This window comes from Phaseolus vulgaris, chromosome 5 (assembly GCF_000499845.2).
Source record: "Phaseolus vulgaris cultivar G19833 chromosome 5, P. vulgaris v2.0, whole genome shotgun sequence".
In the NCBI taxonomy this organism is placed as follows: Eukaryota; Viridiplantae; Streptophyta; class Magnoliopsida; order Fabales; family Fabaceae; genus Phaseolus; species Phaseolus vulgaris.
The window spans coordinates 15,107,318-15,179,406 of NC_023755.2; the positions used below are offsets into that span (position 1 = coordinate 15,107,318).

The window sequence follows — 72,089 nt, forward strand, 5'->3', positions numbered from 1 at the left end:
AGTAGGAGGGACGCGAATATCTCCTCTGGGCGTGGACTCCAAGAGCGAGAACCGCCTCGGACGTTTAGACACCGCAAAGGGAATGGCGGGAGCGCACTTTGCGGGTGTAGACGTCGAGCGCGAAAGGTAAGTATAACATAGTTAAAATCTGGGCATCTAGTCCCTGGGCAGGGGTTAACGGATTCCTTCGGGACGCTCCCTCCCCAGGCGAGAACGGCTAGCCCCGGTGCTTGATGCTTAGACACCTCGCAAGGAAGTGGCAGGGGCGCCTCCTTCGAGCGTGGGCATCAAGCAAAGAGAAATTTCGGAGCAGTGGAGAACCAGGTGACTTGGTGCAGATACACGCCATGTAGGAGAAGCGCCATCCTTCGGGAAACCTTCTCCTCAGGCGTAATTGCCAAGTCCCTGGTCATCTTGGTGTTTAGACACACCGGGGACAATACGACATTGCTTTCGACATGTCTCTCCTCGGGCATGGGAACCAAGTACACTGATCGCCTGGGTGTTTTTAGACACCCCGAGGACGAAACGGCGCTGCTTCTGGGCAGGCCTCTCCTCGGGCGTGGGCATCAAGTGCATAGAGAAAAGGGCTTGTTGCCTTGGTGTTTAGACACACCGGGGATGATACGCACTGCTCTTAGCAGGCCTCTCCTCGGGCGTGGGCACCAAAGCAAAACTTTGTCCCAAGTGTCTAGACACGCTGGGGACGAAACGACCTTGCGCTCAGCAGGTCTCTCCTTGAGTGTGGGCACCCAATACGAGTAAGCAGGGTTTGACCAAGATAAGTCCTCCTTCGCCTTTGAGCGATGCCGAGGCCAGAAGAGATAAGTCCTCATTCGCCTTTGAGCGATGCCGAGGCCAGAAGAGTTAGGTCCTTCATTGTCCTCGGGCGATGTCGAGGTCATAGAAGAGAAGAACCCTCCTTCGCCCACGAGCGATGACGAGGCCAGCAACGCCTCGGGCCACGATGGTTAAACAAGAATCAAGTTACCAGTTATTACGAGTTGAAGAGGAAGAGGGGATCGGGAGCAAGCAAGAGGCATGCACGATCGACTTCATAAGACAGATAAGAACAAAAGCGGCGTGCTATCTATTGTTCACAAAGTAAACAGGGTGAATGAAAGGAGTAGACAGTAAAAAAGCAGAGGAAACAGTAAATCAAAGCAAGTAAAGGAAAATAATTAATATTGCAAGTCATCCAGAATGCGTCAAGTAAATAGTGAAATGTTAAAATTACAGGCAAAGTTAAAAAATTTACAGGGAAAGCTAGTTATCATCAGAAAGCTCTAGAGGAACGATTTTTCCGTCAACAGCCTCTTTGGTGAGGGCGCAGTTGGAAACGTTCACCCCGGTGTTTTCGCAAGCCACTTAAGCCAGAGCCTCCTCAAACCCTAAAGCAAAGGCATGAGCGCCATCCTCAAGGAGTTCCTTCTCAACCCTCTGAGAGTGCTTAGCTTGAGAGGCTAGCTCTTTCTGCACAACTACCAAGGCTTCAGTTTGCTTGTTAAATTCAGTCTGCAACAGGTTGAAGGCCTCGTTCCTGGCAGCAAGTTCGCCCTTAACCTTACCCAGGTTTACCTCTTGTGAAGTGCAGCGTTTTTCAAGATTGGAGGTGTGGGTTTTAGAGGCCTCAGCCGCAGCGGTCAGTTCGACTATTTGCTCGTGAAAGGGTACTAGCTTGGTCACCAGTTCAGTATATTTCTGACCCGTATCGTGGAGCTTTCTGTTGGCCTCGGTTTCAGCTTTCAGAGCCCCCTCTAATGCTTTCTTGATAGCGACTTCTTGGGTGGACCAGCGAAGAGCCTGGTCAGCTGTTCGTTGCTGCAATAAAGCCAGCTCTTTGGCCTTGGTCTCAGCTTCTTCCCGCCAAGAGCTGGCGAGAGAAATGAATTCACCAAGGGAGCGAAAGGCATTCTCCTCCATGGGGGTGCTAGATGAGTCCCCTGGGGATGTTTGTTGGACGCCCTTCAGGAAGTATATGACGACTAGAGGAAGCTCTTGAGGGGGAGCCATGGTGGGCTCTGGGTTAGTCTCAGCTCCTTCTCCCAGTGCCATGTAGTTGGGAGGTGTGAGGGCACTGGGAGGGTTTTCCCTTGGAGTTTGGGCATCTTGTTGTGAGGTTGAGTGGGAGGTAGCCACTGTGGTCGTTCTTCTCCTCTTGAAGGCAGGACCCTCGACTGTATCCTCCTCTTTGCTGGAGGGAACAACTACCAGCCCTTTTCCTTTGTCAAGGGGGGCTGGTGGAGGTAAGGTTTCAGCCATCGCCAAGGGGACAACTTCAATCGGAAGAGTGGAAGTGGGTGTCAGAAGGTTCTGAGCAGATAGGGGTTCTTGGGCAGCTTGGGCAGGTGGTGCGAGGGAGGAGGTAGCACCAGCCTTAGGAGCAGGGGGTGTAGAAGTGTCCGCCCCACCAGAGTTGGCCTTGCCAAAGGTACCCAAGACCTTGGCGAATTTCCTGCGCTTGTCTTTCCCCAGCATCGAGTCTGCACTAGAAAGAAGCAGTTAGAGCCAAGTAAAGTTATGAAAGCAGAATGTGAATACATAAAGTCTACAAAGAAAAGAACACAAGGAAAAACAGAGAAGTGAAGTTAGAGAAAGAAGGGATCTCTCCCATACCAATATATTTGGTCAGTTTGGCGGGGTTGTACTCATACTTGATTAGGTCGACAGTACTGAATACTACCCCAAAGCTAGCCAAGGCGTGGCATATCATACGATCAACTGAATTAAGCTCATCCAGACTTTTAGGCTTGGTCAGTCGGGGTTCCTTCACCCAATACAGAGGGAATCCATCAAGGGAAGTGGGATCAACATACCCGGAAGAACTTCCCTCGGAAGCCCTTGTACGATTGTTGGAAGAGGGATAGGATGATTCTCCCAGTAATCCCACTAAAGCTCACCCATAGATTCTTCCCAGGGCTCTTCGCTTCGAAAAAGTGGAGGAAGACGTCCACTGGGGGGTAATAGCCAAAGTGGTTGAAAAGGATCCCAAAGGCTTTGATGAAAGCCCAGCTGTTGGGGTGTAGCTTGGCTGGTGCTACGTTCACTTCGGTGAGAAGTTCCCTTTCAAAACTCGTGATGGGAAGACGCATTCCGATGCACTGGAAAACCGTTTGGTAGAAGAAAAAGAATGGTTCCCCACCATTCGAACGGTCATCCACACAGACTAGTTTGCCCACGGTACAGGGGCGAACGGATATGTAGGCGTCGTGCCTCTTCGCGAAGGCGCTACCCTTGCACTTTGGTTCATTGTTCAAATGGTCCCTCCAATCAGAAATGGAGATCAGAGTGGATGTTTCTGCGAGTAACTCGACAAAAGCCCAGGGGTATAGCTCTTTATAGTTGACTCTGGGGGGAGGAGGGTTGGCTGTATTATCAGTATAAAAGGTCAAGAGAAAAAGCCATATCATACCTTTGAAGGATCGAAGTAATGAAGATTTGGGTGTGAGGGGAGAGTTCAGAGAAAGCTCGAAGAGGAAGACGAAGAGTGAGTGAGAATACAAGTGATGGAACAATGACTGGAGCGCGCGTTTTCGAAAGCCATAACGTAAACCTGAGGAGCGCAAAAGACGTTAAGTCGTGACCGTGCGATTGGGCCACGTGTCGAGAGATTATCGCGTAACTTAAGTTGTCACGTCACAGTGCAAAGAACGTCACGTCGCTAGAATGCCACGTAGGACGGTAGGGCGAGGCCTTAGTCTTTTTGCTGAAACAGTTATTAGCTCAAGACTGGGGGCTTGTGTATCGACCCGTCCTCGGGCATTGACCAGAGTCAACACTGGGTGGGACCCATCAAGGACACAAGGAAAGGAGAAGGAAGATGGTCAGGCATCGGGCGTTGACTGGGTCTGTACCAAGGGGCGCTTACATCCGATGGGCACCACCTCCCGATACCCACAGGTAGGAATGACCGCGGAAGAGGCGACACCATAGGACACGCCCACAGATAGGAGGAGCCACCCCCCAATACCCACAGGTAGGGAAGACCGTGGAGGGGGTGGCATGGTAAGAGGCCACGGTACGGGCGTGGAGGCCTTGGGCCTCGATACCTCAGAATAGTAATAAAGAGAAGAGAAAGGTGGCTTCAAGGCCATATTCCCAGAACCAGCAGGGAGTGACCTGACTCGTGAAGTACCCATACATGAGGTGTAGGGACGCGACAATGCACGCCACCTTTGGAGAACCGCTGGGACAGACACGACCCGGGAGAGGGCCACGTCCCAGGGGTAATCTACATGCATGGTGCGAGAGGAAGGCTGAGATACTCCCAGGGCGAGTGACTAGAGGCTGGGGGGCATGAGTTGGCACCCAGGTAGTCATCCCATGCACCGGACGCACTTCGAGGAGGGAAGACTTGTGCGCTGGGATTTCCCTAAGTTGGGCTATAGCGTCGTAAGGCCTTCCATGTGGAGTTGTGCTTAAGTCATAAGTGACACGTGGCAGTAGCACTGAAACCCAAGGTATATAAGCTTTTCTGAAAGCTTAGTGAGGTACGTTTTAATCATTTTTCTAGCTTACACACTGTACGCATGAGTGATTGGAGCACAAGAGAAAAGTTAGTTAGAAAACAGTTATGCACCTTCAGAACACTACAGTTACGGTGTTCCGATATGGAGGTGTACGGTGTTTACTGCCACACTGACTTGAGCGTCGAAGTGGAAACGACCGCGAGGGCGCCCTTTGTTCTCTTTGTTTCAGGTACTCACGGTAGCGAAGGGTGGAGGTTTGGAACAAAGACGAAGGAGTCCCTGATACGCGAGTCTTAACTAGGCACGAAGCACGATTTGGTCAGCTGGCAGGAACATTTATATATATTAATGTAGTGATTAAGGTTAAACTCATGTTTTTGGCTGCGGAGTTGAAAGCCTCTCTTTGACTGTGACTGATGTCTGGATTACTAGCCTTAATCCTTTGGATTTCTTCCCTGCATAATCAAATAATCAAATAGTTGAAATGACTCGCTATTTTACTCAATGGAATTATCTGTAGTCTATTTTCATGTTTTTTTTTAAAATTTTAAAATTGAGAGATTATATTTACTGGATTAATGTATCATCTTTATTCTTTGAACAGAAAATGAAATTGTAATCCTGTAAAGTGCTTTTACTTTCGCTTGAATTTAATTTGCTTCTTTCTTGACTAAAATACCTTTACTATTCTTTTAAAAAAAAAAAAATTTAGAATAAATATAGTTAACATTAGCTTTAAGGAAATTCGTATAATTTATCTCAGGTAGTGATGATAATTTCAGCCTTTAATCAAATCCTCCATAATATGAAAGAAATTAGGGAGAAGTAGAGAAGTTGGTTTTAAATAAAGTCCGAAGATTACTTACTTAATGAACCGATTACATGCTAAAGGCACACAATGTCTCTTCTATGTAGCTATTAATAGTCATGAATCATTTAATTAGGAACATTAAATAACGATGCACGAGAAAAATTAATAAAATATGCACTTGATCTGAATAACCTAAAAAATACATGTCACAAATTCACAACAGGACAAAAATTGATAAATTTTTTTTTTTTAAAAAAACAAACTTTTTATGACAGTTATCGTAATATATAACATAAAAAGTCTGATTTACTATGACATATGATAGAAATATTTGTCATAGAAAACTACTAACTATGACGGTTCTGATGAGAACTATCATAATAAGTCATATTCTCTATGACTGTTCTAGAAATATTTGTCATAAAAAGTTTTGTCTGAACATATTATGACAAATATTTTGTACATTTTATGACAATTTATACAACAGTCATCCTAAGTCAACTTACTATGTCACTTTTTCAACTGAGATAAGAAAGTGCAAAGTTTTTATATCGCCTGCATCTATATCACCGACAGAATTGTCATAAAAAGTCTTGTAGAACCACCATATTGCACTAGTGAAATTTGAAATATATTTTTTCTCCCAGGAATCAACATAGTGAAAATCCTATTTCTAAATGGATAAAAATACCCCTCAGTCAACCTCAAAACCTAAGGTAAGAAACACTAACCGAAGTAACACTCTTATCAACGAAGATGATGCAACCAACAAGGTGGAGCAAATACGCTTTAGTAACTTGTTATAGGATCAATTACTTTCCTACAAATGAAATTGAAGAATATGCAAAGATTAGTGATGACTTGTCTAACATTTTCTTTTCAAAATGCCACAAATGGCCATTCGAAAAAGGTATTGCTTGAGAATATGACAATCATGAGATTTTAAGTCAAGAACTTTCAAGTCTTCCATTGACTCAAGACTCTTAATATTTGAAGTGTATCCTTGTGGTAATTTAACTCCCGATAGGCACCCACAAAAACTTATCTTTTCAAATTTGGACAAAGTATGACATGTTGGAGGCAACTATGCTCGTTTACCATAAGTTGTGGTTGTAACTATATATGAACACCCATCTCAATTGATCTTTATGAGCATTTATACTGACTTTCATCGTTTCTTTAATGTTTAGCAACATGCCAATTATATTATCAGAAACATTCTTTTCCACATGCATTACAAATATGGAATTTCTAATATCTGACTTTGACCAATACTCTGTTCAAAGAATTTTTATTTCTTCTTCCATATGTTTTTAAATATTTTTCTTTTGTATTTTCCTAGAAGTCACTTCCATATGTTTTGTCCTCTTAACATCCATTGAAAGCCTTTTCTAACCTACGACAAAGGTGATTAAAATTCAAAATCTTTGATGCAAATGCAGTATGTCTTCCTCCCAGGTTTTAGTTGATGGTAACTTGTGTTCTCTTCATATATCAGGAAAGTGTGATGTCCTTTAGCACTCTAACTGCTCAAATTCCCATATGCTGGAAAATCATTAATGGTGAAAAATAACAATGCACGTAAATTGAAATTTACCTTCTAATATGTATCAAATACCTCAATTGTTGCATTCCATAGCAACCTCAATTGAAATTCTATGTTTTCTTGATTCTGATATTGATAAGTGTCATATTTCAGTAATATTTCATATTAAAATATAGACACTTATGGATATTAATTGATAAAATAACTATAATATAACCCCTAGTTTATGAATTTAAACCTTTTTACATATTTTTTTATTATAATATGAATAAGAACGATTTATTCTCAAATTTGTGTTAATTTTCAGGATTCTAGGGAAAAATAGAGATGAAAGGGCAAAAGGAGAATATACAAAGATAAAAAGGAAAAGTTGGAATGCTCCAAAACTCACCCAAACTCACCTAAGCTATAAGCCTCCTAGAGGATCTCGCCCAAGCGAGCCCAATCTTGCCCAAGCGAGATCACTCTAGAGACATTGGGCTTGTTTTCGTTGAACTCGCCCAGGTGAGCTCAATCACGCTCAGGCAAGAAGTCACTTAGTCCAATCCTAACTAGGTTAAATATGAGGTGTGAGGCATAACCCTATACATCCATTGGGAGAATAGAAGGTGATAGAAAACCCTAGATGAGGGAACCGTCATGGAGAAACATCATGAATCTTCTTTTCTTGTTTTCCATTCTTGTAATGGCCAACATGAGTGGCTAATTCTACCCTTTGGGATTGGAAGTAATTTGTTCAAACTCTTATGTATTGAGGTGATATTTAAATATAATATTATGTTCTTGATTGATAATTGGTATTGTCATTTTATTTGTAATGCTTGTTTTACCATGATTTTGATCCTTAGATTTGACTTAAAAGTACTTCTAAGTTTCTGACCTAAATGATAATGCATACATATTTGAATGCTAGGAATAGACTTGAAATGTTAATTTCTATCAACATCTAAGCGTAATGCTAAAGATTTTTTATAAATATACGAGGAATCGATATTTAAGAGACTCTCTTAATAATTTTAATGTTAGAAATCGATATAAATGAATTTTATATGGGAATCAATATCAATCAAATGATACAATAATACTATGCTTTTCAAAATACAAAAGAGTAAAAAGGATGAACCCCAATCCCAATTTTCTCAATTGAATCAACAACTTTTTACTTTTATTTAATTTTCATGCAAACTATTGTCAATATCAAATCAAATTATTTTCCATATTCTTATACTTAGTAAATGTTACTATTAAGATTTTAAATAACTGTTCCTTTTGGGTTTGATATCTGTCCTTAGGGACAAATTATTACTTTTGGCTCGGTACATTTTTCATATAGAGATTCATCAGATATCATCATAGACAACATCATGTATTTTCTTTTCATACATAACCAATACGACAAATTATAAATGATTATCAAAATGGGCCATGAATTGTGTTTGCTACTTAAGTTACCGTGACAACTCATTCCATCAATTGCAAGACCAAGTATAAGATTTCTAGGATCACTTCTAAACTCAGGATAAAAATTAACAATCTTCTTCCTCTACGGTGAATGGCCAACATGTCGCAATATCCTATCACATTTTCTTCCATTTGTATGTTATGTAAGGTTTTTTGCATCATTAACATTCACAAATAAACATTTAAATTGTGTAATGATTGGTAGATACCATAATACTTTTCTAGGAGGATCCTTTTTCATGTTATTATCTTCGTCATCGCCCTTGCCCTTCACTTTGTATTGTGATATCCTACATCTTGGACACTTATGATATGAACCCAACAGCATGATAGAGATATGATATGATATGAACATGTTATGGATTCAATAAGAGTTGGAATATGATTAGGCACTTTTTAAGAATTGGATCAATGTTCTTAGTTATTCAAGAACTCACCAAAACACAAGTAACCAAGCCAAACTCACACAAAAACCCATTTTTGGACATTTGAACCGTTTGAAACAAGGAACAACAAAAATGCACCGATTAAAACTCAAAGAAACACAATTAAAACCATAAGAACAGCAAACTAAGACAAACTACCGAATATAAACACAAACTAAACAAGTTTTACTGATTGAAAACAACAAGAAACAACAAAGACATGTTTTAGAGTTTGTTTTGGGAATGGAAATGGAATAAAAAGATGAAAAGGACAAGGAAACTTATGTGGTTGGAGCTCTTGGAAATGTTCATGCAACTTGAAGGATGGTTGGCTTCAAGATGAGTGTTGTTGTCGCCACTTGAGAGACCAAGAATTCACTCAAGATAAGACTAGAAGAAAAAAAGACACGAGTATCTCTCTATCACTCACCAATTTGGTAGAGGTTCAATACTCACAAAATCAATCTTATTATTTCAAAGACCTAAGTCTTCCTTTTATAATGAGGAGGACCGGTCACAAGTACAAGGGAAGCTTTGAAAGGTGACCTTCTAACTCTTCCTATTCTAGCGCCTAAAGGTGCTATACAAATGAGGTGTCTTAGGTTTCCCTCTTTAGCACCTTCCTAAACATTACTCTATATATTTTACAATTTTATACAAAAGAAACTATAAAAAGAGAAAACATTTGAAGCCTACTACCTAACTCCTTAGCTTTGCTCCTTGTAATCCTTTGAGGTATAAAGGATGATGAGCTAATGTGTCTTTGAGCATCTTGAACTTCAACCTCATTCTCTTCTTCTTCTTGATCTCCATCATACTTCCCGAGTTGGAGAGAATTCGACCACGAATTCTGAAGACCTACAGAAAAAGGAGTTAGATCACTGATATTAAAGTATGACTACCAAGAAACGTATCAGGCATATCTAACTCATAAGCATTATCATTAATCCTCTTTAGGAATTGAAAAGGTCCATCTTCACGAGGCATAATTTTGGACTTCCTTTGATTAGGAAAACGATCCTTTCTCAAGTGAAGCCAAACCCAATCACCAACATCAAACAATAATGTCTTTCTCCTTTTGTTGGAATGTTCAGCATACTTGCCAACTTTCTTCTCAATTTTTAACTTGATGTCATTATGAAAATCTTTTATAAAAGAAGCCTTTTCAAAACCATCCTTGCATAATACATCATCAAGTATAGGTATTGGAAGAATGTCAAGAGGTGTTAAGGGTTGAACCCATACACAACCTCAAAAGGAGAGTGTGATGTGGTAGAATTTACTACTCTATTATAAGCAAACTCAACTTGTGGTAGTAAATTCTCCCAAACCCTTTGATTCCCGAAAATAAAGCATCGCATCATTTGGCCCAAAGTTCTATTGACCACCTCAGTTTGACCATCAGTTTGGGGGTGGCAAGTAGTAGAAAATAAATGTTTTGTGCCAAGTTTCCCCCATAAGGTCCTCTAAAAGTGACTTAAGAACTTGGAATCCCTATCAAATACTATACTTCTAGGAAGTCCATGTAAACGAACAACTTCCTTAAAGAAGAGATTTGCAATATGACACGCATCATCCACTTTGTGGCATGGAATAAAATGAGCCATTTTAGAAAAATGGTCCACTACCACAAAGATGGAATCCTTACCCTTCGATGTCTTCGGTAGTCCTAAGATGAAATCCATAGAAATATCAACCCAAGGCATTGTTGGGATAGGAAGAGGGGTATATAAACCATGGGGATGGACTTTAGATTTAGACTTCCTACATGCTATACATTTATCACAGAAGCTATGTACGTATTTGCGCATGCGAGGCCAAAAGAAATGTTCATGCAAAGTGTCTAAAGTCTTAGTGACCCCAAAATGTCCCATAAGCCCACCCTCATGAGCTTCTCTAACAAGAGATAGTCTTATAGATCCATGGGGAACACAAAGTCTTTTACCCTTAAAAAGAAATCCATCATGTAAGAAAAAATCTTTGTGTCCACCTTTAACACACTCTTGAAAGATGATAGAAAAATCAAGATCATCATGATAAAGTTCCTTTATGTGATCAAACCCAAGATATTGAATATCTAAAAGGTTTAACAAGGTATAGCGTCTAGAAAACGCATCGGCAACAACATTAATTTTGCCTTGCTTGTGTTTGATCACATAAGGAAATTGCTCAAGGAATTACACCCACTTAGCATGCCTTTTATTAAGCTTGTTTTGGCTTTTCAAATATTTAAGAGATTCATGATCACTATGAATCACAAATTCTTTAGGAAAAAGATAATGTTGCCAAGTATACAAAGCTTTAACAAGTGCATATAACTCTTTATCATAAGTGGAATAATTGAGATGACTTCCTTTCAATTTCTCACTAAAATAAGCTATGGGTGGCCCTCTTGAAGGAGAACAACCTCAATGCCTATACTAGAAGCATCACATTCTAGCTCAAATGTTTTAGTAAAATTAAGAAAGGCTAAGATGGGAGCATTAGTTAATTTTTCCTTCAAAATCTCAAAAGCCTTTTGTTGCTCTTCTCCCCACTTAAAAACCACATCCTTTTTTACTATGTCATTGAGAGGTGCGGCAATTGTACCAAAGTCTTTCACAAACCTTCTATAAAAAGAAGCAAGGCCATGAAAGCTTCGTACATCGTTCACATTGGTGGGTGTTGGCCAATGTTGAATTGCCACAACCTCTATTTGATCTACATGCACCCCTTTACTACTTACAACAAACCCAAGGAATTCTATATGATCAAGCGCAAACATGCATTTTAGCAAGATTAGCATACAAATTTTCTTTCCCCAGGGTTTCCAAAACTTGTCTAACATGCATTTTATGATCACCCAAATTCAAGCTATAAATGAGAATGTCATCAAAATAAACTACCACAAACTTGCTGAATGATCTTAAGACATGATGCATGAGACGCATGAATGTACTTGGTGCATTAGTCAAACCAAATGGCATAACTAACCACTCATACAAGCCAAAGTTGGTCTTAAAAGAGGTTTTCCATTCATCTCCCGGTTTAATACGAATTTGATTATACCCACTTTTAAGATCAATTTTGGAAAAAAATTGTGATCCATGCAATTCATCCAATAAATCATCTAGCTTAGGAATGGGATGCCTATATTTGATGGTAATGTTGTTTATAGCCCTACAATCCGAACACATCCTCCATGACCCATCCTTTTTAGGGACAAGTATGATAGGCATGGCACAAAGGCTCATACTATCTTGCACCCACCCTTTGGAAATTAACTCCTCAACTTGTTGGCGTATTTCCTTTGTTTCACTTGGGTTGGTCCTATATGCAGGACGATTTGGTAAAGAAGCTCTCGGAATTAAATCAATTTGATGTTCAATCCCTCTTAAAGGTGGAAGTCCTTTAGCAGTGTACCGTATGGTCCTCGAGCATTGACCAAAGTCAACATAGTGGGACCTCAAGAGAAGGATCCATTATGAAGTACTACAGGATAGGAGGGAGTTTTTTCTTTAAGGTCCACGACCTTGAGCGTTGACCGTCCTCGGGCGTCACCCAGGCTCAGCATAATAAAGGCGCTCGAGAAGTTTGGTAGGTCAGGGAAGTGTCCCCTCCTGATACCCACGGGCAAGGATAACCGTGGAGGAGGCGGCACAGTAGGAGGTGGCACGGTAGGGGCGTGGAGGCCTCGGGCCTCGGCATCCCAAACAACAATAATAGTTAAAGAAAGGTGGTTCTCAAACCACACCCCCAGTACCAGAAGGGAGAGACCCGACTCGACTCACGAAGGATCTGTGCACAAGGTGTAGGGACGCAGCAATACGAACCACCGCTGTAAAGCCACTGGGACAGAAACGACCCATGAGGAGGTCACGTCCCAGAAGGTGATCTGCATGCATGGCACGTAAGGAAGGCAGGGTACTCCCAGGGAGAGTGACTCAGAGAATAGGTGCATGAGTTGGCACCCATGCAGTCATCCCTACGCGAATTGCACTTCGACAGAGCAATCCTACACATTGAGAAGACCCAAAAACTGGAAACGGTGTTGCTAAGGAGTGTCCATAGAATACGCAAGTCTCAGGCTGATACGTGGACAGGAACATCGAGAAGGTATATAAGGTTTTACGATAAACAGAATGAGGTACGTTTTCACACATTCGCATACCAGTTAACGCATTTGAGAGAATCCAGTTACACATTTCTCTGGACATTGATCTTACAATGTCTGCGACGAGAAATGTTTGGTGTTTCCTACCCAGTAAGCTGACTTGATCGTCGGAGTGAAAACGGCGTCATTTGTCTCTGATTCAGCGAGAGTTGTGGAAGTTCGTAAAGGTTCTTCAAGATTCTTGAAAAGGTCACTGCAGAAAGCTCCGAGATTTGACAGAACAATCCAAGATTCTCCAAGAAGCATCCAAGAATGAGAAATATCAGGCAAAGTGCTACAACGCGCGCAGGAAATGAGGCCTTGACCCTGCAGCAGGTGATGGGGATGATGCAGAGCCTTCAGGAGGCGATGGCGGCATCGAGGGCGGAGCAAGAGCGCATCCAGTTGGATCTTGCGGCTTCGCAAGCTAGAAACGAAGAGTTGCACCGCACTAATGAGGAGTTACGTCGCGGGTTGCGCAACTAGTCTAGGAGTCGTGAAACAGAGGATCAAGAATGCTTTACGCCTCCTAGAGAGTTCCCCATGCCCTTCTCGCAGGCAATCACGGATTCAGTAATACCATCCACGTTAGTAGGGCCGAAGGCTACGTTCACTGGAGTGGAAGATCCAAAGGCGCACCTCACTGCGTTTCACACACAGATGATGCTGGTTGGCAGTTCTGACGCCGTGAGGTGCAAGTTGTTTATGAGTACGTTGGTGAGGGTGGCGATGGAATGGTTCATCAGTCTCCCAGATGGCCACGTAACTTCATTTGTGCAGTTGTCGCAACTGTTCAGGGAACAGTACATCGCGAACCGCGCTCCCCACCCTGTTTCTTATGATCTTTTTGATGTGAGGCTGTATCAAGGGGAAACTTTGAAAGAGTTTGTTAATCGCTTTGGGGCACAGGTGGTGAGGGTCAATACCACTGATGAGTCGATGATATTCCATGCGTTCAGGAAGGGAATTTGCCCTGGACCGTTCAGCGAATTGCTCATCAGAAGTCGCCCTAAGACTTTTGCTGAAATCAGGTGTCGTGCGGTGGCGCACATCGCAACAGAAGGAGAAGTAGTTGAAAAGCGCGCGTGCGTGGTCCCCACACGTCCTCGTGCACCGCCACGTGCGCAACCCATGAGAGTGCATGAGGTCGTGGTAGGCAAGAAGACTCAGGGAAGGAAACAGGGCCATGAAGCCCAAGGCCAAGGGGCGCTCAGGGGTAAATAAGTCGTTGAGGCACAACTTCGTGGTGGAGTTGAAAGACCTGATCGTTGTGCCCAACATAGCGGATAGGTTGAAGATGCCGGCGAAGACGGATAAGGTGTTGGGATCGCACAAGGATGCATGGTGCGAGTTCCATCAGGCGTTTGGTCATCCGATCAACAGCTGCTTGGTGTTGGGCCCTCAGCTTGATGAGTTTGTGAAGAGCGATTTCCTGAATGACTACCTGGCGGGGTCATCGGGGACCGAGGCCTTAACAACATGAACAGATGACCAAGCCCACGAGATGCCCATCCACGGGGAAATCCACACCATCTCAGGTGGATTCTCGGGTGCAGGGTGCACTGCCTCTTAGCGCAAGAGGTACGTGCGATTAGTAATGTTAGTAGCGGAGCAGGTGGTAGACAACTCGCTTGACGTTGATCTCACGTTCATGAAGGATGATCTTCGTGACGTCATCCCGCACGATAATGACCTCGTGGTGATCTCGGTCGTAACTGCGGGGAGGAAAGTACACCGAGTAATGGTAGACCAGGGCAGCTCGGCGGATGTGATGTTCTCTGGCCTACATTTAATAAGTTGCAGTTGTCTCCTGATCAACTTAGGCCATACACGGGATGTTTGTATGGTTTCGCAGGGGATCAAGTGGAGGTGCGTGGTTATCTGGAGCTGAGGACGACTTTTACAAATGGCACCGCGTCTCGCACAAAAAACATAAGATACCTAGTGGTAAACGCAGATTCAGCGTATAACATCTTGTTGGGAAGGCCAGCATTGAAACGATTGAGGGGGGATGTCGTCTACACGCCATATGAAGTTGAAGCTGCCCGATCTTAGTGGGAAGGTGATCGTGATCAAATCTGATCAGAAAGAAGCCAAGAAGTGCTATGAGAATAGCCTTAAAGCAAGGAGGGGCGTATTCATGGTGGTAGAGCACCCTCCCATGGAGGAGGCGCCAGTGGAGGCAACACCCATGGAGGAGGCGCCTGTGGAGGAAATACCCATGGAAGAGGACCGCATAGGTGTGTCTCGCGCAGAGAACGCTCGGGAGAGGCGGCCCGAGCTGGCTGAGAATGTGGTGGAGAAGCAGATCGGTGGTAAGAAGTTCAAGTTGGGCAGATCGTTAGACCAAGAGGAACAGAACCAGGTGGCAGAAGTGATATCGCGCCACCTGGATGCCTTCGCATGGTCCGCCTCAGACATGCCAGGCATTGACCTAGACTTTCTATGCCACCGCCTCACCATGGACCCCAAGGTCCGACCCGTGCGCCAGAGAAGAAGAAAGTTTAACGAAGAAAGGCGTCTGGTCGTGCAGGAAGAGACAAGGAAGTTGTTGAATGCCGGTCACATCAGGGAGATTCAATATCCTGAGTGGCTGGCTAATGTGGTCTTAGTTAAGAAGGCCAATGGTTAGTGGAGGATGTGCATAGACTTCACTGACCTCAACAAGGCGTGCCCAAAGGACTCGTACCCATTGCCAAGCATCGATGCGTTGGTGGACAACGCCTCGGGCTGCAAGATGCTTAGCTTTTTGGACGCGTTCTCTAGGTACAACTAGATTAAAATGCACCCCCGTGACGAGTGCAAAATGACGTTCATGACCGAGACATCCTGTTAATGTTACACAGTGATGCCGTTCGGCCTAAAAAACGGAAGCGCTACCTATCAGAGGTTGATGGATAAGGTCTTGGCACCTATGTTGGGAAGAAACATGCAGGCCTACGTGGACAATATGGTGGTGACCTCCCAGGAGAGGGACAACACATAGCTGATTTGGAAGAGCTGTTTGCTACCATAGCCAAGTACCGTTTGAAGCTGAACCTCGAAAGTGCGTATTCGGGGTCGAGGCGGGTAAATTCTTGGGGTTCCTACTCACTGAGCGTGGGATAGAGGTGAACCCAGACAAGTGTGCGACGATCCTTCCCATGAGGAGCCTCGCCTTGGTGAAAGAGGTACAACAGCTGACAGGGCGGATGGCGGCCCTGTCCAGATTCGTATCCGCTGGAGGAGACAAGGGGCACCCCTACTTCCAGTGTTTAAAAATAAACAGCCGGTTGGTGTGGACCGAGGAGTGTGAGGCGGTGTTCCTCAAGCTTAAGGAGTACTTGGCCGCTCCTCCCGTGCTGTGCAAGCCACAGATGGGCGAGCCCCTCTGGTTGTATTTTGCTGTGACCGAGTGGGCGATCAACTCAGTCCTCGTTCAGGAGCAGGACCAGACGCAGAAGCCCATATACTTCGTGAGCAAGGCGCTGCAAGGGCCAGAAGTGAGGTATCAAGGTTTAGAGAAGGCAGCACTAGCTGTAGTATTCTCGACCAGGAGGCTCCGTCATTACTTCCAAAGCTTCACGGTGGTGGTGATGACGGACCTCCCTATCCGGAAAGTGCTGCAGAAGCCAGACGTGGTAGGAAGGATGGTTCGTTGGGTGGTGGAGCTATCAGAGTTTGATTTCCAGTATGAGCCCCGAGGACCCATAAAAGGCCAAGTGTACGCGGACTTCGTGGCGGAGCTCTCCCCAGGGAGCGCACAACAGGAAGAGGAGGTTAGTTTCAAGTGGGTACTCTCAGTTGATGGGTCCTCCAATCAGTAAGGAAGTGGAACCGGCATAATCTTGGAGGGGCCGAATGGGCTGTTGATCGAACAGGCCCTGAGGTTCACCTTCAAGGCAAGTAATAATCAGGCGGAGTACGAGGCCCTAATAGCTGGAATGCTTTTGGCCAAGGAGATGGGCGCACGGAGTCTGCTGGCAAAGAGTGATTCCCAGTTAGTTACAGGTCAAGTAATCGGGGAGTACCAAGCCAAAGATCCATAGATGGCTGCATACTTGGGCTATGTTCAAGTTTTGAAGGGGGCGTTCGTGGTGTTCGAGCTGGTACACGTCCCAAGGGAGCAGAATGCCCGTGCTGGCCTGCTCGCCAAGCTGGCCAGCTCAGGCAAGGGGGGAAGGCAGAGGACGATCATACAAGAGACCCTCAAAACGCCATGAACGTTTGTTGCAGATAACAGGGTAAGCGTCCTCCAGATCAGTATGTCTAAGGGAAGGGCGAGGAGTCATCGATCATTGACTTAGGACACGTTGAGGACGCCCAGGGTAAGTGTTTATCCGGTCTCACTGGGAGGGAAGGATCCTATGCAGGTATGCGTGCTAGAGGAGGGGGACACGTGGATGCGCCCTATAGAACCTACCTTGCCGATGGGATACTCCCAGTAGAATCCGAGGAGGGCAAGAAAGTGAAGAGAAACTCCGCAAGGTACACCCTCGTGGATGGAGCAATGTTCAGGCACGGGTTCACACACCCGATCTTAACATGTGTGAGCGGGGATCAGTGCACGAGAATAATGGCTGAGCTCCACGAGGGAATTTGTGGGAGTCATGTTGGCGGTAGGTCTCTGGCGTCGAAGGTTGTGCGCGTAGGGTATTAGTGGCCGACAGTAAGAGAAGATTGCGTAAGGCACGTCTAGCGATGCAAGCAGTGCCAGCAGCACTTCGACTGGCACAAGGCGCCACCAGATGAGTTTAGGTCCATCTATAGTCCGTGGCCCTTCCATACGTGGGGAATTGACATTCTGGGGCCCTTCCCGTTGGTAATGAGGCAGATGAAGTATTTGATAGTGGCCATCGAATACTTCACGAAGTGGATTGAAGCCGAGCCAGTGGCGCAGATCACGGCTCACAAGGTGCAACATTTCGTGTGGAAGAATATCGTATGTCGCTTTGGCGTACCAAGGCGTCTTGTCTCCGACAACAGCACACAGTTCGCTAGCCAACAGTTGGGTAAGTTGTGTACAGAGGTCGGCATAAAGCAGGTGTTGGCATCTGTCGAGCACCCCCAGACGAACGAACATGTAGAGTCCGCTAATAGAATCTTGCTTAGAGTATTGAAGAGGAGGCTCGAGAAAGCTAAGGGGACCTGTGCGGAAGAGGTTCCCAGGATAGTGTGGGCTTACCACACCACGCCTCAATCCTCCACTAAGGAGACACCCTTCAGCCTTGTTTATAGGTCAGATGCGATGATCCCGGTGGAGATTCACGAGAGCTCACCACGTTTTCAAAGTTTTGTAGTCAAGGAGTCCAACGAGGAGAGGAAGGTGAATCTGGATCTTTTGGACGAGGTTAGAAAGGAAGCGAGGATCAAGGCTGAGGCGTTGAAGAGAAGGGTGGAACACTAGTACAGTTCCAAGATAAAGCCTCGACAGTTCCAAGTTGCTGATCTGGTAATGCGGAAGGCTCATTCGTACGAACTGGAGAACAAGTTGTCCCCCAAGTGGACTGGTCCCTTTAGGGTAACCGAGGCCCTAGGAAATGGGGCGTACAGGCTTGAGACTATGGAGGGAGGCACCACCCCTCGTACTTGGAATGCAGCAAATCTCAAGATTTATTTTAGTTAAAAACTCGACATTGTATACAGTTCAAGGGGACACTCTTTTTCCCTTTCGGGATTTTTTAATGCGGTCACCTAATAAAGAGTCAGATCGAGCATATGTAACCTCAAGTTTTCATTACGATGTAAGGAGGTATCGAGTGAAGATGGCACGGTTCAGTAAGAAACGAACCCGCAGCCTTGATGTTTAGACACCTCGAGGAAAGCGGGGAGGGGCGCCTCCTTCGAGCGTGGGCATCAAGTGCAAAAGTGAAGTTTAAATCAATGAAGAACTGGACGCCTTGGTGTGTGTACACCACAATCAGGAGAGGCGGTATCCTTAGGGACGCCCCCTCCTAGGGTGTGAGCACTAAGTGCGCTGATCGCCTTGATGTTTAGACACACTGAGGATGAGCGGCGTTGCTTTGGCACACCTCTCCTCGGGCGTGGGCATCAAGCACGAATAGTAAGGTCTGATCGGTGGTGAACTGGTTACTCTGGTGTTTAGACACCCCAAGGGAGGGTAGAGGCACCTTCTGGGCCACCTCCACCCTGGGCGTGGGTACCAAGTACACCGATCGACTTGGTGTTTAGATACCTCGAGGAGAGTGGCAGTTCCCTATGGGACGCCTCCTCCCCGAGCGTGGGCACCAAGCCCATCGATTGACCTGGTGTTTAGACACCTCGAGAGAGAGCGACGGGGGCGCCTCCTCGAGCGTGGGCACCAAGCATAAACAATAGGTTTCGGCCAAGATAAGTCCTCCTTCGCCTTTGAGCGATGGTAAGGCCAGTAACGCTCTTAAGGCTGAATGCCTCAAGTCTGCGAAGTATGAAGTAAGTGCCGAGAGAGGGAGCTCCCATGCTCAAGTAAGAAAGAAATTTAAGGACAATTGAAGGTCCACGCACACTTGTCTCGTTATAGATAGTTTTGACGACAAAGTTAAAAAACGACAAGGCGTGCTACATATAGTTTGAGAAGGCAAGTAAAAATACAAGCATAAATGAGCAAAGCAGTTAAGTTAAAGTGTAAGATACATCCAAAGTGTGAAAGGTTCTTATGAATACAACTTTTGAGAACAGAAACTAAGTAGTATCGTGGGGAAGGATCCTTGGCATGATTTTTCCTTCGACGACATGGTTCGCTGTAGCAAAGGGCGAAGTGTCCATCTCAGGGTGTTTACAAACAACCTGAGACAGAGCATCTTCGAACCCGACGACATAGGCATCCGCTGCGTTGTCGAGGAGTTCTATCTCGACCTCCTTGAAGCCCTCAGCTTGGGCAGCCATCTCCTTCTCAGTTTTCGCAAGGGTTTCAGTTCTCTCTGCAAGCTCCTCTTTTCTCTTCTCAAGGAGTTTGGACTGCTCAGCAAGGTCAGCTTTGATCTTCTCCAGGGCTTCATTCTTCCCAGCAAGATCAACTTCGACTTTACCTAGGAGCACCTCTCGGGTAACAGAGCGCTCCTCCCAGCTGGTCATTTTGGTTTGGTTGGTGGCAACAACATCTTTGAGCGTCGCTATTTCAGCATGCAGAGACACCACTTTGGCCAGAAGAGTGGTGTACTTCTGACCTTCATCGTGAAGCCTCTTGTTGGCCTCCAACTCAGCCTTTCACACCACGTTTCGCACCACGCCAAGTGCCTCAATTAAGGCGGCCTCCTGGATAAAGAAGCGTTAGGCTTGTGCTGCCATCTGCTCTTTCACCTGAGCCAGTTCATCAACAAGAGCCTGCTGCTCCTTAGCCCTCACCTCAGCCTAGTGAGAAGAAAAGTTGGCACGAGCGAGCAACCCACCAAGGCTGAGGGCCATGTTTTCGAGTAGCACTCCATCATCTATGTTTTCCAGAGCCTCTTGCTGGACGCCCCTTAGGATGTACTAAATGACTCATGGAAGCTCGGGGGCAGGTGCAGGAATGGGTTCTGGGACAGTCTCAGCTCCCTCCTCAAGAGCAAGATGTTGTGGAGGTGAGGACGCGCTGGGAGGGTCGTCCCTAAGAGAGGCGAGATGTCTGTTAGGCGAGGAGTGAGAGGTGGCAAATGCATTGGTCCTCCTTCTCTTAAAGACAGGGTCATCCACAGAATCCTCATCCTCGTCAAAGGCAATAAGTTCCACCCTCTTGTTGTTCTCTTGGGGGCTGGTGGAGGAGAAGCCCTAAGTGTGGCCAGTGGTATAGCCGCAATGGGGGCTGGAGAAGCGGGAGTTGTTGTTGTAGGTGGTAAGGTAGGGTCAGGTACAGGGTGCGGAGAAGTAAGTGTTGGGATGGCCTGGACAGGAGAGGCAAGAGCTGTGGTAGGAGAAGCAGAAGGGGTCGGGTGTGTAGAAGGGCCTGCCTTGCTTGTGGTAGCATTGCCACGAACAGACAAGACCCCAGCGAGTCTTGCCCCTCTTTCCTCAGTCATTACCATGCCTGCCCCAAAGAAGAAGAACTGAGAATCAGATAAGCAAGCTAAAGCATGAGCATCAGTTAAAGCATGTATTAGCTAAGCAAGTATCAGCTAAGCACGAGTGTGAGTTAGTAAAAACAGAAGAAGCATGAGCAGAGTAATGTGTGAAGAAGGTTAGTGAAAGGTTCCTATACCCAAGTAGTTAGATAGGGCGGTGGAATTGCACCCATGCTTTATGAGTTTCGCAATATTGAAGACCACACCTAGGCTGGCCAAGACCTGGCAGACCTCGCAATCAGCTGAGGAAAGCTCATCCAAAGTCTTGGCTTTCTTGAACTTGAGTTTCTTCACCCAGTATAGTGGGAAGCCATCTAGGGCTGTGTGATCTTGGTCTGAACAGCACACCCTGAAGAATTTACCCTTAAATCCCTAGTAGGATTGCTAGAATAAGGTGAAGATGACTCTCCCTATCACCCCACTCAGGCTTACCCACAAGTTGTTACTAGGGCTTTTGGCTTCAAAAAAGTGTAGAAAAACATCCACTGAGGGGACGTGGCCAAAGTAGTCGCAGAGGATAGAGAAGGCCCAGATGAAGGACCAGCTGTTGGGATGCAGCTGGGCAGGGGCCACGTTAAGCTCTGTAAGCAACTCCCTTTCGAAGCTGTTGAAGGGGAGTCGTTGACCGATGCGTTTGAACACCCTTTGGTAAAAGAAAAAGAATGGCTCCCCGTCATTGGAGTGGTTGTCAACGCAGACCGGTTCGCCAACTGTGCAAGGGAGAACGGAGATATAGGCAGCATGTACCCTCCCAAATGACTGTCCTAGAGGTTTGCTATCTAGGTGAGCCCTCTAGTCGGCGATGGTGGTGAGGGAAGAAGTTTCTGTGAGGAGCCTATCAGAGACCCAAAAATATGAGGCTCTATAGTTAATGCTAGGAGGTGGAGGGTTGGCAGTGACTTTTGTTCTCGCCATGGTCGAGGAAACTGGAAAGAGAAAAAGCAAAGGTTCAGCAAATAGGGCTATGGCATGAAACTAAGGAGAAACCCAGAAAACCCTACCCACGCGAAAAAACCAGAAAACAGGGGAATGAGGAAATGCGAAGAAAAACGTAATTGCGAGAATCTAAACAGTCCCAGGAAGTCTATCAATGCATGGAATTAAGAGTAAAAAGCTATCAATGCATAAAAATCATACCTTTTGTGGTTGATCAGCGAAAGTCTCAGTTTTTGTAAAGAAGAATCAGAGGAAGCTCGAGGAAGAAGATGAAGAGTGCAAGGAAGAGCGCAAGTGATGGAACAATGCCTGAAGCGCGCGATTTTGAAAGACTTAACGTAAACTTGAGAGGCGCAAGCGACGTTAAGTCCTAGCCGTACGATCGGGCCACGTGTCTGTTGATTACAACATGAATGGAAATGCGTCACTTCAGCGCACTGTGCCTGTTCTGTGACAGAATGCCATGTAGGACGAGGCCATGGTTTCTTTGCTGAACAAGTTGCTAGCTCGAGATTGGGGGGCTTGTACCGTACGGTCCTCGGGCGTTGACCAAAGTCAACATAGTGGGACCTCAAGAGAAGGATCCATTATGAAGTACTACAGGACAGGAGGGAGTTTTTTTCTTTAAGATCCACGACCTCGGGCGTTGACCGTCTTCGGGCGTCGCCCAGGCTCAGCGTAATAAAGGTGCTCGAGAAGTTTGGCAGCAATAATAGATAAAGAAAGGTGGTTCTCAAACCACACCCCCAGTACCAGAAGGGATAGACCTGACCCGACTCACGAAGGATCTGTGCATAAGGTGTAGGGACGCGGCAGTACGCACCACCGCTGGAAAGCCACTGGGACAGAAACGACCCATGAGGAGGTCACGTCCCAGAAGGTGATCTGCATGCATGGCACGTAAGGAAGGCAGAGTACTCCAAGGGCGAGTGACTCGGAGAATGGGTGCATGAGTTGGCACCCATGCAGCCACCCCCGCGCGAATTGCACTTCGACAGGGCAATCCTACACACTGAGAAGACCCAAAAATTGGAAACGGTGTTGCTAAGGAGTGTCCATAGAATACGCAAATCTCAGGCTGACACGTGGACAGGAACATCGAGAAGGTATATAAGGTTTTACGATAAACAGAATAAAGTACGTTTTCACACATTCGCATACTAGTTAATGCATTTGAGAGAATCCAGTTACACATTTCTCTGGACATTGATCTTACGGTGTTTGCGACGAGAAGTGTTTGGTGTTTCCTTTCCAGTAAGCTGACTTGATCGTCAGAGTGCAAACGATCGCGAGGGCGCCATTTGTCTCCCTGTTTCAGGTGTTCACGGTGAAACATTGGAACGGAAGCAAAGAGGCTCTCGAAGCGCAGTTTGTAGATACGCACGAAGGTGATCCAAGTCAACCGGCAGGAACAAGGAGGATCTTGAAACACATCATGAAATTCCTCTACCAAATTATCCAAACAATTTTGACTAACCACAACCTTTTCTAACACAAGAGGTCTAGGATTAGCTAAAAAGATTGGATTGTGAGAAACTATTACCTTGTTGACGGCATGGCTAGAAATAAAAAGGGCCTTCTTAGAACTTTTTGTATTTTCACTCTCCCTCTTTTTCTTCATATGAATTTGGTCCTCATGGACTTCTCTTGGAGAGAGAGACTTTAGTATGACCTTGTGTCCATGGAAATCAAAAGAAAGTTTATAGGTAAAGCCATCATGAAAAACTTTTCTATCAAATTGCCATTGCCTACCCAAAAGAACATGTGTAGCTTTCATTGGAACAACATCACACAAGACCTCATCTTTGTATTTACCAATAGAGAAATTAATGAGGACTTGTTTGTTAACAGTGTTCTCGCCTACCTCACTTAACCATTGTAATTTGTAGGGCTTTGTATGAGAGATAGTAGACAATCCAAGTTTATCTACCACTCTTGTACTAGCCACATTGGCACAACTACCCCCATCCACTATCAAAGAACATATGTTGTTATTAATGAGACATCTTGTATGAAAAATATTTTCTCTTGGACTTTCATCAAAGGGTTTTAAAACTAGACCAAGAAGATGTCTCACTACCAACAAATCCCCTTCAAGTGGACTTTCGCTCTCATGCTCACTTGATCACGTAGAAGGTGAAGAATGCCTAGATGAATCGGAATCATGCTCACTAACTACTACCACCATTATGCACAAACATATTCCTTTTAGAAGGGCAATTAGAAGCTATGTGACCATATCCCAAACATTTAAAACATTTCTTACTAGACGATTTGATTGGTGATTTATGAATAGAAGTGGAAGGCTTAGACTCCTTAGGTTTGAAAGAAAAATCCTTAGAAGGAAGTTTTGAAAAAGAATTTTTTATTTTTCCTAGAGTTGTTGTAGTATTCATCATTGGGAGAGTTTTTGAAAGCATTTTTCTTTGCAATTTGGGATTCAACCTTGATGGCAAGGGGAACCAAAGTTCCCAAAGATGAATACTCATGAATACAAACCTAGTTATCTCAGCTTCCTCACTATCATGCATTTCTACTTTGATTAAAAGCGTTTCTAACTCTTTAAAGTAAGCATCCACACTTAGTGTACCTTGTTGAAGCCTTTGGAGCTTCAACAATAGGCCTTTCCTAAAGTGGGGTGGCACAAATCAAAGGTGCATACACTCTTTCAAATCCTCCCAAGAAACCACGGGAGGTCTCTTGTTATATCCAATGTCCATTACAAGTCTATGCCACCATTTCATGGCATAATCTAAGAATTGTAAAGAGGCTATTTTCACCTTTTGGTCATCATTGACCTCATGGGCATTAAAAAGTTGTTCACATTTAGCCTCCCAATCTAAATACACATTAGGATCACTATCACCACTAAAGTTGGGTACTTTTACAAAAGATAAATGAGACTTGGCTTCTTGGTGATGTCTTTCTTCACGGTTATGACTATCTCATGAAAATGATGGTGATGTCTCCTCCTTCTATGTTCTTCTCCATGGTCGTGAGCATTGGAAGAACCTTTGGAAGAATGTCTATGAGAATGGTGGCTTCCATGAATTGAATGGGAGGACTTCTCTTGCTTCAAATTAACATTTTGCAATTGGCCTTCCAATTTTTAATAGCTTCATCTTGGAGGGCAAGGGCACGTTTTTCCTCTTTTAATTCATTAAGAACATAAGCTTGATGAGTAGAATATGGTTTGGAAGAGTCACCACTTGAATATGTAGCCATTGGAAAAAGAAAACAGCAAACACAAGAACAAACGATTTCAAGAAAAACAAGGTTAGAAAAATGGAACAATAATAGTGTTGTAATGAAAATTAAAAGACACTCAAATCACTCCAAGAAAGAATACTTCCCTTAACCAATCTGCTCTTGAGGTTATGGTAACTCAAATGAAAAATGTCAAAGCAAACGACTCTTTTTAAAGCCAATACACCACAAAACTTAAAGAACAATAAAAGATAATCAAGAAAAGGTGTAAACAAGAAAGGGTATAGCAAAAGGAATACAAGATATATAACAAACTCAAAGAATAGTGAAGAAAAGACAATCAAGAAAAATAAGTTACTCAATTAAAGGATGGCACACAAAAGAAACCTAGAGAAAAGCACTAGAATAGATGATGAAAACAAAAAACAAAACTACTGGAATTGTTCTGCAAACTGTGTGTGACTCTATAGATTTCTCTGGAACTGAAGAAAGCAAACTGGATTATGAAATTTAAACCAATGAAAGTTCAAGATCTTATCTCAACAATGGCATTGGAATCACACAAAAATAGTGCGCCAATTAATTTTGATAAATTTTGCTAAATTACTACCATTTTACTGTATTTTTTGTGCCAGAATTACACACTGGACGTATTTGATTTATCATATTTTTTACTTGGAATTTTGATACACTTCTTTTTTCTATTTTTTTGTAACACTCTCAAGAACTCAAATCCAGAATTTCATAATTTTTCAGTAATCAAAGAAAATGTAATAAATTGAAACAGTCAACACATTTTCAAGAAAACAGAGGAAACCTAATTGGAATGAAAAACAAAATTGAGAACTTTAAAAGGCATAATAGAATTGATGTTTCAAGAACTTGTATAGATCTAAAATACAAGTAAGAACTCAAATCTAAAAAGAAAATGCACCAAAGGATCAAGAAAACAAACACATAAAACTGCATTCAAAACAAAATCAAGAAACCTAAATTATCAACAAAAGGACTACATAGAATTGATAACATTTTTGGAGAAACATAACTTTGACAAAACTTATAGAGATTCAAAAATCAAAATGACACAAACACAATGTAATAAGAACAAGAAAAGAGCAAGAAATACCCAAAATAAACCTAAAAACAGAAAGGTAAAGACAAGAATGTAAAGTTCTTGAATTAAAAGTGCCAAAACAACTCAAACACACACAAGAACAAACCTAAGACTCATGATACCACATTATATGAACCCAATAGCATGATAGAGATATGATATGAACATGTTATGGATTCAATAAGAGTTGGAATATGATTAGGCATTTTTTAAGAATTGGATCAATGTTCTTAGTCATTCAAGAACTCACCAAAACACAAGTAACCAAGCCAAACTCACATAGAAACCCATTTTTGGACATTTGAACCGTTTGAAACAAGGAACAACACAAATGCACCGATTAAAACTCAAAGAAACACAATTAAAACCATAAGAACAGCAAACTAAGACAAACTACCAAATATAAACACAAACTAAACAAGTTCTACCGATTGAAAACAACAAGAAACAACAAAGACATGTTTTAGAGTTTGTTTTGGAAATGGAAATGGAAGAAGAAGATGAAAAGGACAAGGAAACTTATGTGGTTGGAGCTCTTGGAAATGTGCACGCCACTTGAAGGATGGTTGGCTTCAAGATGAGTGTTTTTGCCGCCACTTGAGAGACCAAGAATTCACTCAAGATAAGACTAGAAGAGAAAAAGACACAAGTCTCTCTCAATCACTCACCAATTTGGTAGAGGTTCAATACTCACAAAATCAATCTTATTATTTCAAAGACCTAAGCCTTCCTTTTATAACGAGGAGGACCGGTCACAAGTACAAGGGAAGCTTACAAGAGAAGCTTTGAAAGGTGACCTTCTAACTCTTCCTATTCTAGCGCCTAAAGGAGAGTGAATAGGCACCTTTCTAGATCTTTCCTAAAAAAACTAGCGCCTAAAGGTGCTATACAAAGGAGGTGTCTTAGGTTTCCCTCTTTAGCACCTTCCTAAAAACTCTTTTTTTATACAATATACAACCATTGGAGACATGCATGTATTATTTAGTACTCCGTACCCATCAGACATAATATCTATGAGGCAACAATGTATTACCTTATGGAAGCATTTCATGCAACGATTCGAGCAATTTAGTGAAGCTTTTATCCATCCACCCATTTCTTTCCTTGATATTAACTAATCTTAATACAACTAATAAACATGTGAAACTTGTAAAACTGAGGTATAATTTTTTTTCTGAATCATCTTTTAATGAATCATACATGTGTGCTTGTTGGAAAGCTGTCTTTCAATGGCAACGAATTGAATCTCACAGTTACCATTACTGCCATGATCACAAATGAAGTGATGTTGAACCTCAATATGTTTGGTTCTGGAGTGTTGAACCTGATTTTTTGTGAGATTTATTGCACTTGTGTTGTCACAAAATAAAGGAACTTTGCTGACTTTCAACCAAAAAGTCCTCTAGTTGTTGCTTAATCTGTAAGATCTGTGCACGGTAGCTCCCTGCATCTATATACTCAACTTCAGCAGTTGACAAGGCTACACAAGCTTTTTTCGCTGTGCCATGATATAAGGCTTGAACCAAGTAGATGGCATGTCCCACTTGTGTTTTTTCTATCCAATTTACATCTTGCAAAATCAGAATTAGTGTATCCTACTAAATGAATAGGAGAGTGTGAAGGATACCATAAACCCACGGATGTTGTTCCTTTAAGATATTTTAGGATTCTCTTGGCAGCTTTAAGATGAGATTCCCTTGGACTGGATTGGAACCTTGCACAAAGGCAAACAGAAAACATAATTGTTAGAAAGGATGGCTTTAAACTAGAGGGGGGTGAATGGTTTAAAGGGGTTTTCGCAAACTTTTCAAAGCTAGAATGAACTTATTTCAGAAACCAATTGATTCATCAATTTAGTTAACCAAAACAGCAAGCAAAACTGTAATACTAGGAAAAACAATTGGTTGTTTCTTCGAAACAATCGGTTGTTTACCAGCAAACAACAAACAAACTGAATTTAAAGAGTTAGGGATAGAAAGATTGTACACAGTTGTTTATACTGGTTCACTCCAAACTAGAGCTACATCCAGTATTCTCAGAAACCCTGAGGATATCCACTAAGCAACCACACCTTGATCACTTACACCACAACCAAGAGAATGACCTTGAACACCTCAAGAAACACACTCTCCTTGACCAACACTAAGATTGTTGATCTTGAACACCTCAAGAACACACAACCAATCTCAGCAACACACACAAACAAATTGTTCAACAGTTTACAAAGATTACACTTGTTACAGATGAATATCTGAAATCAATACAAGTAAAATCCTATTCAGCACCTTGATCAATCTCTCAACTCTTTAGCAATCTCAGAACTCTTTAGAAAAACTCTTAGATTAAAACTATGTTTCAAGATTCTTAATATATCAAAACTGTTTTTCAGAATATATCTAAGAATATAGTTTGTTATCAAATCTTAACAAACTCTTAATAGCATTTAAAGATGATTGGTCAAAGCATTTAATGACTGGAGCGTATTCAGTTAAAGCATTTAAAGCTCAGTCAAAGAAAACAGTTTTTCTGTTATGGTTTTAAAACAAACAATCGATTGTTTCCTCGAATCAATCGATTGTTTTGTTACTTAACAAAATACACCATTCAAAAACAATTTTCAAACTTTCTCAAAACACCTAAGTGTAAACAATCGGTTGTTTCGACAAAACAATCGGTTGTTTCAACTTAGTTTGAAAATCATTTTGCTTTGATAAAATTGAGATGTTAATTGCTTTGAGATTTAATCTAAGTGTTGATTACAACATTGAACTACCCCAGAACAAGGCTAAAAGCAGCACAGCAGCAACAAGCAAAGCAGAGGCTTCATCATCCTTCAAAGGATTTGGATTCTTCAAAACATTGAACACCACTTGGTTCAATAATAATGTCTAGTCTACTTGCAGTAAGATATAGTAAGGAACCAATCAACCCCCTGTATTTAGTTTAGTCCACTATTGTACCAGCTTCATCACAACTTAAGTAACATTTTGTAGACATAGGTGTTGTTGCAGCTTTACAGCTTTCCATCTCAAACTTTTTTTAGAATGTCATTATAGTACTTGGATTGACACAAGAAGATGCCTTCTTTGGATTGTTTGATCTGCAACCTAATAAAGAAAGAGAGCTCCCCCATCATTGACATCTCAAATTCTCCCTGCATAGCTTTTACAAATTCTTCACACAATTTATCATTAGAAGAGCCAAAGATAATGTCATCTACATATATTTGGGTAAGCCAATAACAAGATCATTTGAAATCAATTTATTCAAGTGATGCATATGTATGTGTGCAATTCTTTTGTGCCAAAGCCATGATTCTTCATGCTTTGTCAAAAAACAACCAATAGATGTAGAGTTGAAGATATTAAGTAGATAGACATTATTTGATCTCTTACCAACCAGCAGTACTTCCTTTGAGTTTGGTAGACGAATCTCACATGAGTTAGTTTTGAATGTGACTTGGTATCCTCTATCACGAAGCTGACTTATGTTAAGTAGGTTATGTTTGAGCCCTTCCACATAGAAAACATCATGGATTAGAAAGTTGTTTTCATTACCTATGGTGCCTTTTACAAGGATCTTTCCTTTGTTATTGTCTCCATAGGTCACATGCCCTTCCTGTTTAAAAGTTATGCTAACAAACTTTGATGCATCTCCAGTCATGTGCTTGGAGCAGCCACTGTCCAAGTACCATAGATGATGTTTTCTCATTAAGAGATCCTGCAAAAAACAAAATCAGGTGGCAAGATTTGGTCCCCTAATAAATTTGGGTTCGTGGATGTTAATCTGATTGCTAGGAACCTTAGCATTCTTGGGAACCCACTTTAGGATACCTTTAGGAACAGAAAATTTGTGTATTTTACAAAATCTGACAGAGTGACCCTTTCTCATGCAGTAGAAACAACAAACAATCGGTTGTTTCAACTTTTCAATCGGTTGATTTTCTGTAATGGTTGAAAAATGTTTCAAACAACCATTGTTCTTCCTTTGTGGGTTAAATCCCAAACTAGATTTTCCAAAAACACAACTCTGAGATGCTAGAACACTCTCAAGGTTGGATTTACCTTTTGTAATTTGGCTGTAATTTTCACAAGATACAAGACTTTCTTTTGAAGAGATTCACGGTTTTTGCAAGAACTAGATTCACACTTGCAAGAAGAACTTTGATAAATCATTTCTAAGTTTTTAAAATCAGTTTTTGAGTTGTTCAATTCTTCTTCCAAAACCTTGATTCTATTTTTCAACCAGTTGTTTTTACTTTTCAACCAATTGTTTGAAAGGGTTAATTTGTTGGCATCTTCATGAGTCTCTTTAAAAGCCTCAAGAAGTTCATAATAACTATCACATTTGGTAGAGGAAGATATACTTACATTATTTGATGCAAACTCTTCTCTTTCCATCAGACAAACATCCATTTTAGAATCTGCAGAGGATGATCCAGCAGGGGACTCATCACTGTCCAGCCAACCATTTCTTCAATCTTTATGAATTCTTTTAAGAGTATCCCACATCTCTTTAGCTGACACACATTCTAAAACTTTTAGAAGTTCATTAGAATCAAGAGCTGAAACAATGATGTTCTTAGCTACACAATCAAGATTATCTTTTTCATGTTTAGGTAAGACATCATTAGTTTCAGGCAGGTGTATGAAAGCATTGTTTGTAATGACATCCTAGATTTTTCTATCTATTGAGTTAACAAAAAAAATCATTCGTATACACCACAATTGATAGTTCACACCATAGAATAGAGGTGGTTTATTTAAAGAAGCACCTTCCCCAAAAGAAAACTTGCTAGCCATTAAAGTAGTTTTTAAAAAAAAAGCAGAACTTGAATAACTTTCAAGACCCAGCTCTTGATGCCAATTGTTAGAATTAATGGCCCAAAAAATGGGGGCTGAATTGTTTGATAAAATATTTTCGCAAAGATTGGATAAGAACGAAGTTTTATCAACAATCACAAAAAGAGTAATCAAGGAAGCCAAATAAACAAAGTAATTGAAACTGTTTGCAGAAAAACAATCGGTTGAAACTTCGTTTTTAATCGGTTGTTTATAGCAACAAAAACAACAAAATCAAATCAAACAGTTTATAATGAATGAGAGAGAGAGAGAGAGATTACACCATCAACTTATACTCAACCTCTGAGCTACATCTAGTCCCCAAAACAACCACTAGGTTTTCCACTAGCAATCAATCACAGATTACACACACTCAAAGCCACAAAGACGTGATCTTGATAACCTAATAACACTCACCCTTTTTTCCTTTCACACAACCACAGTCAGAACACCCTCTGACCTTATAGGTTTACAAACTTTACAAGTATAGAAAAGTAAAAATTACAAGAATAAAAAAAGGAACAGATTACACCTGATATTTCAGGAATCATAGAGCTCCTAAGATCAGTTCTTGAACCAATGAACAGCCTTTAGGAAATCTTGCAAAACTTTGAATCAAATCTCTTCTCAAAAACGTTTACCATCTCACTTTTTTGTGTTTTTATATACAAAGAGAAATCATATTTATAGCTCTTAAATCTAGCTATTTTTGGCAATTAATCATGAGCCAAATCAGTTTTAATTTAACTGAAAAACAGATTTAACAGGTTTTTGAAAAGCTGTTAAGAAATGAGACAATCAACCGATTGAAATGTCGTTTTAACTGGTTGAATTGGTTTTGACAGTTAGTCAACCAAGCCAAAAACAGTTTTGAAAACCTTCAAATAAGCTAAGTGTAAAACAATTGATTATATCGTGAAGTCAACCGATTGTTTTTCTCTTTACTTAGAAAAACATTTTTCTCTTTTAAAACAGATTGATTGAGCTTGTGCATAGGATTAAGAATGATCTTTACAATAATTCTAAACACCCTAGAACTGAGCTTCAATCAAAGCAACAAAGCATCCAACATTAATAATATCTTTCATTCATACCTCATCCATTTCGTTGAGCAAATTGTAGAAATTCTTCAATGTCATTCTTATACACATCAATGATTTCACTTGCATTCATCTAACTTTGATCCATTACAACATATCATAAGAACTTGATTTATGCATGAATATCTTCCATTTAAAAAAAAAGGTGTGACCGTATCCCATTCAAGAAGATTCATTTTTTTTATATATTTCATTAGTACGTAATTATTTTCATTATTTATACTTCACAAGATTTTGACAACATTTCGTATCGGTCTTTAGAAAACATAAAATGAAAGTTGTGACGTTAAGTCAACCACAATTAAATATGCACACAAAGATCAATACAAAATACAATGAATCAAAATTTCAAAAAATATACATAATATTGTTAATTATACATAATAATGAAAAAAGTGTTTAATCTTCCTAAACTGTCCAAACAGACAATTCAAGTTCAATATAATAATTGTCATTACTACCTCCTTTTTGTTTTTCAATCATAATGAATCAATAATTAAAATTGGAGGTAGTATTCAATCTTTATATTGAACCTCAAACAATAAACTAAGGTTCACTCAATGCAAGATATGACAAAGTGAAGGGTCGAACACCACATACTCAATACCAATATGTTCAACATATAACAATCAACAATATCAAATCTTTAAGTCTAATTTGGAGTCCATCAAATTTCAATCTTATTTTACATATAAATTTAGTTAAAAACAACTACAAAAGTTCTACTAACATTAATTAAATTATATATATTCACATTTGAACTAATCTTTTAAGTGTAATTTGGAGTCCATCAATTTCCATTCCTATTTTACAAATTATTGTAGTTAAAAATAATTACAAAAACTCTACTAACATTAATTTAATTAAAATTTTAATCTCATCTAAAATATCAATTGTAATTTTATTTTAATATTAATTTTAAATTTCAATCTTAATTTTAAAATTCAAATATGAATTTTAATTCCAATATTAATATTAATATTAAATTGAAAAGTTATTAAAATATATAAACAAAGGCAACCTTTGGTGTAGTAGTGGCACGTTTCGATGGCTTCCATGACGTGTTGGTGCGTTCAGACGGAGTTGCACATTGATCACAGACACAATAGAGAAACACGACAACTTTCACAGTCCATCTGGGTTTGAGCTTGTGGGATAATCCTGACGTGGTTAGGGCAAATCGCATGGTGGTGGTGGTCCACTACAGGGTCGCACAACAACAACATATGTAGACGTAGTTAACTCTAGAATGTAGAAACTAATTGAAGGAAATAATAGAAGGCAAAAAGTTGTAGAAATTGATTGAACGTAATTGTACAAAATTGCAAAATTGTTGAACTGATACCTCCATTTTGATTTACTTCAATAATATATATAATAAAATTACAATTACTTGAAGCTATAAAATAGGAATAATAACAGCCCTATAAACTGACCATTAATGCAATAATAACGGTAAATAGTTTAAGGTTAATAAAATCATAATTAATAACCAACATTTAAGGCTAATAAAATCTGAATTAATAAGCCACATCCTCCCTTAATTTTGATTTGGAACAACCTTCATGCCCAACATATCTCTTAACTTCATGAAAGCATCGATCTTCAATGGCTTAGTGAGAATATCTGCAATCTGATCTTTTGATCTGCATTATTCCAATTTGATCATGTTCTTCCCAACTTAGTCTCGCAGGAAGTGATATCGAATATCAATGTGTTTACTTCTTTGATGAAAAATCGGATTCTTTGCAAGATTAATTGCGGAGACATTGTCAACATATATCTTGATTGGGACATCTAGATTAAAACCAATTTGAGTCATGATATTGTTGAGTCAAACTGATTGACAAGCACTTGTTGTTGCTGCTACATACTCAGCTTCACAAGTAGATAATGCAACAATTGATTGTTTCTTTGATAACCACAAGCAAACAATATTTCCAATCATAAAACAATTATCACTAATGCTCTTCCTCTCGTTTGAATCTCCATCCCAATCACTGTCTGAGTATATGACAATCTCAATCTTCTTAGATGAAGAGTAAAATACACCAAAAGTTGCAGTACCTTTGATGTAGCACATAATTCTCTTTACAGCTTGTAAATGAACTTGTCGAGGTGACTCCATGTATCGACTGACCAATCCCACAGCATAACATATGTTAGGTCTAGTACATGTGAGATATTTAAGGCTCCCAATAATCTGCTTAAAGTATGTTGCATCTACAGTTCGCCCATCACCTTCAATTGGAGTCTTAACTGGGTTTGAATCCTCCATCTTAAACTTCTTTAAAAACTCAGCAGCAAATTTCCTCTGATGAAGATTCCATCGTCTCCTTGGATGACTTCAATGCCCAAAAAGTAGGACATAAGACCGAGATCAGACATCTCAAATTCCTTCATCATTATATGCTTAAAGTCACCAATCATTTTGAGATTACTTCCTGTAAAAATCACATCATTAACATAAAGACATAAAATTAGCAAATCTCCATAATCATTAGTCTTTACATAAAGACCATGATCTGATGCACATTTTTTAAATCTAGTGACATGAAGAAATGAATTAATCCTTTTGTTCCAAGCTCTTGGTGCCTGTTTAAGGCCATATAAAGCCATTATTAGTTTGTACACCTTCCCCTCTTTGCCAGATTGTATGAAACCCGACGGCTGCTTTACATAAACCTCTTCATCAAGTGGGTCGTTTAGAAATGCAGACTTAACGTCCATTTGGTGAACTTTCCATTGCCTTTGTGCAGCTAAAGCAATGATTAATCCCATTGTTTCCATTCGAGCTACAAGAGAAAATATTTCATCATAATCATAGCCTTCTCGTTGCTCGAATCCCTTTTCCACCAACATTGCCTTGTATCTATCAATCTCACCATTTTCTTTCACTTTAATCGTATACACCCACTTCACATCAATTGCTTTGTGTCCTTTTGGAAGATCAGCGAGCTGCCATGTATTGTTTTTTCTCAATCGCCACCAATTCTGCATTCATAGCCTCTTGCCATTTGGGGTCTTGAATGGCATCTACAAGTCTCACAGGTTCTGAATCTGCAAGAAAAGCAAAGTGAACCAAATATCCATTGTCATCAACTTCATCATCAAGATTTACTTCGCAATCTTGAAGGTATACAGGTTGTCGTTGCTACCTTATTGGTCACTCTATCATAGTTGCAATTGGAGCTGCAACTTCAGGTTGAATTACAACTTCAAGTTGAACTACAGGTGCTTCAAGAGTGACTCCATCTTCCACATCATCGTTCAAAACATAAATATATTGTTTTTTTGAATCCATTTCAGTTGTTGCATTCCATTGTCATTCCTCATCTTCGACAACTGTAACATCACGGCTGACAATCACCTTCTTTGTCATTGGATTGTACAGTTTGTATCTCCCATGCTTATATCCAATGAAAATGGTCTTCACTGCCTTATCATCCAACTTCGATCTTGCTGCCTTGGGGACATGAGCATGAGTAATTGACCCAAATACCTTCAAGTGTTGCGCATTGGGTTTGAATCCGATTCATGCCTCAATCGAAGTTGTGTTAGGAACACTCCGAGTGGATGATCTGTTTATCAAATATACCGCACATGTTACGGGCTCAGCCCAAAAATAATTTGGCATACCTTTCGCTTTAAGCATGCTCCTCGCCATGTCCATGATTGTTCTATTCTTTCTCTCGGCAACTCTGTTATGTTGAGGTGTGTAGGGGCAGGTTATGTTATGCTGCAAAGCAAAGTTCTTCACAGTGCCTCTTGAACTCATTAGACTTGTACTCACCCCCTCCATCATTACGCACCATCTTAATTAGTCTGTCACTCTATCTTTCAACAAATGCTTTAAATATTTTAAAGCAATGGAATACCTGATCCTTGCTTTTCAATAGATAAATCCAGGTTTACCTAGAAAAATCATCAATAAAGGTTAAAAAATACTTATTACCTTCAATTGATGATATGTTCATCGGGCCACAAACATTTATATGAACAAGCTCCCCAAAGGAAATTTTGCACGCCAAGGCTCCTTAACAAATGGTATCCAGTGATTCTTTCCAAAAATGAAAGCCTCACACAATTGATCAGGGTGATAAATATGGGGTAAACCATTCACTAAATTTCATTTGAAGAGATTTTCCAAACTCTGAAAATTTAAGTGCCCAAAGCGTAAATGCCACAAGCACGATTCATATTCACTATTGCATTCAAGCACTTGAAATCACTCATATGAAAATGTATTGGAAACATGCAGTTTTTTGATAAAACGGTTTTAAGAATCAAATTACCTTTTTTTATCAAAAATTAAGAATTTATTTTTAATTATGTGCATCTTCAATTGCGACAACAACATGTTCAAATCTGGGAGTTAAAGACCTCAAAATCTTCTCCACCTTTGCCTGCTCTGAATGTGTTTCACCATTGGTCTTCATCTGATTTGTCAAGGCAAGAACTTTATTTATATAGACATCAATAGTCTCTGTTGTTTCCATTTGTAGCAGTTCATATTGACGTCTTAGGGTTTGAAGACACACCCTCTTGATCTTGTCATCACCTTTATAATTGGTTGACAAAATGATCCAAGCCTCACTTGCAGTTGTTGCTCCTTCTATATGTTCAAACGTCTCGTCATTCATCCCTTGATTGATGACATACAAAGCCTTCTTGTCCTTCTTCTTCTGGTCACAATGTGCAACTCGTTGTGCCTTAGTTGCATTATCAGCTAATGCAAACACTCCACTTTCAACGACATCCCATAACTCAAGATAATCAAACAAAACTCTCATCTGCACACACCACCGATTGTAATTTTTTTCCATCAAGGATGGGGACTGATAATTGGGTATATTTCATGATAACAGACTGACTCTGATACCTGTTGTAGAAACTAATTGAAGGAAATAATACAAGGCAAAAAGTTGTAGAAACTGATTGAAGGTAATTGCACAAAATTGCAAAAATACTGAACTGATACCTCCATTTTGATTTACTTCAATAATGTATATAATAAAATTACAATTATTGGAAGTTATAAAATAGAAATACTATCAGTCCTATAAACTGACCATTAATGTAATAATAACGATAAATAGTTTAAGGATAATAATAAAATCAGAATTAATAACCAACATTTAAGATTAATAAAATCTGAATTAATAACCAACATAGAAGGGACTAAATATAGTCTTAGACTCTTTTCACAACGGACAAAAAGATAAATTATCTAACAACTATCTAATAATAACAAATTAGACCGTGTGAATGAAGTTACTTTCTATAAATGTTGACCATAATTACTTTGACTAATATTGTTTAAGGTTATTTTTTCTATGTTATTAGTCATTATTATTTTAACCAACTTTTTTATTGATTTTGGTTGAAATTTTTTTATTAACAATGGCAAAACACTCTTAGTCAAGTTGGTCAATAGTTTCCTTAGTTGACAAAAAAAAAAATATCATTCATTAACATCATTAAATTTGTATAATTAACGACATCTTGATTTCATTTAAGGTCACATCTTGATTTGATTTAAGGTGACGACATGTGAGTCAAGGATATCCGGACTAAGATTGAATATTTTGAAAAAATGTGAAAAAATAAATATTAATATAATAGAAGATAGAATACGAAAATTTTCAATTTATTATTTTTTATGTAAAACTTTAAATTGTATAATGTCTAGTCAAATTAATTTTGTGTTTTTAAAATTTCTTATTGATAAAAAATATATTATAAAACATTTTAAATTAATTCTCAATAAAAATATTGTAATCTTCAAAATTTCTCAATTTAAAAACATTACGAACAAGAAACACCATAACATCATTAAATTTGAATGAATCGATGACATCTTGATTTAAATTAGGCTGATGACATCTTCATTGTAACAAAATCGATGATATCCCAACAAGATCGAATATTTGAAGAAAGTATAAAAATAGGGGTGGCAATGATTCATTAATCTAGTCCGCTGACACACTTTGATCCGTCCTGCATAACCTGTAACTTGCGCGGGCCAACAACGGGACGGGTTGGCCCACTGGTCCGCATAAATAAAAAAATAATTATTTAATTTTTTTGTAAAAAAAAATCATACCTTATTCACTCATTATTGTACTATTATCTTTATTTTATTTTATATTAAAAAATTAAATTTAATGTACTAAAAAAAGAATGTTTTATTTTAATCATCTAAAGAAGTTAGTATTAAGAGTAATAAGACTTAAATTATTTGTAATCAAGCTTTCTAACAATCCTCATACTTAATTTATATTTTTATCTTAATTAAATGAATTAAAACACAAATAAAATTTTAATTTTTTAGTAGTAGGAATAAGTTTTTATAATTAATGAAATTTTAATTTTAAAAAAAAATCTTAAGACGGGCCAGCCCACATTATCACCCATAATAAAATAAAATATTAATATCCACTAAAAAGAATTATTAAATATCAACTAATTTAGAGATAAAAAGTAATTAGTCATTATTAACTAAACTAAATATTATTTTATAAAAAATTATTGTATTTAAAGTAGTTTTTATTATCAATAAAAATTTATGTAATAGTTTTTAAATTAGTATCTAACATTAACTATCAAATAACAAATTTTTATTATAAATTTTTTAAATTCTCAAATAAAATAAATTGCTCTCTAGAATTTCTCCATTTAAACACACTATTAATTTTTTTATTTTCTTTATATTGTCCTATTTTCTATTTTAAATCACAAGGACACATTGTTTATGTAAAATTGTAAGCAGACTTGTTAATATTGTTGACCGTTGCTCCCAACATGATACGCAAACAATAAATATTTGGAACAATAAAAATAGTCTCATCATTAATTTTTTTTTACTGGTATATTCATGGTCTTTAATGAATTGTTTTTTTAAGGTAATATTTAATGAATTTGTTTTGAGTAGCCTTCTTTATTGCTTTATTTATGTAAAATTAAATGAATTTTTAAAGGAGAATACATCTCAGATGCAGTTTTTGAAGAGCTTGTGGTATACTTAATAAATTAAAATTGGATTTTCTGCTTTATAACTTATACTAACCTTTAACCCATTCCAGTAAGACAACTAAACCAAAACCATTGATATTTCATTTTTTAATTATTTATATGAATTTTTATATAATGTGTGTACTTCCCTTATAACAATTTATTTTATATCCAAAATAATATCAAAACGCTTACCATTTATGTTAACCCAGAGTAATCTGAGAATTCATCATATACGTTATATTTTTATATTATTAATATAAATTATATAAGTTTATGTCATTGTTGTATTTGCACAATTAGTCAAAAGAAACTGATAGATATTAAATACTTCAAAATAGTGTAATGATAAAAATAATAAATACCATTCTCTTTCATGTGATATTAATGATAATAATTAGTATTTTTCTTTTGAGATGATTAAAATATACAAAATGATAGAAAATTATTTATAAGAGTGAATTTTCATTACTTCATTATCATATATTCTAGTGCTCCATTTATATTTAAGAAAATTGGATACAGCACAAAATAATCGATGTAAAAGAAATAATTCTTTACGTATAAAATTTCACATAAAATTTTATTTTAAGTTAACCTTAAAATTTGTAAATTTATTTTTTAATGTAAGTTAAGAATATTCTAGTAAAGTTTAATGGTGTATTATGTAACTTTTGACTTAAACTTAAAATCTAATCTCATTTAAAGTTATTTTTTCTATATATATTCCCAGTTCCTTTGCAATCAAAAGACATAATCTTTTCATTTCTTCATATGTATATTCTCAATTTCTAACAACTAGCAATGCCTATTAGAGGTTCAGTTTTAAGTTGTTTTGGATTATTCCCTTTCTCTGTGTCCCCAAAGGACAAAAGCAGAAGCAGTGGCAAAGACGATGCTTTTACTGTATCAAATGAAGAAGTTGATAGGATTAGTTGTTTGCCAGATGAAATCATTTGCCATATCCTTTCATTCCTCCCAACCAAAGAGGTTGTTACTACCAGTGTGTTGTCCACCAGGTGGAAAACACTTTGGACTTCAGTCCTTACCCTTGATTTTGAGGACAATTGGCCTTGTTTCTTCAACACAACCTTTGCTTCAACTGTAGGAAGTATCTTAGATCAACGTAAAGCAAAAAGCATCAAAAGACTTTGTCTCCATAACCATAACAAATCCTTCACCATAGACTTGATTGGCACATTGGTTTCCACAGCTGTGAGTCAAAACCTTCAGGAGCTGGACCTCTTCTGCTACTGCTATTTAGAGGTCACTTTGCCCAACACACTCTTCACTTGCAAAACCATCTCAATTTTGAAGCTATCATTCGGCTCAACAATCAACCTAAATGCCATTTCATCCATTCATCTTCCTTCACTCAAGATTTTGCATCTTTACCTGCTTTACCTTGAAAAGGATGAATCATTGATGAGGTTTTTCTCTGGGTGTCCAATCCTTGAAGAACTTTGCTATGAGGAAGTGAAGTCTAATAATTCAACCCCTTTTAAAATCTGCTTGCCTTCACTCAAAAAGTTACATTTGAAGTGTCATGACCAAAGAGTGCAGATAGTCACCCCTTCTCTTGAGTACCTTCAAGTGCAAGAAACAAAAGTGTGTGACTCTTTGCTCTGCAACTTGCCTACCTTGATAAAAGCACATGTTGATATCTACTTTGACCATTGTGAAAAAGAATATGTGTCTAAGCTTTTCAATGGAATTCATCACACTAAGTTTTTGGAGTTGTCTACTTATACAACAGAGGTAAGGTTCATCTTGCAAATCCCTTTTTGCTATCATCACACCAGCACACTTAGTTATTTTCATTTCTTTTTATGTTATTGTTTTGAAATGAAGTAATGTGTAGATGTTATTCACAAGTCTTTGTTATTCTCATCCACATGCAGGTTCTTGCTGATTCTAGCTTTGGATTTCCAGAATTTCACAATTTGGTTCATCTAAAGCTTTGTCTGAGTCTATTGACTATTGTTTTCTAATACACTTGCTTACAAAATGTCCCAAGCTTGAAATTCTTGACATTGATAAGGTTTGTTGACTTTTTAGGTTCAATTTTATTGTTTTGTTGATATTTATTACTCTTGTTTGTTTACTCTGCTCTTTAAATCAGTTTTCTATTTTATAAAATTCGGTTTTCTCTTTAACATTTTTTAAAATGTTTGTTGTTTTTTTTTTCTCATGCTGAGATAGACTTTATAATATTGTGAATTTTTAATGTAATCCGGACTTAGAAAAACAAACTTATAAAATAAAGTTTGGAATAATTTATACACTATAATTTAATTATATGAGTGATATTTCTACTAATTTTAAAAAATTATAAAAAAAACACCCTTTTCTGTAAAAAAAATGTGACCAAAATAATTTTCATAATTTTATACATTTTGTATTTTGTATGGTTTGGTAAACTCTTTCCCGAAAACAACTTTTGTTAAAAGAAGAGTGAGAAGAAAATCAAACATGTTGTTACTTTTTTTCTCTCTATTTCTTCTATTTAAAAAATTAAGGATTAAATATATTTTTCATCTATATACTATAACATAAAATTGATTTTTTTCTATAATTCAAACTTTAGACTTTTTGACTATTTATAATAAAGAAACTATTGGAATGAGTCTTTAGTAGTATTTTTTTTAAAAAAAAACGAAATTTTAAAGAGAACTATATTATAATATTTGCATTAGCGATCCGTCAACATGAAATATTTTAACATTTCAGTTCACACTGAAAATCCATTTGTCACGTAAAAAAAACTAACAAAAACTCATTCCAATAATTCTTTTACTATAAATATCAATATCGATAAGGTTTAAAGTTTGAATTAGGAACTGAAAATCCGTTTGTCATATAAAAAAAACTGACAAAAAATCATTCTAATAATTTTTTTACTACAAATATCAATATCGATGAAGTTTAAAGTTTGAATTAAGTTTAAATTAGGAACGAAAACAATTTTTATGTGAAAATACGGAGATTAAAAACATATTTAACTCAAAAATTAATAGGAGTGGTATGTTTCTTGAACAGGTTTATGAAGAAAGTGAAAGAAAAAGGACACAACCAATAATAACATTGGTTCCTAACTGTCTTAGCTCACATCTTAGTGTGTTTAAATTTAGAGAATATGGTGGGTCCAGAGATGAATTGGAACTTACAAAATATATTCTAAAGAATTCAAAGGTGTTGAAGACAGTGACAATTGAGATGGAGAAATGGTTAGAGGCAAAGAAAGCAAGTGAAGCAATATCAAAATTGCATGCCTTACCATCAGCCTCAAAATTTAATAAATTATCAAACTCTTTGTCAACATTTACCCTCATCTATTCAATTTCTTCAAGCATTTAGTAAGTCAAATTGTAGTAAGCACCAAAGTTTCACTTTAAATATAATTATTCCTTTTGATTTTGTACTGAAGCAATTTGGTGACAATTTGAATGGCAAAATAACGTCACCCATAATCAGTAGTAGTTTATATTTAATGTGTGTTAATAACTTTATATTTATTATTTAGGTCATATTTAATAAAGAGAAATAAATGCACCGCTTTATCAATGTAATTAACCTTATAGTAGATGGAAAGTTTCACATTTATGCCCTAATGAATAATGTGATATACTAACACTACAATAAAATTATAAAATAGAAACTAATTTTAAAAATAAAAAATAGTTAGTTGTTATAGTGACTAAATTAGAGATCATTTTAGAAACTAAAAAGACTTTTGATTTCTAGATTAGTTTCTATTATTGTTAAATGATTTCTAAATTGGTATCTAATTAGCAAATAAGATTTTTGCTATCAAATTTAAAATCTAAATAATTGATAGTTAAAACATAGTTAATTAGATACTAATTTAAAAACTATTTAACAATAATAGATATTAATTTAAAAACCAAAAGCTTTTTTAGTTTCTAAAATAATTTTTAATTTAGTCACTATAGCAACTGTACCGCCCTGGTAGTCGGGTATGATGACGTGGCATCCTGCTACAGTGTAGGCGTGTTGACAAGGCGCCAGGTTGGCAGAAGGGAAGGAAGTCGGGGGGCACGCATAGTCGCCAGTTGTTAAGCTGGCGTGTTCCGATTTCCAGTTTACCAGAATAGGCGATCGCCTGGTTCAAGATCAAGTCACCAGATGTAGACCCAGGCGACCAAGCAGTCGGAGATCGCCAGAACAAGCACATCGCCGAAGATGAAGGAGAAGCAGATTATGAAGGCGGCCGGCGAGACCACAGGGAAGGTGTATGAAGGCCCTAACTCGCCAGTTCCTGTAGAGATCGCACTCCTAAGTTAGCTATGCACTGGGCAGTACCATGCATAAGTAACTTAGCCAAAATGAGAGCAGAAGCGGCGCCAAGTCAGGGAGCCTCCAGATGATGGCACGTGTACAGTTGGATGCGAGCCACGTGTCCAAGTCTGTAACTGCCAGGAGAGAGAAAGCCACCAAGTATATAAGAGTTCTTAACAGACTTTCTGAGGTACGCACGTTCAGTTCATACACTTTACGCTTGCGAGAGACAGAGCTGATTGTGAGAGAGGATTTGCACGGTTCTAGTTCTTAGTATTTGGTGATACCGTCACTGACTTGAGCGTCGGAGTGCGATCGGCCGCAGCGGCGCCGTGTCGTTTCTTTGCAGGTTCTTGAGATAGATCCCGGGAGGAACGAAGGTGAGAAGCGGTGCGCACGTCGATCCTTTGACGAGGCATTCTCCAGCGCTCCGGTCAACAGGCAGGATCATCAGGCGCCCACCGTGGGGCCGTGTAAAACTTGCTCCCATCCACAGCGTGAGTTCGTGGAAGTTTTCGAGGTTTTCGGCGTGGTTGTGTGCTGGTGCAACCGTCGTTCGCAGTTTCTTTGTGTTTCGTTCGGTGAATCTGCGTTTTGAACCGTTCGTTTGGCTTTTCGATCGGTGGAGTGAGGTTTTTTGTTGCTTGCACGCAATCTGTTTGGTGGAAGTTCGAGTTCTTTTGTGGTTTTCTGCGAAGGTTTGCGGTGTTCGTGAGTTCTTACGCAGTTTCTTGAGTTTTCTCCGATTGATCGCTGATTCGATCGTGGTTGAAGTGTTGTTTGCTGTATTCCTGTGGTTCGCTGAAGTTAATGAGAAAGATGAGAAGCAATCGTTCCAGTCCCGTGGCTCCTGTCGCTGCTGAAGGCGACGCCGCAATGACCATGGCGCAGATGGCAGAGATGATGCGCTCGTTGCAGGCAACTGTGGAAGCCTCGCACGTAGAGCAGGCAAGGATACATGAGGACCTGGTCGCCTCTCGCGCCAGGAACGAGGAGCTTAGCAAGGTAACTGAGGAGCTGCGTCGAGCTCTTCAGGAGCAGCAGGGACGTTCTTCTGCTGAAGAGGTGGCACCGTCGACGCCACCTCGTGTGTTCCCAATGCCTTTCGTTCAGGCGATTACCGACACGCCAATTCCCACGAGCGTGGTTCCGGTTAAAGCTGTTTTTACTGGCGTGGAGGATCCAGAGGCTCATCTGACCACGTTCCACACGCAGATGATGCTGTCAGGAGGGTCAGACGCCGTCTACTGCAAGATGTTCGTGAGTACGCTCCAGGGAACGGCGATGGAGTGGTTTGTGAGCCTGCCTAACGGCCACATAACCAATTTTCAACAGTTCTCGAAAATCTTTGTCGAGCAGTACATTGTGAATAAGGCACCGCCCAGGGTGTCCTATGATCTGTTTGATATAAGGCAGTACCATGGGGAGTCCCTCAGAGACTACCTCAATCGCTTCGGAGCGCAGATGGTCAGATCGCCGGCGAAGGATGAAGAAATGCTGGTCTATGCCTTCAAGAAGGGCGTGCAGCCCGGGCCATTCTGCGAGGCCTTGATCAGGGCTCATCCAGCGACGTTTGCTGAAGTCAGGCGACTTGCGGTGGCCCACATCGCCGACGAGAGTGAAGTCGCCGAGAAGAGAGGCAGCGTGGCTCCCGCCAGGCCACGCGCCCAGACCAGGATCCAGCCGCAGAGGGTGCTGGAAACGGCGGCGGCGGCCAGAAAAGACCAAAGGACTCGCTATCCTTACGATAGGAGAAATAAGGGAAGAAGCCAAGCGCGCCAACAACCAGCACGCCGGGAGTACAATCGCCCGCCTAAGCACAAGTTTGTCATGGGACTAGCAGACCTGATCGCTATCCCTAACATATCTGCTAGGTTGAAGGCACCTGAGAAGGTGGGCGACAAGGTGCTGGGGTCAAAACCGGACGCCTGGTGCGAGTTCCACCAGTGTTTTGGCCACAACCTGGACTCGTGTTTGTCTTTAGGATACCAGCTCGACGATCTGGTTAAGAGCGGGTTCCTAAACGACTATCTGTTGGATAGAAGGACTGGGGGAGCGTCGAGTTCCCAGCCAGCAGGTGGAGAAGCCCAGCAACACGAGATGCCCATCCATGGGGAGATCCACACCATTGCAGGGGGTTTCTCAGGTGGTGGATGCACCGCATCGCAGAGGAAAAAGTATGCGCGATCGGTGATGTCAGTGGACATGTTTGAAGATCACTCGCCGGAAGTGGACATCACGTTCACCAAGCAGGATCTTCGGGACGTTGTGCCTCATGACAACGATCCCATAGTTATTTCTTTGGTTACAGCAGGGAGGAAGGTCCACAGAGTTCTGGTGGACCAAGGAAGCTCGGCAGACGTGATGTTCTGGCCGACTTTCACGCAGCTGGAATTGCCCCTTGACCAGCTAAGGCCCTATGGAGGGTGCTTGTATGGGTTCGCTGGTGACCAGGTGGAGGTCAGGGGGTACATTGAGCTGAGAACCACGTTTACAGATGAGGCTGGGTCGAGGACGGAGAAAATCAAGTACCTCATCGTAAACGCCCCTTCAGCATATAACATCCTGTTGGGGAGACCCACTCTGAACAGGATAGGTGCCATTCCGTCGACTCGACACATGAAGGTGAAGTTGCCGTCGATGGAAGGGGTGGTGATCACAATAAAGTCTGATCAGAAAGAAGCGAAGAGGTGCTATGAGAATAGCCTGAAAAACAAAAGATCAGTAAGTTATGTAACAACCACCCCACCTCCCGGTGTGAAGCCCAGACCGCCGGTAACAGAGGAGGCCGCCGGAAGGGATGTAGAGATGGTGGATGCCGAGCTGGGGGAGAGGAATGCTGGCCTGGAAGAGGAAGAGGCGCGGAATCGCCCCGAGGAAGCAAGGGAACAGGGAATCGCCAGGGCGGTGATCGCCAGAGAATCCAGGCCCAAACCTGTTGAGCAGTGGCTCGAGAAGGAGATCGGAGGGAAAATCTTCAAGCTCGGAAGATCTCTGGAGGTCGATCTCCAGAACCAGATCGCCAAGGTGATTGAGCGGCATCTGGACGCGTTTGCCTGGTCCGCTTCGGACATGCCCGGGATCGATCCCGACTTCTTGTGCCATCACCTGGCGATGGACAACATGGTGAGACCGGTGCGACAAAGGAGAAGAAAATTCAACGAGGAGAGGAGGCAGGCGATCAGGGACGAAACACAGAAACTCCTCGCTGCAGGCCACATCAGGGAAGTCCAGTACCCTGAATGGTTGGCAAATGTCGTACTGGTGAAGAAGAGTAACGGGAAATGGCGCATGTGCGTCGATTTCACCGATCTGAATAAAGCTTGCCCAAAGGATTCGTATCCTTTACCAAGCATTGATGCCCTGGTTGATAGTGCTGCAGGGTGCAAGCTGCTGAGTTTCCTGGATGCCTTCTCGGGCTATAATCAGATCAAGATGCATCCCATGGATGAAGAAAAAACAGCCTTCATGACGGAGAGGTCGTGCTACTGCTATAAGGTGATGCCGTTTGGGCTGAAGAACGCGGGGGCCACGTACCAGAGGTTGATGGATCGAGTACTTGCACCGATGCTGGGAAGGAACGTGCAAGCCTACGTCGATGACATGGTCGTGACCTCGCAGGAGAAGAGCAAGCACGTCGCGGACTTGGAAGAATTGTTCACGACGATCGCCAAGTTCAAGTTAAAGCTCAACCCAGAGAAATGCATTTTCGGCGTGGAGGCTGGAAAGTTTTTGGGGTTTCTCTTGACTGAAAGGGGGATAGAAGCTAACCCAGACAAGTGTGCCGCCATCTTGGTGATGAGAAGCCCGGCTACGGTGAAAGAAGTCCAGCAGCTAACAGGTCGGATGGCAGCCCTCTCTCGCTTCGTGTCAGCTAGCGGAGAAAAGGGACATCCCTATTTTCAATGTCTGCGGCGCAATAACAAGTTCGTTTGGACGAAAGAGTGCGAGGAGGCTTTCGTCAAACTAAAAGAGTATCTGGCGAGCCCGCCGGTTCTGTGCAAACCGCTGGCGGGAATCCCTCTCAGGTTGTATTTCGCTGTGACTGAGAGGGCGGTGAGTGCGGTGCTCGCCCAGGATCAAGATCAGGCTCAGAAGCCTATCTATTTCGTGAGCAAGGTGTTGCAGGGCCCAGAAACGAGATATCAGGCCCTGGAGAAAGCTGCGCTGGCTGTGGTGCTTTCGGCGAGGAGGTTGCGCCACTACTTCCACAGTTTCACAATATTGGTGATGACTGACCTGCCCATCCAGAAGGTCTTGAAGAAACCTGACGTTGCGGGAAGAATGGTAAAGTGGGCAGTGGAGTTGTCAGAATTTGACATTAAATATGAGCCCCGAGGCCCGATCAAGGGACAAATCTTTGCAGATTTTGTGGTTGAGCTCTCATCGGAGGCGACGCGGGTTGAAGGAGACAATTTTCGTTGGGTGCTTTCGGTGGATGGATCGTCGAACCAGCAGGGCAGCGGTGCTGGAGTCATTTTGGAAGGACCCAACGGCGTGCTGATTGAACAATCTTTGAGGTTTGCTTTCAAAGCCAGCAACAATCAAGCAGAGTATGAGGCGCTGATCGTCGGGATTCTGCTGGCCAAGGAAATGGGAGCTAGGGTGCTGATGGCTAAGAGTGACTCGCTGCTAGTCACAGGGCAAGTAACAGGCGAGTTCCAGGCTAAAGATCCACAAATGGCGGCTTACTTGGCGTATGTGCAAGAATTGAAGAGTTCCTTTGCCTCTTTTGAAGTAGTACATGTGCCCCGAGAGCAGAATGCCCGAGCTGACTTGCTTGCTAAGCTCGCCAGTTCAGGCAAGGGGGGTAGGCAGAGGACGGTGATTCAAGAAACTCTGAAAACGCCGAGGGCATTTGTAGCAGATCACCTGGTCCTTCAGATAAGCAAGTCGACGGAGAGAGCAGCGAGAAGCCACAAGTCTTTGACGCAAGAAACTCTGAGATCGCCGAGAATTAGAGCATGTCGAGGAGGGAAGGTGGATGTGATGCAGGTCTGCGCCACCCATGAGCCAGACACTTGGATAACGCAATACAAGCGGTGCTTGGCAGATGGCCTCCTCCCGCTGGATCCAACAGAAGCTAGGAAGGTAAAGAAAAATTCCAGCAAGTACACGTTGATTGATGGCGATCTGTACAGGTTTGGGTTCACTCACCCACTCCTGGAATGCATACATGGCGAGAAGTGCACGAGAATTATGGCAGAGCTCCACGAAGGAATATGTGGAAGCCACGTCGGGGGTCGAGCTCTGGCCGCGAGGACTCTCCGTGCAGGCTATTATTGGCCATCCATGAGAGAAGATTGCAAGAAATATGCCCAATGCTGTAAGCAATGCCAGCAGCACGCCGATTGGCATAAGGCGCCTCCCGAGGAGTTGAAGTCGATCTATAGCCCTTGGCCGTTTCATACTTGGGGAATCGACATCCTGGGACCTTTCCCGCTGGCGATCAGGCAAATGAAGTACTTGGTGGTGGCGATTGAGTATTTCACCAAGTGGATTGAAGCAGAACCAATGGCCCAGATCACCGCACACAAGATCGAAGGTTTTGTATGGAAGAACATTGTGTGCCGGTTTGGAGTGCCTAAGCGCCTAGTGTCAGATAATGGGACGCAGTTTGCAAGCCACCTGTTGAAGAAGCTTTGCGAAGGGGTTGGAATTCAACAAGTGTTTGCATCCGTCGAGCACCCTCAGACGAATGGCCAGGTAGAATCAGCTAATCGGGTGTTGTTGAGAGGTTTGAAGAGAAGGCTTGAGAAAGCCAAGGGAAGTTGGGCTGAGGAGGTGCCCCGTATAGTCTGGGCGTACCACACCACCGAGCAGTCAGGAACCCATGAGACCCCGTTTAGCTTGGTCTATGGGTGTGACGCCATGATTCCAGTGGAGATCCAGGAGAGCTCGCCGAGATTCCAGAACTTCGTGGAGGAAGACTCGAATGAAGAGAGAAGGCTGAACCTGGATCTGCTGGATGAGGTCAGGGAAGAAGCGAGGTTGAAAGCTGAAGCTGTGAAGAGAAGGGTTGAACGAAGATACAACTCAAAGGTGATGCCAAGGCAGTTTAGAGAGGGCGATCTGGTGATGAGGAAGGCCCACTAGTACGAGATGGAGAATAAATTGTCACCCAAGTGGACTGGACCGTTCAGAATAACCGAGGCGCTCGGGAACGGGGCCTACCGCTTAGAGACGCTGGAAGGAGGGGCGATCCCTCGTACCTGGAACGCCACGCACTTGAAGTTGTACTATAGTTAAGAGCTTTGTAAGTAAAGACAAACACAATGTTATATTACAATGTCTCTGTTAAAACAGTTTGAAGGGGGCACTCTTTTTTCCCTAAGGAGGGTTTTTAATGAGGCCACCCAATAAAAGAAGAGTTTTCGAAGCTTAAGGTGTTTTCAGATTGCATGTGTGCTATTTTCAAAAGTTTTGAAGAAAGACCTTGTCATTTGTACATGATTTAAGGCAAGAAAGGATATACTGCGTGCTTTCTACAAAGTTTTAAGTCCTCATCGTTTTTCGGCGATTGGAGGCACCAGTTAAGTTTTAAAGTCCTCATCGTCTCTCGGCGATCGGAGGCACCAGATGAAAGACCTCCACGCCCTCGCGCGTTTTGAGGCAAGATAAAGTCCTCCTCGCCGTCGAGCGAGTGCAGGCGAGAAAGAGAAAAAGTCCTCCATGTTTCTGGGAGCGAGAAAATGTAACTCCTGGGGCAATGTAGAGGCAAGTTAAAAGACCTCCTCGCCGTCGAGCGAGTGCAGGCGTGAAAGAGAAAAAGTCCTCCATGTTTCTGGGAGCGAGAAGATGTAACTCCTGGGGCAATGTAGAGGCAAGTTAAAAGACCTCCTCGCCGTCGAGCGAGTGCAGGCGAGAAAGAGTAAAAGTCTTCCATGTTTCTGGGAGCGAGAAGATGTAACTCCTGGGGCAATGTAGAGGCAAGTTAAAAGACCTCCTCGCCGTCGAGCGAGCGCAGGCGAGAAAGAAAAAGGTCCTCAGTGCATCCAGGGGGGAGGAGATGTACACCCTGGGCAAGTTGAGGTACCAGATAAAGTCCTTGTCGCCGTTGTGCGAGCTGAGGCAAGTTAAAGTCCTTCTCGCCGATGAGCGAGTTCAGGCGAGTTAAAAGACCTTCTCGCTTACGTGCGAGCATAGGCAAGATAAAATCCTTCTCGTCTCGAACGAGTTTAGGTATGGCGAAGAGGGTGGAAGAAGCTTGAAATGTGGCTAAGGTAGGTTCGAAGAGAACGCCTAGCCAGCCGGTCTTTTGCTCTGAAGTTCAGGAGGGCAAAGGAAGATTCCAAAGGGCGCTTCTACCCCAGATAAAGAAACGATTGCCAAAGCATGAGGCTAGAAAAAGCTGATGTTACCAAGGGGTCTTGGCGATCGGGAAAAGTTCAAACACGGCGAGAAGGTTGAAAGACTTGTTTGATAAAGCGGGTCGAGTGGGACGTTGTTTGAGCCAATGATTGAGTTACAGTTCGTTGTTCGAAGGGTATTCTTGCGAAAAGGTTAGTTGCCTTAAGAATACAAGTTGTTTAAAGTAATTATTGCTTAAGTTTGAATTGGCTCGAGGCAGTTACGTCAAAAGTCGTATTCGCAAAATTGTTAAGTTAAATCCAACAAAGTTAAACATGCAAAGAAGGCTAAAACGCTGAAAAGGAGTCAGAGGAGAGAATAGCCAAGTTTTGTGATTGAAATGAGTATCTGTTCAAAACACATATGCACGAGTTTCATTACAAGGTATATATAAGCGAAATTATAAAGTAGCAGACGGGGTGGAGTTGGTTGAGTCTTCGGCGGGAACGACCTTTCCATCTACTACTTCGTTGTTCAACGACACCATGCTGAGGTCGAGATCGGGGAATAGGCATGCAAATTGTTCCCGAGCGGCTTCGAATCCAGCAACCAGAATCTGAGCAGAGCTTAGCTTAAGTTCTTCAATTTGCCTTTGAAGTTCTTCAACCTGTTTCTTGAGCTCCTTATTCTGCTGCTCCAGCTCTTCGACCTGTTTTCGGAGTTGTTCGTTGGTCTCTTGAGCATGGAGAAGGTCGTCAGTAACCTTCTTGGATTCCGTTTGAACCTGGGTCAACTCAGCAGCCATCTTTCCTTTTTCCTTGTTTGCCTCGGCGAGATCAGCCATGGCGTCGTCCCTTGCTTTTTCTACTTGCCCAAGTAGCTTCTCGCAGTCGATCGACCTCTGCTCCAGTTTTTGCAACTTGGCGGCATCAGCTTGAATGTGAGCCTCCAGGTCGCTCGCCTTGGTGCGTAGAGGCACGATTTTGCTTTCTAACTCAACTTTCTCTTGGGCGAGATCATGAACTTTGCGGCGAAGGTCAGTAGCTTCCTTGCGCGCCAACCTGAGCTCGGTGCTCATTGCATCCTCCACTCAGGAGTGTTCGATCTCTGCGAGCGTCAGGTTGAAGGATAACTTTTCCACCTCGACCTTCATAGTGCTATTGTCAGTCTTGAGGTGGTAGAGATCGTCTTGAAGCCTCCTGGTGGAGCTCTCCACCGCCCTCGTTATGATCGCGGGGATATCCTCTGCTATGGTCTTCAGTTTGGCAGTCAGAGGTTCCCACATCCTTGTGACTTCAAGGGAAAGGTTTGCTGCTTGGAGAGGCACCAGGGGGGCTTGTTGAGGGTTCTCGCCGCCACCTTCCTTAGCAGGATTCTCAGTGTTTGCTTCCTGGCGTGGCGACGCAATCGGGGATTCGGTAATTAGAATTGGAGAGGTATGAGCAACCTCATCCCCGATTGGAACGTTTCCTGCAGCTGAAGTGTTTGAAGGGGGGCCCCCTCCTGCTGACACATGGGGCGTAGAGGCGCTTGGGGGGTCCTCCAAGAAATTTGGCTCTTGAGCCTCAGCTGCAGGTGGCGCAGTGGCCAGTGGAACTGCTTGGACTGGTGGTGAAGGGGCTTGTGGTGTTGGCGATGAGGGAGGAGGAGCAGGCGTTGATGGCGGTGTTGAGGTTGGAAGAGGGGGTGGAGCAGGTGGAGAAGATGGTGCCACCCTCTTCCTTTTCGTGACAAGGCCATCCTCTGTGACCTCGTCGTCCTCTTCTTCCTCCTCTTGGACGACTTGGGGGGCTTTTCGCTTAGGCCTCTTAAGGACCAGTTTCTTGCGCTGGGTGGGTTCCTTGGGCGGTGATCGCCCATGAACAATGGCCTTCTCGACCACCGAGTTGGGCACCGTTTGGGAACCGGTCGCCAACCCGTGGTTTCTGGCGAGCGCCTTTAAGTCGGCGAGCATGTTTTTACCCAACATATTGTCTGCATGAAACGAAAATGCATGAGTTAGCTCAGAGAAGGAAACGACAAGTGTATGAGGTAATAAAACAGCAAAACAGGTAGTATATGCAGAAAAGGTAAAACCAAAGTCTTGTGCGTATCGCACAAGACGCCCAGAAGCAATATCAGAAGCTGTATCAAAGCAACAGTTTGGATGTCCTAACCTATTTGGAATTCTAGCTGGTCCTCAAAGAATTCGAAGGAGATCAAGGTGGGGGTCAGGAATGTTATGTTGGCATCCGACACCCTCTTCCAGAATAGACAGAGGTCTCTGTCCAAAGCTCCCATGCTATCAGGACTTCTGGGCCTCCTGAAGCAGCTCTTGGACTCCTTCTTCCCCTTGTCCACCCAGTACAAGGGGAAGCCATCGAGAAGGGAAGTGTCTTTATCGTTCGCGCGTACTTGGATGAACTTCCCCTTCCAGTCTTTGTACGATTGCTGGAAGATGGTAAAAATGGATCTCCCAGCAATTGCGTTCAGGCTGACCCACAGGCGGTCTCCTGGGTGCTTGGCCTAAAAAAGGAACAAAAACACGTCCACCGACGCGGGCAACCCCAGGTGGTCGCATGTTATTTGGAAGGCTCGAACAAACGCCCAGCTGTTGGGGTGAAGCTGGGCGGCAGCAATATTGAGCTCGGTCAAGAGTTCCCTCTCGAATCGGGTGAGGGGAAACCTGAGCTTGACCTTCTTGAAGAAAGTTGTGTAAACAAAGCAGAAGGGCCCGTCGGCGCTTACTTTGTCATCAGCACACACTGGCAGAGCGGCGGGGCAAGGCAGCACCATCATCCTCTCGTCGTGCTCCTTGTGAAACGATTGATAGGCCTCGTCCCCCTTAGTCAACCGCAAAACTGCTCCCGCAGTGTTCACCGACGAGGTCTCCTTCAGAAGGGTTGGGTTAGCCCAGGGGTATAGAGTTTTGAAGTCTGGCAGAGGGACGGGGGCTCCTCCAGCATTAGATGGAGTCGCCTGAGCCGGGGCAGATTGGGAAGACGCAGGCCTCTCAGCCTGCGAAGACGAAGCGCCACGAACTTGTTTTGGGTCGTGTGCTTGTGAAGGAAGGTTTCGCGCTGAAGGAGGGGGGTTCGGGGTGATCTTTGTGCGAGTCATGATAGCAACTGCAAAGGAAGAAGAAAGAAAAAACGATCAGGGGATTACAGAGGCTGACTCGATCATAGAAGGAGGGTGAAAAAATGAACGAATGTATGTTCGTTGCGACGATCGACAAAGCCCTAAGTTACGCAGAAGGAGAAATGGAAAAACAACCCACAGCGTATGCACCAGGCAGTTACAGGATGATGCAAATCGGCGAAAATGCAAGGAAACCCAGCAGATGAAGGAAAGTAATTACCTTTTGATGATCAGGAAGACAATGAAGGAAGATGGTGATCTGGAGCGTTGAAGAGCGTTAAGAGTTTTTGCAGAGGGAAGTGAGAGCGTTTGCAAGCACGAAGAAAGTGATGGAACAGTGGAGCGTAATGGGTTTAAGGGTTTTCGAAATATTTTTAGGAAGCGCTAACGGCAGATGAAGAGAGCCGTTGATGAAGCCACGTGTTGAACGATGAGTGAAGAGGTTGGTGGAGCGTCAGAGCAGCAGAAAGTACCATCGCTTGGAATTCTGCGTCAGTGCCACGTAGATCGGTGTTAACGAAGGCTTTTTCAGTCTTTTCGCTAGACAAGTCTTCGCTTAAGACTGGGGGGCTTGTGTACCGCCCTGGTAGTCGGGTATGATGACGTGGCATCCTGCTACAGTGTAGGCGTGTTGACAAGGCGCCAGGTTGGCAGAAGGGAAGGAAGTCGGGGGGCACGCATAGTCGCCAGTTGTTAAGCTGGCGTGTTCCGATTTCCAGTTTACCAGAATAGGCGATCGCCAGGTTCAAGATCAAGTCACCAGATGTAGACCCAGGCGACCAAGCAGTCGGAGATCGCCAGAACAAGCACATCGCCGAAGATGAAGGAGAAGCAGATTATGAAGGCGGCCGGCGAGACCACAGGGAAGGTGTATGAAGGCCCTAACTCGCCAGTTCTAGTAGAGATCGCACTCCTAAGTTAGCTATGCACTGGGCAGTACCATGCATAAGTAACTTAGCCAAAATGAGAGCAGAAGCGGCGCCAAGTCAGGGAGCCTCCAGATGATGGCACGTGTACAGTTGGATGCAAGCCACGTGTCCAAGTCTGTAACTGCCAGGAGAGAGAAAGCCACCAGGTATATAAGAGTTCTTAACAGACTTTCTGAGGTACGCACGTTCAGTTCATACACTTTACGCTTGCGAGAGACAGAGCTGATTGTGAGAGAGGATTTGCACGGTTCTAGTTCTTAGTATTTGGTGATACCGTCACTGACTTGAGCGTCGGAGTGCGATCGGCCGCAGCGGCGCCGTGTCGTTTCTTTGCAGGTTCTTGAGATAGATCCCGGGAGGAACGAAGGTGAGAAGCGGTGCGCACGTCGATCCTTTGACGAGGCATTCTCCAGCGCTCCGGTCAACAGGCAGGATCAGCAACTAATTATTATTTGTCTCTAAAATTAATTTCTATTTCATGATTTTCTTGTAGTGTAATATAAGAAAAATACTACTTTGAAAACTGCATATTAAAATATACAAATTTATTATTATTGAAATATACACATTTATAATTAAAATTTAGTTAATTTAATTTTAAAATTAATTAATTTCAGAAAAAAATATTTCCACTTTTAATTATAATTTGATGCATGATTATCTTATCAACACTAGTCACATAGTATACAAATTTTATTTATGATTAACTTATGTTGTTTAACAAAATTTATTATTAGTATCTCATTGCTTATCTAAATATAAATATTGATGGAGATAATATCTTAAGTATTAGTTAATGGTAAGATTCATTAAATTAACTTATAAAAAACAAATTCTTGTATAGTTAAATTTAAAACACACTGTAATTTATTTTAAAAAACAATTATGCATATAAATTGTATGATGAGCTGTAGGGTTTTGTTATGGTTATGGAGACAAAGTCTTATGATGCTTTTTGCTTATCCAAATGTTGTATATCAATCCATTCACTCATAGTTGGATTAAACTCTCTCACAAATCTCTTTTTATATATATTGTATTTGAGATGTGAAGAAATAGTAGTTTATGACTGAAACTTAAATTTTATGACAGTCATTAATTGTACATATAAAATTTAATGTACTTAATTTCTATTTTATGCAGCATTTACACATATTAATATTGTATATTGCACAAATACTAATATGAATAATTTTAATACTATTTGTAACACTTATAAACTATATGATTATTGGGATATATATATATATATATATATATATATATATATTAACACATCATATTTTTACAAGTATGACAACACTCCCTTTAACTCATGTCTGTTGTTGTTCTAAAACAAATAAAAAATCTTAAATCATTGTATCAACTTTTTTCTAATTTTAATTTTAATTTTTAAAATTTATTATATTATATTAAAAGCATATATAATCATATAATTTTTTTATTTTTTAATTAATTATTTAATATATTTAATAGGATAAATTAAAATAATTATTATCTTTACATGCTAAATTTCTCTATCATAATTAATAATTGTAAGTATTAATGATTTATGTTATATTATTGCAGATTTACATCCTTCAAATAATATAATAAAAAAATTAATATTATATTTTTTTCTAATTTTGAAAAAATTGGTTGACGGGCAAACTCAACTCGCTTCACATTTTGGTATGCAATTTTGGTAGGTTAGGTGAGGCAAGCTGAAACGAGCTAGCAGATTGGAAACATCAACCCGATCCATTTTGTCACCCATACATTCTTACATTAAATAGCACTACAAGTCTACAACTTTTAATTTACTTAACAAATTAAAAGCATATCAAGAATTCATCATCAATTTCTTACTTATGTTAGGGTGATTTCTTATACCTACTTTATAGCAATTTGGTGCACAAGCTTTATATTTTTCATCACCTAATCTCTTAATCTATGATCTAGACCATCACCCATTAATTACTTTATTAATGTTGTGATATCTTTTTTCTATCATAAATTTTATGCTTAGTATTACAACTCCTGGTACCCCTTATCCATAACCATATAAGGTGTCTTCTTATGAATCACATAATATATAACACCAAATATAGATTACACACAATCAACACAACAACATTTCACCATTAGAAACATATTCGCTTGAGTGACTTTCCTTCCTCAAACAAGGAACATCTTTCTTACTTAAGCGATACATTGCTTGAGCAACATCAGCTTTAGAGATGAAATAATTAATACATCTCTAGTTTAGGTGATTTTTCATTGTCCGAACAACCGAACAACCATTTTCAAATGAGAGAGAGTTGATTTGACCACTCTCTCACTTAAATATTCACTCATCACTTGAGCAACCACTACTTCATCTCAATATTTAAGTGATGATACTTGTCTAATCTAACAAATTTTAAAATCAAGTATGTCGCCTTCTTATTGTTCGAAGGAAAACATTACTTTGACAACTACACATTGAAAAGACATCCGTTTACAACTGTGATTTAACCAATACAATTTCAAAATTGTTTCATTTCAGTAAAATATTATTTCTCTTTTCAGTTGTAATCTGGTAGAAATTGTCAACATATCAGTACTCTTATTTGAATGATGATATTGCCACTTAAATAATATTATTTAATTGCATAATATCACATGTTTTAGAACCTCATACACTAGCACCACACCTCAATGGAATTGTCTTTACATATCTCTTATTTAAGCATCAAACCATAACCTAAATGATATACTCTACCGGGGTTAGTTTTTATGCCAACACTTAAACAATGTGAAAATGGACATGCAATAATGATTCACTTGTTGAGCAATATCAATCCACAAACAAATTTCACAATTTGAAAATTACATGTCTACTTCATCAACACATATATAATATAAGTGAGATTGTCTTCATTTACACAATATAATTGTATCAGCGTGTACACGTAAGACAACAACGCCAGTTCCTCCTTGTCTTAGCTCGCACCTTGCCTCGTTTAAATTTGCTGGCAATGATTTCTGCCTCCATGATTTTCAACTTACAAAGTATATTTTAAAGAATGCAAAAGTTTTGAAGGATCTAACAATTAACATTCCTTACCCTAGCAATTCAGAGGCAAGAAGTGTAATTCCGTAAAAATTACATGCATTACTATCAACTTCTACATGTATTTGAGATTGCAATCTGAATGATTCGGTATTAAGTTGTAAGGTACATATTTTATATTTGAGTTTTCTTGCTAGTGAATGTAAATGCAATGCAAAATAGTTTCCTTTTTAAAAATGTTTTTGACGTATTTTCACTATTAATAAAAAAAATGTCGGATAAGGGTCAAATATTTTAAAATACATGATTATAAAAAAAATAGCCATTTTCGTCCAAGCGATGTTAAGGATTATACTAAATAAATTAGGAATTGGAATTTTTTTCTCTCCGCCTCTTGTTACATTTACTGTACAATGGTTTGAAATGAAACAAAATTCGGTAGATTCTAGGAATAAAAATATTTGTAAACAGTCAATATTAGCAAATTCAAAGGGAGGTTCTGCTCGAGATTGGTTGTCTTGTTTGCAGAAGGTTTGGAAGCTTGGTGCCTATTTATCAATGGTCACATGAGCAGCATTTTCAAGCCAATTTCTCAATGGAAAGCTGGCACCTTAGATATCCTGAAAACTGGTATCTCAGTGGGAAAGAAAATAAGTTTTGAACAGCAAACAGGGGATGTGTAACAGTAAAACAGGACACTGCAAGTGCCTATGTATTATTCATGGAAAGTGTAAGGATTAAGAAAAGTAGAAGTGATAAAATTAAAATGATACCTGAATATTTTATTATTAAATTTAAAAGAGTATATAAATAGAAATTTTGTTATTCAGGTAGATTTCAATTTAAAAGAGTATTATTACTCGCTCATCAGTTCGATGATCGGAGTCCACCATTAGACTCCTGGCAGTGAATACTACAAGACTGCCCGGTCAAAATCTTTGATAGAGTAAGTTCATTTTTGCTCTTCTCTTTGAGTGAAATTTTTGAACTTGTTAGGTTGTTTTGTCCTTGCAATACATTTGACCATTTTAGCTTTAGGGTTAATCTATGTTAGCTTACGGTCCAAGTGATATAGTTAGATTTTTTATTAGGACTTTGTGGTGTAGGTTAAGTTACCTTTGAATTCTTGGTGGTTTGGAGCTCTTAGTGAATACCTGCTAAATTTCAGGTAAGGGAAACTAGCTTTAATTTCTAATAGAACACTAGGCTAGAAGATCTGGATGTGGGGGTGACGTGGTCACCAAAATCAAACTTTCTTCCAGGATTATTTGTTTTAAGTATATTAGAAATTGATTGAGATTTGAATGTGAAATTTGATGTATGGTTACTGTTATACAATTATAATGTGTTAAGTATTGGTTGTTTGATGTTGATTTAGAGTAATTTTCAGCTATAGCATGGACTTTGTTATTTTTGGGTGCCCTCTGGTGTAATTTAGATCAAACTAAACTATTTTTCGTTCAATCCAAATTTTTGGGTGCTCTCTGGTGTAATTTAGATCAAACTAAAATATTTTTTATCAATCCAAAAGTACTGGATGCACTCTGGTGTCATTTAGCCCACACTAAAATATTTTCGATCAATCCAATTATTTACATATATATATATATATATATTACTATTATTATTATTTTAGCATAGTTTATTTGGGATTATTATTATTAAATGAGTTCTTGGATATATTTGGGTTGTTAGAAAGTTTAAATTATATGTTATGATTGAATGGTGTATTGATGTGTTAAATGAAATGTGCAATGATGCGAAAGTAAGATCAAGACATAGTATTTTCACAAAAGAAAATACCGTGTTAAGATTGTTTAGGATGTGCATTGATTAGGGATTCGTCTAGAAGGAGATATCATAACTCTACTGAGATAATGAAATCATATAGATGAAGTTATTCAGGTGGTGAGAGTCGAAGGAGGTTCATATGAATGTGTAAGTTGTTTGAAAGATAACTAACTTGACCTATTATATGAGTTAACCCTGTCATACTAGGAGAGAGATGATATTGAGATTATTTATGCGCATAGCTGTGTGAATTTCACACTGATTTAGTATGACAGGTGTCGATCTCTGAGTCTAAGTCAACGCACGAGTCTTCCGGAAGTAGAGTCAAGTGTCTATGTGATATGAGTCAGTGGAAGTCTGACATGTGAAAGATGAATATTGAATTTTAATAGACACTTGATGATTTGAGAATTTGTATGAGACTTGATGATTTAAGTTTATTAATTTCAAATTGAAATTTTATTGAATTTTGTTTTATATAGCTAGCTTACCTTGTTATTTGTTTGTGTTGTTTCTTTATCTGTGATGATCGTGTATTTACACGGGAGCAGATGATGTTATAGGTGATTGAGCTCCTCCTCAGTGAGAAGTTGGATGATGAAATTATTTTAGTTAAAATTTGAATATTTGTTTTAATTTTGTGTTGATATTTAAAGTTTTATGAAGAGAGATATATTTTGTAACATTTTAAGAAAGAGTGGTGGACATATTTGTATTATGTATATTTTTTCTTTTTAATATTTTATACAGATTTTTAGTTTTTAGATGTGGGAAAATATAGGGATGTTAGATTTGGTATCAGAGCAGTTCATTCTTAGGATGACCTGAGGATAGTAAGTTCATTGTGTTTCTTCTGCTTATAAATAATTGTTGGAGTCTTAATTAAAGATATAGTGAAAGGTTTTCAAATTGTTTGTTTTTAAAAGTTTCTGAAATCTTGTTTGTTCTATAGTAAATGTATGTTCTAAATGAAAGTTTTAGTATTAAGAATAAAATGATCTTGATTAAGTAGTGAGGGTGCACACTCATAATTGAATCGAGATGATTCTCTATCTTAATTCTAAAAATTTGAAGTTAAGATTATATTAAATTCTTGTGTGATTTATTTATTTTATTAAATGTTTGTGTATTTAATGGAAAGTTGTCTTTTAGATTAACAGTTTTACACCAATAATTATTTTGGTGTAATACTTTTTATTATATGTATTATGATTTGGTTGATAAACTCAAATTCTAGATGATTTTGAGACGCTTGTTTTATAAGATCTAGATGTTATCTTCAGAATGAATTGATTCTTTAATTGATTTCATTCTTATAGTTGTAGGAATAGAAAACAATAGTTTCAAAATCTCTAGGAAATACAATGGATAGTTGTTCAACAAGTGTGGAGCAAGTTACAAGTTAGAATTAGTTGTGTCATGGTTTAGTTTCAGAAAGATATAAGTTATGAAGAATAGTATGTTGAAGATTTAAATATCTAATTAAGCATATGTTTCAATAGGAAGTACCAGAGTTAAGTTTCAAGATGAAAGTAAGAATCTTCTTTGATTTGTAGCTTGGAATATGTTAGTATCAATAACACAACATAAGATGGCTTTATCTGAACAATAAAGCTTAAAAGGAAATTTGAGAATTTGTGAAGAAGAAGTTTACAGGCTGATTATATCATATTGAGAGGTATCAATGATTTTGGAAAAAAAATGGGATATCTTAATTGTGATAGGTTACAGTTAGACAAAGAAAATTGTTGAAAGACAGTAGATAGAGAAATTGCATGGATAGGATCAAAAGTTTCCCACAAGATGGATGTTGTCTAGTTGATATGTTTTTTTTAAAGCATTGTGTGATTCGGAATCGACGTACTCCTTTATGTCAAGTACGTAGGAGACGATTTGAATGTTATTCTAGGAATGGATTTGCTATCTGCCAATTACATTCTCATATATTGTGGTTAGCAGAAGATAGTGTTTCCAAATTCCAGTGAGTCAGAATTTATGTATACTCAACAAGTGTGGTCTGAACTGAAGGAAGGATCAAGTTATTTTATAATCTTAACTCAGATGGGAGTTAAGAATTAAGATGAGATGAGTAGTATACTTGTAGTGAAGGAATACATGGATTACATCCAAAGAGAGAAATGGAATGTTCCACTGAACGGTACCTAGAGTTAGACCAATGTCAATGGGACCTTACAGGATGCCTCCAACTAAGTTGATTAAATTAAAGAAACAAGTGGAAGAGTTGTTAAAGAAGCAGTGCATCAGACCAGTATATCTTTATGGGGTCTCCATGGTTAAAGGAAATATGGAGAGTCTCGGTTGTGTATGGACTACAGGTAGTTGAATAAGTTCACCATCAAGAACAAGTATTCTCTACTCAGAATTGATGGTTTGAGGGATCAGTTACATGAAGCATAGTGTTCTGAAAGTTTGATTTGAGATCTAGATAGCAGCAGAGTTTGGTAAAGGTTGAAGATGTGCAGGAAACAACTTTTAGGTCTTAATATGGACTTTATGAGTATGCAGTGATATTGTTTGAAGTAACAAACGCTTCAGCTCTGTTCAGGGATTACATGAATAGAAATTTCTATTCTTTCTTAGATAAGTTGTTGTGGTCTTTATAGATGACATGGTTATTTATTCAAGGTTCGAAGAAGAGCATCTGAAGACAATGTTGGAAATTTAGGGAGAGAAGAAATGGTATGATAAATTCTATAAGTGTGAATTCTGGTTGAAGTAAGTTAACTTTTTAGAGTATGTGTTATCAGTTCAGGGGTCTAAGAGGATCCAACCAAGGTGGAGGCATTGTTTGAAGGGGGACGCCCTAAGACGGTCACAAAGATAAGAAGTTTTGTGAGTCTAGTTGTTTTCTATCACAGGTGTGAGTAGAGTTTCATAAAGTTAAAGAAAAGGTTGACAAGTGCTCCAGTGTTGGTAATTCCCGATACAGGAAAACCTTTTGAGGTTTAGTATGATGTTTCACGTCAAATATTGAATGGTGTCTTACTGCATGAGAAGATAGCAGTTGCATATGTTTCAATGCAACTCAAAGTTCATGAGAGAAATTATTCTACTTATGACTTAGAGTTAGCAATGGTGGTTTTTGCTTTGAAAATTTGAAAACATTATTGTATGGAGCTCAGTTTAAGGTGTTCAGTGATTATAAAAGTCAGAAATACTTGTTTGATCCAAGGAGTTGAACATGAGGCAGAGAAGATGAGAGAGATTATTTCTGAAAGATTATGAATTCCAGTTGATGTATCAACTAAGAAAGCTTAATGTAGTTGCAGATGCTTTGAGCAAGAAGTCAGTACAAGTGTCAGTCATGATGATTGAAGAGCAAAAGTTGTTTGAGCAGTTTAGAAATCTGAATTTGGGAGTACAATTACATGTTGATCATATTGGTTGTAGTAAGTTAACTATAACTAATGATTTTTCTTGGAATGATCAAGGAAAAGAAGTTAGAGGATCCTAGTCTGAAGTGTACTGTGGAGTTGCAAGGTACAAATCAGGCTGAAAGACTTGGTGATGGGGGAGATGGACATTGAGATTCAAAGGAAGAACTTGCATACCTGCAAATGAAGAGTTGATGAGAATTATCCTGAAATAAGGTGATAAGGGTCATCTTAGTCTACATACCGATATGAATAAGATGTACCAAGATCTAAAGTAGTTCTTTTGGTTGTCCAACATGAGAAAAGAAATAGCTTAGTATGTGGTGGCAAGTTTGGCATGTCAGAAGGAAAAGGTAGAACATTAGAGACCTAGTGGTTGTTGCAGCAGTTGGATTTTCACGAGTGGAAATGGGATGATCCCACATGAAGCTTTGTATGAGAAGAAGTGTAAAACTCTTTTATGTTGGTATTAGAATGGAGAGACAGTTTTGGTTGGGCTAAAATTAATTCAACAGATCATTGAGAAGGTGAGGCATATATATGACATAACGAAAACTTCTTAGAGTAGGCAGAAGTCATATGCAAATCAAAGGAAGAAGCCTTTGGAGTTTACAGTTGGAGACTATGTATTTAAGAAAATATGGCCTACCAAGGGTGTAGGACGAGCTATCACGAAGAAGTTATTTCCTGAAGTTGTTGGACCCTATCAGATTATAAACGTGCATCATGTTTTTCATGTGTCTCAACTAAGAAAGTGTATCCAAGAACCTAGTCACGCATTGAAAATAGATAATGTGCAAATCAAGGATAACATGTCTTTTAAAGTAAAACCAGTTAAGATTGAAGATCATCAGAGTACACAACTTAGAGACAAGATCATCAGTACGGTGAAGGTAGTGTGGGTTGTTAGGTTTGGTGATTCATTTAGGGAAACAAAAGAAACCATGAGAGAATCCTATCCCTATCTCTTTTCTCGCAAGTCAATTTTCGAGGACGAAAATTTTCTTATTGGGGAGAATGTAAAGATTGAGAAAAATAGTCTTAGAGTAGAAGTGGTAAAATTAAAATGACACCTGAATATTTTATTATTAAATTTAAAAAAGCATATAAATAGAAATTTTGTTATTCAGGTTTCATTTTAAAAAGAACTACCATCTCTCTAGAAAGTTCTTTTTCCTTTCCTCTCCCTTCTCTCTAAGATTCTGATTTCCTCGCTCATTAGTTCGACGATCGAAGTCCACCATCAGACTCCTGGCAGTAAATACTACAAGACTGCCTGATCAGAATCTTTGATAGAGTAAGTTGATTTTTGTTATTCTCTTTGAGTCAAATTTTTGAACTTGTTAGGTTGTTTTGTCCTTGCAATGCATGTGACCCTTTTAGCTTCAGGGTTAATCTCTGTTAGCTCAGGGTTCAAGTGATATAGTTAGATTTTTTATTAGGACTCTGTGGTGCAGGTTAAGTTACCTTTGAGTTCTTGGTGGTTTTGGAGCTCTTAGCGAATACCTGCTAAATTTCAGGTAAGGGAAGCTAGCTTTAATTTCTAATAGAACACTAGGCTAGAAGATTTGGATGTGGGGGTGACGTGCTCAGCAGTCTCAAACTTTCTTCCATGATTATTTGTTTTAAGTATATTAGAAATTGACTGAGATTTGAATGTGAAATTTGATGTATGGTTGTAGTTATACAATTATAATGTGTTAAGTATTGGTTGTTTGATGTTGATTTAGAGTAATTTTCAGCTATAGTATGGACTTTGTTATTTTTGGGTGTCCTCTGGTGTCATTTAGATCAAACTAAACTATTTTTGTTGAATCCAAATTTAATGGGCACTCTCTGATGTAATTTAGATCAAACTAAACTATTTTTCGTTCAATCCAAATTTTTGGGTGCTCTATGGTGTAATTTAGATCAAACTAAAATATTTTTTATCAATCCAAAAGTACTGGATGCACGGTGTCATTTAGCCCACACTAAAATATTTTCGATCAATCCAATTATTTATATATATATATATATATTACTATTATTATTATTTTAGCATAGTTTATTTGGGATTATTATTGTTAAATGACTTTTTGGATATATTTGGGTTGTTAGAAAGTTTAAATTATATGTTATGATTGAATGGTGTATTGATGTGTTAAATGAAATGTGCAATGATGTGAAAGTAAAGATCAAGACATAGTATTTTCACGAAAGAAAATACCGTGTTAAGATTGTTTAGGATGTGCATTGACTAGGGATTCGTCTAGAAGGAGATATCCTGACTCTACTGAGATAATGGAATCATATAGATGAAGTTATTCAGGTGGTGAGAGTCGAAGGAGGTTCATATGAATGGGTAAATTGTTTGAAAGATAACTAAATTGACCTGTTATATGAGTTAACCCTGTCATACTAGGAGAGAGATGATATTGAGATTATTTATGCACATAGCTGTGTAGATTTCACACTGATTTAGTATGACAGGTGTCGATCAACTCCTCAGTGAGAAGTTGGATGATGAAATTATTTTAGTTGAAATTTGAATATTTGTTTTAATTTTGTGTAGATATTTAAAGTTTTATGAAAAGAGATATATTTTGTAACATTTTAAGAAAGAGTGATGGACATATTTGTATTATGTTTATATTTTCTTTTTAATATTTTATACAGATTATTAGTGTTTAGATGATAAAAAATATAAAGTACATTAATATCATCAACAGTGGTGATAATGTCATATTGATGGTAATATTGACAATATAATTATAATGATAATAAAAGTAAAACGAGTTGATGATGACAATGCTCCTTATGAAGAAGACTATTGATAAATACAAAATATTTTGAAATTAAATTAAAAATCATTTCAACTATCCTATAGCCAAATGCATTTTATATTAGAAATACATGAAAAAATTTATCAACCTTAGAAATCCATTTTTATTTAAATAGGAATACAAGTAAACACATTTTTAAATCGTGAAAAAATAAAATAAAAAATTCAGAAACTTAAAAAACATGACACAAAAATATACAATATTTTCTCAACCAAAGAGCATCTTAGCTTCTTCATTTTCAAACTGAATGATGACAATTATCTTCCATGGAAGCAGTAAGGCATAACAACTATCAGTGGGTACAGAATACAACTGCACGTCTCAGGTTGCAACTTTTGTCCTTAATCTCTCCATATCAAGATTTCCTTCTCTCTATTTTCACTCAAACATGTGTAAGAAATAATGTTACACAAATGATAATTTCAAAAGATGAACTGTCAAATAAATTTTTCACTGACAAGACTGTATATATAGCTATAGTCAATTTCTGTATGTCCGAATGATGAGAGGTGGACAATTTTGAAGCCATGCATGTAGCTCGAACTCTTACAGGTTTGAAATGGTCACTTGTTCAACTACATGCCAAAATATCCATCGTGTGAAAAAGGACTACTCTTCAATTAGCAAAAGTAGTACAGAAGAGCCAGTAACAGTGAAAATTTACTCATCCATCGGAACATAACCCATCCACGGCATGCTAACACTAGGTCAAAAGACATATAGTTGGTACAAAATCAATCCTTGTAGAGACAGGATCATCATTACCCGGACATGGTGACAGCATTATTTCTGCCCTATCAACCCAATTCTTCGTTTACAGCAAAGTACAGTCCACCTATATGGCAGCATCAGGATCCAACCTTCTCTGGATAGCAGCAGCAGCCTATAATGATAAAACAGCAGCTAATTTTAGCTGAGGCTTAAGCTAAAATCCGATCTCAAAATAGGAGTTTATCATGTAATTCTGACCTCAAAGTTTCCAAGCTTGTACTGATAAGCCATCTCCTCCCTAAGTTGAGCTTGCTCTTTCATTGCCTGTGCCTGTAAACCATGGCAACGGTACAAAAGAATCTTGCCATTAACAAAATGACTACATATCAAATTATCATAAAAGCAATCCAGTAAGAAACCCAACCATTCCAGTTTGCATGGAGTGCTTCAACGCCATCACTTGCTCTTCTTTGTGCTTTTCACGGGCTTGCAACAGTTCTTGCCTAAAATGAAATAAAAAATTATTTTAGCACGGTGAAGCAATTTGGTTCAACATAGATAATGATTGCTACGTGTGTCATGGCCACATATAAATAGCACCAAAAAGGAGATAACAAATTGAAGTACAAATATATAAGTTACATTACACTATGATGGATAATAATTTAGAGATCATATTCTGACACAATTTCAAGAAAGCTTTGAGTAGTCTAGTATGGTATGATTTTGCAAAATGAAAAAAATGCTAACTAGAGTCAAAAGTAGTTATTGAAAATATATCAAGAACAAACTAGAAGATAGTCAACATTGTTGCTGCTTAAAGAAAATAAATCAAATAACAGCAGATGAACTAATTTGAAAAGATAAAGGTTGCCAAACAAATTTAAGATAAGATATGTAAAAGCAGTATTTACAAAAGTATACCTGCGCTGTTCTTCATCGTTGAAAACAGTGCGCTCTGTTGCATGAACCTTCTTAAAACCTTTTTGCATCTCCTTTTCCATTTGACGCCTGTAGTAAGCATCAAGATTGTAGTACCTGCCACATTACCATCTGTTAAACCATAAATAAAGATACAAAATAATTATCCATTCAAGTTATCAGATCCGTGTTATCACTGCAAAAATAAAGAGTTTGCATTGCTGACCACTGCATAGATAATTCAGAAGACAAAAATACTTTTAGATGCCAAATAACAGGTATGTGGGCATATATTAGTTCTTATTTACAAAAATGAGAGCAAAAAGGAATGCACGACTTAAATAAGCTATGCTGACACTGCAATATCTTACTTCTTGGAAGGAAAAGTAGCTGTGTTGTGGTCCTCCATGAATCTGCATATCAGGAATTAGATTGCATTTAATCAAACACATGTACCCAACAAAAGAAAATCAACACAATTTAGTACCCAACAAAAGAAAATTGACACAGTATTAAATGTAACAATTAACATGAGAATAATTGGTTGGTCAATAAGTCCCATCAAGGGGAGAGTGAAAGAAATCGCTAAGAAAATATTAGGATTCCTTTGCACTCATAGCATAGTTATCAGCTTGAGATTCAAATCTTACAATTCAATACATTGTGGCCATCTACCGATTCATATTCCAACATGAATCTTAAATGACTATGACCAATTGAACTACAATCCCAGGGAAAAGGGTGTACTGTATAAATATTTTGACGGACCGTTTCTGTCAAACCTTTACATGAATGAATCTATGTAACTTCATATTACCAATACAATTCACTCAACATTAATATTTTTTAACTTTTTCACCAATTCTTGTGAAAATAATTAAAAAGGCATGTGAGCTTAAAATTTTAAAGGGAAAGGAATTTGAAAGAACACTTGTGAACTTATCCTATTGATTATTAAAAAAAAATTGTCACTCACTCATGCAATGCATGTACTCTATTTAGTTATGTGATTGTTTTGTTTTCATTCTTCTAAAATAAAGACGTTACAAACTTATACATAACTAATAGGTTTTATTTTGTATGACTTCTCTTAAGTTGTTTTTATCTTTTTATAGAATATTTTACATTGAACACCATATATCATCTATATGATATATTTGACATAATTTTTCATTGTACCTGATCTTACGATTTGATACAAAACTGTGATTCATGATTTAAAAAATAGCTTGGCAGTTCATGATTTAAATCTTGACTCGATATCCTTGGTACAATGTTAATAGTAAACTCAACAGTTCAGCAACTTTATATACTGTCCCCCGTGTTTAGGTGCTATGCTTACTCTTTGAACATCTGTTTTTCTTCCCAATTGGACATATTCTCCAGATTCACCTGTTAAAATACCACAACAATTACGATATATAATATATATTTATATAACCATGACATGATATAAATTAGGCATAAAAGGAAAAAAATCTACTTATAAGCAGTTGTGTGATCTTGTTTCTAATTATTATGTAAATCTTGTTTCTCAACGAAATATAGCCGACCACAAACTTAATTTGTGTGAAATATATAGAAGACATTTCACCATATAATGTAAAAAAATAAACTTATTTTTTTTGCAAGAAAGGACAGAGGGCCACCATGGAAGAACAAACATCATACATGTTTAGATTCCATATAGAAAGTAAACCAATAATCACCTGCTTTACTTCGGCCAACCATGCAGTGAACTCTGGTCGTTTGGTCCTGTAATATTCATAGCTTCATAACATCACTCACAGAAAGGTATGACAAGGTCATCATTTCACAATATATAAAAGGTAATTAGCTAGTTATTAAATTAAGGCTACACTCAAAATGCAGGATGTTTATTTACTTCAACAAAGCCTTTATAGCTCTACCACTTAATTATCTGCTAAGCTAAAGTAATTTGATACCGCAAACATTAGAGTTGAGAGTCCTGAGACAAATTGACGCTTCAAGAAGAAAAATAAAAGTATGATCATAATATCCAGTAAACATGTTACCATTTTACAATTTTTTTCAGTTAATTTAACTTTTAAAGTCTAAACAGAGAAGTACATGCTAAATTGTCATATGCCTTTCAACAATAACTCCAGTTAAGAAATTTCTGCAGCTGCTCCCCTACATTGTGTAAAATAAGTGAAAAACTGTCACCTTTGCATATGCCAACATCTTCCTATATACCATAAGTTGTGGCATTGGCATGATGCCGCCAAACTTCAAAATTGTAAAATCACTAAAAACTAGAAATCATAATCAGGAGTGTAAATTATAACCTACTACCCATGCAATGAAATGAAATGACTAGTGAAGATCTGTTAAAATATGATATTTGAGTTTTAATTTTTCTTGTAAGCAAATGAATTGAGGGATAGATATTTTTGGAGCACGCTGGAAATTTGTAGAGAAATCATTGTCTTTCTTTTCAATCGCCTTACAGTTCTTCTTGTCATGTGAAAACATCAAATCCAGTTATTAGTCATTGCCCTTAATAATCTTACCAAGGTTCATTTAAAAGTACACCACTGATCATTTTGAAAACCTATAATTCTCGATCCCATCATCATTCAATCAAATTGAGCTATGGATCCCGACAAACAATCATCTCTCACATTTCAATCAACAAACGAACACAACAATTAACAGATAATAAAAAGTCATTAATCTCTTACCACATATCAGTTTCTCTGATTATCCCATACTTCCCCCAAGAATTCGTAACAGCTCCCTTCTTCCCTCTCTCCTCCTTCTCCTTCTTCTTTTTCTTCTTCTTCAACTTCTCCTTCTTCCTCCGCTCCTCCTCTTTCTCTCTCCTCCGCCTCTTCTCTTTCTCTCTCCGCCTCCGCTTCTTCTCCCTCTCTTCCTCCTTGTCTCTCCTCCTCTTCTTCTCTCTCCTTCTGCGCTCCTCCTCGCTCTCCGATTCCGAATACTCCGAATCCGAACCGGACCGCTCGGACTCGGATTCCTCCGAACTGGACCCGGAACCCGAAATCGACTCGCTACTGTAGCGCCGCCGCGATTTCCTCTTCCTCCGGTGTGCCCTGTCTCCGCCATCGGAATCCGAGCTTCCTCCACGGGATTTTCTCCTCGAACTGCTGCGCCTTTTCTCGGTTTCCGAGTCTACCTCCGAATTTTCTCGCACTTTTTTGGAATCTCTCCGTGACGGAGCTTCGTGTTCTTCTTTCTCTGAAGACGTGACATTTTTTCTCAGAGCATCGTTTTCTTCATCTCTCGACATTTTTTTCCGTTGGGTTGAGCTCTGGGTTTTGCAGTGAGTTAAGTCACGGAACTGGCGGAATCGATAACTAGAAAGCCGAGGAGTTATTTCCTGGATTCTGATCGAATGGGCTTTGACCGAAGCCCGACACATAAAGACAATTACTTCCTGCAACCAATCAAATTTTAACCTGCATCCAATTTTTATGTGAAATGTCCTTAAATAAAAGAGGAGTGCAATTAAGAATACATTCGGAATCCCTTTTTCAGAATATTTTTTTATATAAATTTCATGAACACTTTTGTATTGGTATGGACCGAACAGTTAATATCATGGCATGGCTCCCACAATCGAGTCGATCGAATGACAAACGCTTGTGTAGGTCGATCGATACCTTTGGTCCAATTACGCCCAATCAAGGTCAGTAAAGCTAAATCATCATTTAGAATTAGGTAATGCACCTCTAAGTACGATTCACCTCACTAATCCGGTCCAACAAGGTAAGTCCATTAAAATAATATAAATAGCGCACATTCTAAGAAGTAGGTACATCATTAATTACTATGCTTTGACATTTGAGTGCTTCACATCCTTTGCTGACTTGAGCGTCAGAGTGCCTTCTGCAGGTACCCTCATTCGGCATTCCCTAGAAGAACGAGTAATCAAGCAACTGAGACTCCAAGGAGTGGCAGGAAGTCTGGGAGAGGAAGCTAAAGTGTAGATCGACCGCCCGATAGGAAGGAGGAAGACGAAGGTTCTCAATAGTTATCTAGGTCTCATTTCCCTGGCAGGAACAACTTTTATGAAATCCAAAAATCCCTTTTTCGAATTTTGTTTTCTAAAAAAAAATTAGAAAGTATTTTTACATTATGGTATTGTTTATATATAGCGAGCCAACAACATATAGAGATCCATGTTTGTTGTTTTTTAAGTTTCTCATTTGTGTGTTTCACTGTAAGATTTACTATAAGTTGTTAAATATATCTTGTTGGGATTGAAAAACAATGTGATAGTTTTTAAGTTAATGTTATTTATGAATATATGTATTTTTTAGATTTAAGTTCTATTGATTTGATAAAATGTTTATTGCTTAATGGTAAGGAACGACAATTGATGCCTTTGGAGCATGAATGAGGTCAGAAATCGAGTTCATGTATCTGAACCCTATCAAATCAGTCATATATATCAATGGCCAAAACTTTAGAGTTGAGTATATGGTTGAACTATTTCATCTTAATGTTGAAATAAGCTATTGTGATGCAAATAATTGATTGTGATAGTTTATGATTCTAGATAACCTCGTGCAATGAATTGAATTTGTTTATCCATAATGAACAAATGAACTTGAACAAACATAGTATTTATAAATAACAATAGTGAAAGAGATTCACAAAGTTCTTTCAATCCCAACACTTGTTGATGTAATTCCTCCTTCTAGCTTGCATGGATTCTT

General features: G+C 39.6%; 3 protein-coding genes and 1 pseudogene across 3 annotated transcripts; 1 reads left to right on the forward strand and 3 right to left on the reverse strand.

Moving 5' to 3' along the window:
- Positions 1-33,891: 33,891 nt before the first annotated feature.
- Positions 33,892-34,335, reverse strand: LOC137834015 (uncharacterized mitochondrial protein AtMg00810-like). The gene has a single exon (XM_068642082.1). The coding sequence runs from the start codon at positions 34,333-34,335 to the stop codon at positions 33,892-33,894; it is 444 nt and encodes a 147-aa protein (XP_068498183.1).
- A 2,047-nt stretch (positions 34,336-36,382) lies between these two features.
- LOC137834016 (uncharacterized) lies at positions 36,383-36,850 on the reverse strand. Its single transcript, XM_068642083.1, has one exon. It carries the CDS (start codon positions 36,848-36,850, stop codon positions 36,383-36,385), a length of 468 nt encoding a protein of 155 aa, XP_068498184.1.
- A 3,025-nt stretch (positions 36,851-39,875) lies between these two features.
- Positions 39,876-42,252, forward strand: LOC137834017 (FBD-associated F-box protein At5g60610-like; annotated as a pseudogene).
- A 23,704-nt stretch (positions 42,253-65,956) lies between these two features.
- LOC137835206 (uncharacterized) lies at positions 65,957-70,829 on the reverse strand. The gene is made up of 8 exons (XM_068643591.1): positions 70,092-70,829; positions 69,096-69,141; positions 68,729-68,778; positions 67,758-67,799; positions 67,390-67,503; positions 66,890-66,968; positions 66,724-66,795; positions 65,957-66,637 (listed from the first exon to the last, which is right to left on the reverse strand). The coding sequence occupies exons 1-8, from the start codon at positions 70,787-70,789 to the stop codon at positions 66,590-66,592; spliced, it is 1,149 nt and encodes a 382-aa protein (XP_068499692.1). The 5' UTR covers positions 70,790-70,829; the 3' UTR covers positions 65,957-66,589.
- Between the last annotated feature and the right edge of the window lie 1,260 nt (positions 70,830-72,089).

Coding starts and splice junctions, on each gene's coding strand:
- LOC137834015 (XM_068642082.1), bottom strand. CDS start 34,335: ATGGAGGATTCAAACCCAGTTAAGACTCCAATTGAAGGTGATGGGCGA.
- LOC137835206 (XM_068643591.1), bottom strand. CDS start 70,789: ATGTGTCGGGCTTCGGTCAAAGCCCATTCGATCAGAATCCAGGAAATA. Junction 68,779..69,095: donor GGTTGGCCGAAGTAAAGCAG/GTGATTATTGGT, acceptor GTATTTTAACAG/GTGAATCTGGAGAATATGTC. Junction 67,800..68,728: donor GAAAAACAGATGTTCAAAGA/GTAAGCATAGCA, acceptor CCTGATATGCAG/ATTCATGGAGGACCACAACA.
- LOC137834016 (XM_068642083.1), bottom strand. CDS start 36,850: ATGAGAGTTTTGTTTGATTATCTTGAGTTATGGGATGTCGTTGAAAGT.